Raw genomic sequence first — 72,089 nt, forward strand, 5'->3', positions numbered from 1 at the left:
TAAAAGACGTGCAAAAGTTTACCGGAAGCTTGGCATCGCTAAGCCGGTTCATAAGCAGGTTGGGAGAAAAAGCCCTGCCACTTTATGCTCTCATAAAAAAATCTGACACGTTCGTCTGGACCCCTCAGGCAGACGCAGCGTTTAAAGAGCTGAAAACAATGTTGGCCACAGCGCCTATACTGGCTTCTCCTCTAGAAAGGGAGCCTATGCTATTATACATAGCTACAACAAACCGGGTCGTGAGTGTTGTAGTTGTGGTTGAAAGAGAAGAGGAAGGAAAAACCGTCCAGAGGCCGGTATACTACCTGAGCGAGGTGCTCTCCCTCTCAAAACAAAACTACCCTCATTTCCAAAAGATGACCTATGGTGTGTACATGGCCGCCACAAAGCTTAAGCATTATTTTGAAGAACACCCCATGAAAGTGGTGAGCGAGGCACCCATTTCCGATATCATGTGCAACAAGGACGCTAGCGGTAGGATTGCAAAGTGGGCAATCCAGATATCACCATATGTGCCTATGTATGAAAGGAGAGATGCCATAAAGTCACAAGCTTTGGCTGATTTCCTCGTTGATTGGGCGGAAATGCAATACAAACCGCCAGATCAGAGAATAGAGTACTGGAAGATGCACTTCGACGGATCCAAATTGAAAGAGGGTCTAGGTGCTGGTGTGGTGCTTACCTCGCCCAAGGGAGATCATCTCCGGTATGTTCTGCAAGTGCATTTCAGGGCATCGAATAATGTCGCTGAGTATGAGGCTCTGATCCATGGGCTCAAGGTAGCAAAAGAAATCGGTGTGCACCGGATCATTTGCTATGGAGATTCAGATCTTGTGGTGCAGCAATGTTCCGGAGATTGGGACGCAAAAGATGCTAACATGGCTTTGTACCGGTTTCACGTGCAAAAGATTGCCGGCTTCTTTGAGGGCTGTGAGTTTCACCATGTACCGCGAGCAGAAAACGAAGCCGTGGATGCTTTGTCCAAACTGGGCTCATCTAGGCAGGAAATTCCTCCCGGAATAGCCTTGGAACACTTAAGAGTACCATCAATCAAACCAAGCCCGGAATTGGAATCAATTTTCGTACCGGAATCACACATAGTACCCATGGACATTGATGAAGGGAACCCGGGGACTGCTCCGGTAAACTCGGGGACTGCTCCGGCAAGCTCGGGGACTGCTGCAGCCGCACCGGAAGAAACAATGCTGGTGGATAGCATGGAGATAGATGCACCGGTGTTTTTTGGTTCGAGAGACACCGTCGTGGGTTAAACCTATTAAGGAATTCCTGATCAACGGCACCTTGCCGGATGACGAAAATGAATCAAGAAGAATCCAAAGAAGGTCCAAGGCATATACATTCATCAATAGCGAGGTGTACAAGAGAAGCGTTACCGGTGTCCTTCAAAGATGTGTGGAGCCGGAAGAAGGAAAAGAAATGCTTGAAGAGATTCACCAAGGAGAATGTGGGCACCACGCTTCATCAAGGGCGCTGGTAGCAAAAGTGTTCCGGCATGGGTTTTACTGGCCTACTGCTTTGGAAAACGCTGAGGATTTGGTAAGAAAATGCAATGGGTGCCAGAGGTACGCCAAGCAAAATCATACCCCAGCGTCCGGTTTAAAGACAATACCACTAACATGGCCATTTGCTGTTTGGTGCCTTGATATGGTTGGCCCATTCAAAACTGCAAGGAGCAGCATGACTCACATCTTGGTTATGGTGGATAAATTCACCAAGTGGCTAGAAGTGAAACCTATCGCAAAGTGTGATGGGCACACAGCGGTGAAGTTCTTAAAGGATGTCATCTTGCGGTATGGATACCTGCATAGCATCATCACTGACAATGGAACCAACTTTGCTCAAGGTGAGTTCAAAAGGTTTTGTGAGGACAACAACATCCGGTTGGATTTGTGCTCGGTGGCACACCCGCAAGGCAATGGCCAAGTGGAAAAAATGAATGCTTTGGTACTTTCCGGTATCAAACCAAGGCTCATCGAAGCGGTGGAAAAGTCACCAGGGTGTTGGCTTGATGAGCTACCATCAGTGTTGTGGAGCATAAGAACAACTCCAAACCGGTCCACCGGATACACTCCATTCTTCATGGTATACAGAGCAGGAGCGGTCATACCAACCGACATCATTCATGATTCACCAAGGGTACAGCTCTATACCGAGCAAGAGGTCAAAGAGGCCAGAGAAAATGATGTGGACTTGCTAGAAGAAGCAAGAGAGTTGGCATTGGCAAGAACAGCCATCTACCAGCAAAACCTCAGACGCTATCATAGCCGGAAGGTTAACCTGAGAGTTTTCCGGGAAGGAGATCTGGTGCTACGCCTAGTGCAGCGCACTGAAGGCCGGCACAAGCTTTCACCACCATGGGAAGGTCCCTTCATTGTGAGCAAAGCTCTTCACAATGACTCCTATTACTTGATCGATGCACAGGAGTGGAAAAAAGGAAAGGCGGACAAATCCGGAGAGGAGAGCAAGCGTCCATGGAACGTAGCTCTGTTGCGTCCTTTCTACTCTTGAAGTTGTGGAGTAAGAAGTTCCTTTTTGTACCTTATATGTTATGAATAAAAAGATGTCGGAACCTCGAATGAATCTCGGGGACTACCCCTAAAGTGCATGCAATATGTTTATTTTTTCAGTTCACCGGTTGCTTAGTGAACATTTTTTTCTTTCCGGTTTAGTAGCGTGCTAAACCTACCGGAGTCTTCGACTCTGCTGCTGTCCGCAAACCGGCTTCATGGCAAGCAAGATAAACCGGTAGCAACTAAGCACGCGAACTGCGAAAAGAGAGAGTGGGAACAAGCAATCCGGAAAATTTAACTAACCCCGGTTAAACCGGTTTTTTGCAAAATTTCGAAGTTATTTCTAAGTTCAAGAAAATGCTTGTTTGGTGAAAGAACCTTGTGCTCATACGCCAAAGAACGCCCAGAGAAGGCAGGCAGAGCCAAGGCAAAAGAACCAAGTATGCATCGAATTGGATGCGGAAACAATTTGGAAATCTTTGCGGTGCAGGATAAAATCAAAACCACGAGCGAATATGCTAAGGCAAACATAAGATAATTAACTACCGGTATAACTTACCGGCATAAACTGTTGTGTCACAACCAAAAGCAAGCTTAAAGTTTTACATCATAAACCCCGGCATACCGGGGTAGAATTTAACGGGCATTGTTTTGAGACAACCAGGACAAACGAACATATCACAGGCAAACATTTAATGGAAGATCATCAGGCAACGGGGGCTTCCGGAGGAGCATCGCCAGCACCAGCATCGTCCAGGGGCTCCTCATCGGCTTCATCCTCCTCTTCGTCGAGATAGTCCTTGACGTCAGGAGGGGGAGGGATGAAGGTGCGCATGTCGGCGTACTCCGCGATGTGGTACGCGCGATCTTGCCGCTTGGCGGTGAGGATCGGGTCCAGATCGGTTTCCGCGCCTTCGCGCACTCCAGTGAGGGCATCCAAGTTCAGCTCCGGATACCAAGAGCAGGCGACGCGGAGTGCGGAGTCTGCCCCAGCGCGGGCAGCGGAGCACTGCCATTCGCGAATCCTCCTGCCGGCACCCTTGAGGCGGTCGCTGATCAAGGTGAAGGTATCTGGCACCACTTCGCCAGGCCAGAGAGTCCTGAAGAGCTGGGTGGCTACATCAGGAATATCAGAGAGGTTACGATCAATGGCGCGCATGTGAGACACCCGCGCGTTCAGCGCAACCAGATGGTCATAGGGGGTCCATGGCACGCCAAGATTCTCCTGGGCCTGGCCAACGCGGTGCTCCTCAACCCTCTTTATGGCGAACGCCTGGGAGTCCGGGAAGAGGCCTGCGCAATAAAGAAAAAGGCTAAGAAAAGGCAGCCAGAAGAAAATGCAACCGGAAGGAAAGACAACCGGAAGGAAAGACAACCGGAAGAAAAAAGCTTATAAGTAGAAATCGGAAAAGGAAAAAAAAAGAAGGAACTTAAGGAAGGCATGCGCATCAGTCTGCGTGATTAGCCGGTCGTATTCCTTCCGCTCCGCCTCCAGCCGCGCAGCCTTGTCCTCGGCACCTTTCAGCGCCTTGGCGGACTCCTCCAGCCCGGCCTGCAACACCACATTGGAGTTGCCGGCATCCTCAAGAGCTTCATGCATCTTGGCCGATGCGTCGGCTTCAGCAGCCTTTAGCGCCTTGGCATGGTCAAGGCCCAGCTGGATGAACTGAGCCTTGAGCTCCTGATAGCTGGTCTTCTGGGCGCCCAGCTCCTCCCGGTGCTGCCGGATAAGCTGCTCCTTCTCCCCTGAAACCCGGAAAAGAAGATGTCAACAAAGTTGTACTGTTAAGATGAAGAGAAAAGCAGGCCAACCGGAGAACAGGAAAGTCGTACGTTGGGCGGCGGCGAGCTGCTCCTTGAGGGCCTCAATGGAAGCTTCCGGGATAACTGTTAGACGAAGATCGCAAGTGTTAGGAGAAAGAAAGGTTTCCGGTAAAAAGATGCCGGTGGTACAAAAACTTACCTTGGCACTTGTCATGTGCCTTAGCAAGATCCCGGTGCTCCCATAGAAGCTCCTCAAAGAGGACCTTCCGAGCGTCAGCCGTGAGCTGTTTAAGAAAAAGAGATTAGCTAAGTTTTGCGCTAAGAACAAGGTTCTTAACCCGAAACTCGGGGACTGGCAGTGCTAGTTTCGCGCGTTTTTTCAGCTAAGTTTTGCGCTAAGAACAAAGTTCTTAAGACAAAACTCGGGGACTGGCAGTGCTAGTTTCGCGCGTTTTTTAGCTAAGTTTTGCGCTAAGAACAAGGTTCTTAACCCGAAACTCGGGGACTGGCAGTGCCAGTTTCGCGCGTTTTTCAGCTAAGTTTTGCGCTAAAAACAAAGTTCTTAACCCAAAACTCGGGGACTGGCAATGCCGGTTTCGCGCTAAGTTTTTTAAGTTAAGTTTCGTGCTAAGAGCTACGCTCTCAACACAAAACTCGGGGACTGGGAAGATAGACAAGAGAGAAACCGGCATGAAACTAAAGAAAAGATAGAAAAAATTCGGAAGTAAGGAAACCGGCAAAAGTTGAAAAGAGTTGCTGGAAACTTACCCTCAGATTGTTCGTGGAGTCATACCACGCGTTGTCGAGCTCCTTCACGGCTCGACGGAGCCGCATGAAATGCTCCTCGGAAGATCGGTCCCCAGCGGGGTCTGGTGCCGGCTGCCTGTCCTTGCCCACGCCGCGGGTCGCCGGGGTCACATCCGCGGTGTTCCACTTCTGGGCATAGGGCAGGAGATGCCCCAGCTCCCGGCCCCCGCGCTGGAACTCAGTGATGCGGCCGAGCAAGCCAGTGGCCTTCTCGCTGGCAGCGCTAGCAGCCTTGGAGACGTGCAGCACCAGAGGCTGCTGACCGTCAGAGGGGGGCGTTGGAGGCCGTCGCCTTCCCCTTGATAAGCTTGGAGATCTTGGGCGGCGGCGCAGTTGGAGCAGCCCCGGAGGGCTTGATGCGAGGAGCATCCGGAGGTGGTGTTGGAACAGATCGTGGAGAAGGGGGAGCGCTAGGCGCATCAACCCGGTTGGAACTTTCCGGCGCGGAAGTTCCCGGCGCGGAAGTTTTCTTCTTTTCAAGGACGGGAGGAACCAAAGGTTCCGCCCGCCCGGCAGCTTCTTCCTCGGTGCCGATGTTGCTGGCGCCGGTATCTTGGGTCTCTGGAGGGGAGACAAAGTCCTCCTCCGTGCGGTGTTCTGGCGGTGTAGGGGCCGCACGCCCCGAACTTGTAGTGCCCCCCAGAGGGGAGGCAGAGATGTTGCTGGCACCAGAAGGTGCCGGGCTTGAGTGAGGAGGAGGGGTTGAGGTCCTCGCGGAACCCTCAGAGCCCGCTGGCCTTGAGCCAAGCTTCAGCGCAGGGCTAAACAAGAGAAAAAGCAAAGAGTTGGAAAAAGTAACCGGAAAAAGAACTTGGTAAAAAGAAACAAGCAAGAAAGCGGGAAGTTTACCCGGAGGCAGTCGGCTTCTGCTTGCGCTTGTAGCGCCGCACGCCCACTTCCTTCTCCCCCAGAGGCTCCGTCCGGAAGCGCTTAGAGGGAGGGGCCTGGCTGGAACCGGCATCAGATGCTGGCGCCTTGTTCTTCTGGCCCTGGGCCATGAGCTTGTCCACAAACTCATGACCGGCCTCGGCTTGCAAGGACGGCACGTGCTCGTGGATCTACGAGTTCAAGATAGCTGAGAAAAGATCCGCAAAAGAGTAATAATGAAAGAAGTAAAAGAAACCGGAAAAGAAAGGTACCTCGATCAAGGTCAGGTCATCAGAGGAACCGGTTGGTTTCGGCACGGATCTGCCGAGGCGCGAGGCTTGGGTCTTGCCCATCTTCAGATCCTTCCAACCGATGTACGGATCTGGATCGAAAGAATCAAGCGCACGCTTCACGCAAGGGCCGCGTCGCTCTGCGAGGATGGTGGGGAAGCGGTCCTTGGCCTGAAACAAGTAAAAAGAAAGTTAATCACAGTAAAAGTTACCGGTAAACCGACCCGAGTTGCGTAATTTCTTACTTCTTGGGTCGGAGGGTTAGTAGTGCTGAGAGGAAGGAAGCCCCATTCCCAGTCAACCAGCATGGCAGTCTGGCAGATCTCCCTAGCCTTGCGGACGACGTCCTTCTTGGAGAGGGGAAGGCCGGTGATCTTGGTGGGATCGCCAGGACCATACATCTCGCTCATCCTATGCTGCCCGTGCTTAAGAGGAAGCACCCGGCGCGAGATAAAAGTGCGGATGATATCATCCGAGCAGATGTTGGTCTCCTTCATGAGGTTCGCCATGAAGCGTACCACCCGGTTGGTTTCGATGTGATCCGTCTTCGGGTTGTAGCTCCAGTTGGCTCTGCTGGGCGGCGCCGCGTTGAAGGGCGGCAGATCGATGAGGTTCGCGGGGCCGTTGTTCTTCACGTAGAAGAACGTCCCTTGCCATTCGCGGCAGGACTCGAGGCCGGAAAACTTGAAGAAAGTGCTCCCTTGGCGGGAGCCGATAATACAAGACCCGCACTGTACGGGGGGTTTGGGCTTAGGAATATCCTTGCCCTGAACGGAATTGATCCGCAGAGCAAAGAAGCGGGCAAACGTCTCACGAGTGGGACGAATGCCAATGTAGGCCTCCATGAAGGTGGCAAAGCAGGAAAGATAAAAAATGGCGTTGCCAGGGAGGTGATGAGGTTGGAGTTCATAGAAATCTAAGAACTTCCGGAAAAACGGAGAAGCAGGAAGGCCGAAGCCGCGCTCAAAGTGAGCAAGGAAAACAACGTGTTCACCGGGTTGAAGCACCGGTTCGATCTCGTCGCCAGGAAGCCGGCAGGTTACCCCTTCCGGAATCCTTCGCGACCGGTAAAGCCAGTCTATCTCGTACTCAGTGACGTTGGAGCCCATCCAGGCTCCACGAGTGACAGGGGAAGGGTTTACACCGGAAGCTTGGCTAGAGCTACCGGATTCTCCGTGGCTACCGGAATCGGTATCCATCGAAGCGGAATCGGCGGATCTATCAGAAGATTGCCTACGCCGGCTACCGGAAGAGGAAGCAGAAGAAGAAGCAGAGGAAGATTCCTCGCTAGACATTGGTTAGGAGGCAGAAAAACAGAAATCCCACAGTTGGCCCCCGCGCGAAGATCTACGAGTAAGAAGAAAATCAAAGAAAAAGAATAAATAAAGACACTGTCGACCCAAGATCTAGAAAACTAGCGAAGGGCAAGCAAAGTAAGATTGGAACTAACCTGAGGCGGCGCGGTCGCTGGGGAAGAAGTTCACCGGCGAACTAGTGGGCCTGCGGTCGCCGACGAGCACCGTCGACGGCGAAGCGGAGAAGGGCGCGAAGGAGCGTGAATGCAGCGGTCACAGCGGAGGTTCTGCGAAGGATTTCCACACGGCGAGGTCCGGCGGAGAAGCGGTGTGAGTTCGCCGGGCGACAGAGCTCGAGCGAGCGGCGGCGAACGGAGAACGGCGGAGGCGCAGCGAGCGAAGAACACAGTGCGCGAAGGGAGGAGAATGCAAGAAGAGGAAGAAGAAGGGGCGGTTTTCCTTATAAAGAAGGGAGAAGGTGGGCCGAAAACCGCTGGGCCGCGGCGGTTCGCACCGCGGGCCGCGACGGTTCGCGCCACGGGCCGCCACGTGGCGAGGAGGTACACGCAAAAAAATAGAAAGGCACACGGAGGCGCACACGGATCTGAAGCGGCAAGTGGGATCCGCTGAGGAGCATTTAATACACACGCGGGAGTCGAAGCGAAGTGACATCTAACACTGGCACGCCAGTTAACAGTGCGCATGTCACTGACAGGCGCGGGGCCCGAGATATTCTCGACTTCGCCGAGGAAAGAGTAAATGCGGAAGATACCGGAGAAAAAAGATGCCGGAGGATACCTTGTAAAGAGAGAAAAGAAAAGTCCGGGCAAAGATGCCGGAGGATACCTTGCAAAGAGAGAAAAGAAAAATCCGGGCAAAGATGCCGGATCCAAGCTAAAGCATTGAAAGGATTAAACCGGTATCCTAAAAGCATGAGAACCTGGCATGGTCTGTAGGATAGAATCCGACAAACTATACTAGCTTCGGGGACTAATGTTGGGGGGATGACCCCCGGTATGCCAAAGGCATGCCAAACCGGATGGTTTGAGCCATCAAGATACCGGTTTAATATTCTTACCGGATCACGAAGATAAGAATTTGGCAAAGTGAAGCTAAGCCGGTACCCCCAAGAGGGGTATACCGGAACCGGATAACAAAGATACCGGAAAGAAGGGCCTGTCGGCAAGACTGGTCAAAGATTCTCTTCAGAGCTAGAAGACAAGGATGAGCTAAGCAAAGTAGCTTTAATCGAAGCCCTGGCGCCAAAGAGAGGGGTGACGCTGAAAGAAGCCGGAGGACGTCAGCGTCCCTGATTAAAGAAGACCCCGGCGTCATCCATGATTAAAGTAGCTTTGTAAAGTAGTTTGTCCAGTCAAAGATGCCGTTAGGGTTTCTTGCTCTGTAAGCCACCCTCTCCCCTATATAAGGAGAGGGGGCACAACCTCTTACGGGCGCGTGTTGACAGAAGAGATTAGACGATAGACCTTGTATCCAAGAACCTGTAACCATGTTGAGATCAATGAAGCTAGCGATCTAGAGCAGAGTTCTTCCTCTTGTCTTTCTTCTTGCATACCGGCCTTTGGTTGTGTTCTTGAGGAAAGCATCCGGAGGTTCGTCCCATCTAGTCGCAAACCCTCCCCCGAATCCTCTAGCGCCCATTCGGCCCCAACTTAAGCCATCCCATGGCATCTGCTCGTTCGCCACGACGACATTACCTTTGTGCATCTAGACCGGACATAGTGTTGAGTGTTGGTGTGTGTGCAAGGTATCAAGCTTCTCCTAAGGAGAGCCACATGATAGCTCTCAAGAGAATCTTTCGATATTTGGTTGATACCCCAAGATATGGTATTTGGTACCCCAAAGGCTCAAGCTTTATTCTCAATGGATACACCGATGCGGATTGGGCGGGAGACAAGGATGATAGGAAATCAACCTCCGGGGCTTGCCAATTTCTAAGGATGATAGGACACTTGGGTTGATACTTGTGAGACTACACTCCTTCACTCCATTCCTCTCAATATCACATCCCATGAAGTGAAGTCTTTGAGGACCAAGCGCCACAACTCTCCTCTTGAAGATGTTACCCCCATGGATGAGAAGCCACCTAGCTGGGCTTCTAAGCTTGCACGCCGCATGAGACAGATTTTTTGCCTCACCTCTGCAGTCAACCACCGTCAGTATCAGCAGCATGCAGAAGCCAAGAAGTCTAGGGTTCGTCAGAAGAGCATCATGAGGGCCCTTGAGGTGGAAGTGTCTCCTCCCTGATCCGAGGAGAATATCACTCCGGAGGCTGAGTGGGTTTCTCGGCATGGTGTTCCTCTTCCTCCGGATGGCCTTGAGATCGAGTCTCCTCCTCACACTCCTCCCTACCCCGGCGCTTCATCGAACCTCCCTCCCGGCTGGGCTAACGCCGACCCTTGGGACGTGTAGTTTCTCCTATCTCTTTTTGGTGCTTTGGTGCCAAAGGGGGAGAGTGAGACCTTATTAGGTTGCTCTCCGTTGGGTATTTGCATGGGGGAGTCACAAGCTCGTGTTGGCTTTGATTTTTATTGCTTGTGATTCTATTTATCCTTGTGGTGTCGAACTATGTTCTTAGCTATTCGGTTTGTAAACTCTATCTATGTGTTTGGAACATTATCTTTGTGTATGGTAAACTCCGTATGTGAGTCTTCCGTGGTTATCTATGTGTGCATGATCTTATTATCCATATGCTTATCACTATGTTGTATTGCTAACCCATGGAAGACGGATGCAAGATATAGGGGGAGCTTCTTATGTACCATTGCTCATATCTAGGGGGAGCTCCTCTATATCTCTCACATTGTTGGTTTACATTATCCATTCCTTGCAAATACTTGTGTTGTCATCAAACACCAAAAAGGGGGAGATTGAAAGAACATTTCCCGCCCTTTTGGGTTTTGTGTGTTTAATGTCAACACTAGGTATATTTTTATGTGTGTTGATGTAGACAGGTACAAGCTATCAAAAATATGTTGGATCGGTGAAATAGTATGGCTGTTCTGAAGTTCTGCAGGTCATTTTGTTTCTGGCGGAAGTTCCGGCCCCAGCAGGCGGAAGTTCCGCCCTGGTTTGTTCAGCAGAAGGCTCTCAGCGTAGTCCTGTGTTCAGCTGTTCTCTCCCTGATAGGAAGTTCCGGTGGAGTTGGCCGGAAGTTCCGGTCAGCGGAACTTCCGCCCAACTTCCGGACAAGTTCCGGAATTCTGGTTTTGAGGCTCTGTGTTGTCCAGTATGGTTTTCGCCAATTTCCGGAACTTGGCCGGAACTTCCGGTCCCCGGAAGTTCCGCCCCAAAGTCTTTTGATCTGGACATCTGACAAAGGCGGAAGTTCCGGCCCTCATGGCCGGTACTTCCGGTGGTAGCCGGAACTTCCGGCCATCCTGGCCGGAACTTCCGGTGTTAGTGAATTTCGTCCCAACGGCCAGATCTGAGAGCTCCAATCATATAAATAACTTTCTTCTCCAAAGGGACAAGTTGCTCAATCATTGCAAGAAAAATCTGCCAAGCTTCACCACCATTAGAGCCACCTCAAAACACAAGATTTGCAAGATCTCCTTCCTCCCCCAACCAAATCTCTTGTTCTTTGGAGATTCGAAGGAGAAGACACCGATCTACATCCTCACCGAAGCGTTTCTCATTTCCCCCTCTCTTGTTTGAGGGATCTCATGCTAGTGTTCCTATTTGGTTCCCTAGTTGATTTGTGTTGATGTATTGTTGATTGATTATTGTGTTGTAACAGATTTGGGAGCCTCCAATTCGGTTGTGGATGTGTGCCCCAAGAACCTTGTAAAGGCCCGGTTTCCACCTCGAGGAAATCCCTTAGTGGAAGTGGGCTAGGCCTTCGTGGCGTTGCTCACCGGAGATCTGAGTGAAGCCTTCGTGGCTGTTGGTTTGGCTTTCGTAGCAACCACACTCCTCCAAACGTAGACGTACCTTCTTGCAAAGGAAGGGAACTACGGGAATCATCTCCGTGTCATCGCGTGCTCCACTCTCGGTTACCTCTATCCCCTTCTATCTCTTATATTGCTTAGCTATATCTTGCTTAGTTGTTTGCCTTGTCATATAGGTAAATTCACTTAGTTGCATATCTAGAGAATTTACCTTTGTGTTAAGCCTAAATTGAAAAAGAACTAAAAATTGGTTAGCACCTATTCACCCCCCCTCTAGGTGCGGCATACGATCCTTTCACTCGTCCATCTCCGACGATGAGAACGACGGCGTGCGTGCAGTTTTGCCGCGGCCACGACCACGACCACGGTCGCGACCTGGCGGCTAGGGTTGGGAAGAGAGGCGCTAGGGTTTCTGTGTGAGAGGACCGATGAGAGGCGGCTTTTTTTATATAGCGGAGGGAGGCGGGGGAGCGGTGGCGCTCATTAACGGTGGCACGAAGAGCAAGGCGCAGGCGACGTGACGGTTTGCTGCGCGTCTGTGGAAACTGCACCGCCGCTGCGTCCCAATAACTCTCATCGCGAGGTAGGCGACGGTTAAGTTAAAATTGAATGAGCCGCTGGCGCGTCGGCCCCACCGCTCCCCGTTGGCGTCGACTTTTGGGATGTGTGGCTGACAGGCGGCTCCCACGCCCAAAAAATTCAGCCTCGTGAGGCGCCAGCGCGCCCGATTTGCGCCCTTGGTAAAGGGGCCGGCACGGGGTTGCCGGCGATTCTATTGAGCTCCAAAATTCGCCGGCGCCGTTTGGGGCGCGCTGGTGCGAGCCTATTTTCACCTCCGGCCCACGCCGGTGGAGATGCTCTAACTTATTGAATTCAGAAGGATTGCCATCATAGGGATGCAATGCAAACACACTCATGGGCAATTAGTAGTCTCAAGATTTTTCCTAGGCCTTCACTGTGTAATCACCTCTACGGCTTCTGTTGCACAAAGACTGAAGTTCAGCTGAAAGTTGAAACGCTAATTTGGGCTGCATTCAAACCATAAAAAACTGACAAAAATGTACAGGCCAGAGAGAAGAAAATCTGTCACTGTGCGCGCACATGACGAACATTCAAACTTTGAAAAGGTGAAAATGCAGATGCAGGCAACGCTCTAGATACGCCGCCATAACCGTTCGTCAGAGGATCATGGAGGAACTGCTGACGAACTTGGCATTTATCATACTGCAGACCAACGGATGATCCAATAATTCAGCGGCATGACAGGTGCAGAGTGTGGGGGACTATTTGGCCCGTGAGCTGACAGAAGTTTTAAATAGCAGTGAATTTCTTCACCAACCTCCCTCAGTCCTCAGTCCTCAGTCGTCCTCACCATGTATCTAAACAGAAACAAAGTGACAAAACATCTGCATACGAATCAACCAACGTATTGATGGTTCAGTACAATTAGGCTGCTCGGTGTACTAGAGCTCTGAAGAGACCCCATCTTGCTTCTTGTCATATCTAATTACCTCCTGGCAGGAGTATAAATCAAATCCAACTACCAAATTTGACTCAGCATGCGAGCAAAACCTCCGGATCAAATGTTCACAAAATCGCAAGGCGCATCAAGAAATAGAAGAAACTCTCGCTCTTTTCAATTTGAAAGCAGCAGATTTTCAGCACTGAGTGTACCGTAAATAAATATCTTCAGATGAGTGTTTTTCATCCATAAATATCCTCTGCTGGGAACAATCCTTGAGCTTCCTCCGGGAGATCAGCCTGGTACTGGAGCTGCTCGTAGTTCAGCTGTCTGGCTGCTTCGTAGAGCGCTACTCCGACGCTGACCGAGAGATTCAGGCACCGGACGTAGGTTTCCACCATCGGAATTCGGATGGTTCCACCACCTAGGTCTTCTCCAGAGCAGTCTTCCAGCGCGGAGTCTGGTAGCCCTTTTGTTTCAGAGCCGAATACTAGCCAGTCCCCTGGCTTATATGCGAAATCCTGAACAAAAGATGTGGAGGATAATAAGCAAACAAATGCAAACATTTAGTGCAAGAATATGACTCGCACATTTTCTTTGTATTCATTCATATATCAATGTGGAAGTGGGCATATTCAAGTAAATCTGCTCCAATGGTATTCGGGTTTCCAAATATTAGTTATGCAGTATCCAATCAACAAAGAGTTGAGCGGGTGTACTATATCAACACATGCCGGAGTAAAGATTAATGTATGTAAAATTTTAGAACCAACCATTTAACAAGAAAATATTACAATCAATCATGAGATATGACTAATGTAAATGCACAATGGTAAATAATTAGGGATCAAAATGGTTAACTGAAAAAAGAGAGGAGACCCTGACCCACTAATTATTCTGCAAGAATGAAGAATATAGAACCAAAAGGAGAACAAAGATCACTATCATAGCAACATGAATACCCACCAGCCACTGGGATTCATTCTTGATAGGCACATGTGTTTATGTCTATGCCGAGGATAAGGATAATAATACATAATAGCTCCCTGGTAGCCATCAGACAGAATCCAAAATCACTGAAACAGATACTATTGATCCATTGTTCTTAGGGTGTCAATGTGGGATCCCGATGCGATCTCACTTTTAGTGTATCTTGCCTTTTCTAGTTCAAAATTTTGTGTCAAAATTTACACTAGAAAAAGCAAAATGTACTACAAGTGGGTCTTAGGTGGGATCCCACTTGACACCCTAGCTGAATTATTTGATAGGAATAAAATGGAAGTATATTCATATATACAAGAATTTACTTTAAGCAATTCGATTTCAATAATGTATTACTCACTGAATGGATACGTGTGCCTCTTTTGGTAAATGCCAGCAACCTTTTTTCTCCATCCTGGTGTAAAGAAAAAGATTAGTTAAAACTTCCCATTTATTCAGAGTTATATTGATCGTAGGAGGGTAAAACCGCAGTACCTGCTGCATGAAATAATCTCGGAACTCATCCCAAGTGTCATGAACCTTCACAACAACATAACTTTGTAGGAATAGTTAAGGTTCAGACTTGCTGCCGTTCAAACGACGGACACAAACCACCGGACTAACTTCAAGTATCTGGGTTTCACTGTGTTGCAGATCATAAAGAGTAACTATAAATAGAATATCTAACTGTAGGATACGGCCAATAATCCAATCCAGCTCGCTTCAATTTTGTGTCATCTATGTTATAACCTAAAGGCTGGATATATAAAAGAATCTTTCAGTTCAAATAAATCAGTGTGAGCTACTCATAGTGATAGAAGAGCAAATAATGACAACATTGTATGTACTACAACTTTTGTCTAGAGGACAAAACAATGAACACTAACCTTACCCCGACAAGATGGAGGCCAACAGCCGCTGCTGCACAAGTCCTTGCAATTGATCCTGTATTTCCTGGGATCTATGAGGCAAATTTATAGTTTAGTGAGAAGCAGCTAAGTGAGAAATATTAAAGAACCAACTCACTGTCATTGTGAGATTACAAATCACTAAAGGGACGGGGGCGAGGGTACTGATGTGGAACTCCTCGGCGTCGGCGCCCTCGGGCGGTCCACGTACACTCATATGCACCGAAGGAGGATCAGCCGTGGCATACTTGTCGGCGATGCGGAAGAGCTCTGTCAGGGTCTTGGGCTCTGCTCGCGCTAGCTTGTGCTTGGTAGATGGGCTGGATGACGCCCTCCTTGCACGATGGGGAAGCCGCCTTGTCGATCTCCGCATGGACGTCCTTGCCCCGGCGAGCGAGATCGTCCACCCGCCGGCTGGTGCGGTGAGCCGGGGTGAAATCGAGGACGGCGTTGTACTCCGCGGTGACCGCGGCGACCTCGCGCCGCCTGCGCCTGATCTCCGCCTCGACCTCTCCAACTTGTCCCCCTTGGGTGAGGTTAAGACGATGCCGACTCCTAACCCCGTTCGCATCTTGGATCCGTCGAAGTGGAGCTTCCAGTAATTGATGGCCGGCCGAGCAGAGCATGATATGCTCTGGACGTCTACCACCTCAAACCAGATGGGCTCCCGCCTGTAGTGGCTCTTGGTGCCGAAGACGACGTCCAGCCGGACCTTGCCCATCACACCGCAGCCGGCTCCCGGTACGATGTCGTGGAAGGTGGTCTTGCTAAGATGGAGATGGGACTCTTTGATGCCCATCTTCTCCATTGTGTCACGGTACAGGATGTTGATGCTGCTGCCGCCGTCTATGAGGACTCGAGTCAGGTGGACAGAGTTCTTCTCCGCGAACACGAAGCAAGGGTCCACGACCATAGCATATCTTCCTAGGTTGGGCATAACGGACGGCTGGTCGGTCCGGCTCCAGGTGATGTTCACGTGAGACCAGTTCAGGTACTGAGGGACAGCTACCGCATTCACCCTCAAACCAGATGGGCTCCCTCCTGTAGTGGCTCTGCGGGCTGCCCAGTTGCACTGCCTGGTTGTGTGTCCAGCCGGCTTAGCACCACTGTGGTACTTACAAGGCATATCAAGCATAGCCTCATAGGTGTACTTTGGGTTGTCCTGCCACGCCTTTTTCTGACGACGACTGCCCCGAGCAGCCTTTTGAGTTCAAAAACACTTGAACAGTCTACCAGAGCCAGTGTAGATCGGCGATCTCGTCCTAGGAGGCAGAGGCCATGGTTCCGACGGACGGTGCTCTGCCACGTCGCCGGCAACCCCGTTGGTGGCCCTGTTAACGGGTGGCGCGTCCTTGTGTACTTCGTCGTGCTCTGCCACGTCACCCGGTTGGTGGCCCTGTTATGGCACTTTTTCTCCCTGCTCAGGAGGGGCTGGTACTGTTTTCAGAGTCGACCGCCTCCCGGGGCCATCTGCGTGTACGCATACGCGCTCAAGGCCTTCCCGCTTCACCCCTTCTTCTCCGACGCGCTCTTCCACTTCGAACTCGCACCAAGCCAGATCACCCCAACGGGTGTCGCCTCCACATGTTCGACAGTGCAATGTCCACACGAGGGGAGCGCGGAGACAGCCGTGGCCGGGGGCGAATACTGCATCGTCGCCTTCCCGGTCCTCCTCCTCTGTTGCCTCCGAGGTAAACTCAGATCTTTTTATTAATCTTGTCTCAAGGTTAAATAAGCTTAAGTGTCAAAATAAATTGATTGGACTTTTTTTTTGAGAAATTGGTTGGACTTTGGAGAAGAAATGGCTAGCAAGTAGGGGCAGGCGTGCGAAGCAGGGCCCACTGGCCACGCGTACCCAACAGTCCAACCAATCAGACTCAGGAGTACCCACGCGTACCACTCCTGGAAGCTTTCCCACAGGCAGTTGTCTTCTCCGTGGTCAGGCTCAGGAGTAATGGCTACCGCTCTCCTCTCTGCGCCTCTTCAATCAGACTCGGGAGCCGAGGTTTCTGCCGCGGCGAAGTTCACCGGCGCACGAAAGCATCTACACCTACGCCTTTACTTCCCCCTATATTATCGTAGTTAAGGATGAAGACTCGGAGCCAATCCAAGCCTGGCGGAAGGAGAGAGAAAATAAATTGGCGTCGAGCCCTCCTTCGCCAGACCGCCGCTGAGCACCAAATCAAGCTGCAAACCAGGCCGCCGCTGAGCACCAAATCAAGCTGCAAGAGGATCGCCAGGCCGCCACTGAGCTGCAAGAGGTATTAAACTTCCAACCCTGCTCCATCCAATGCAAGTTATCAAATTAAACTTCACTATTTTCATGGCAGAAAATACTCTGTGAACACTTTTTTTTTAATAAGTCTCTCAACACTTGAGGTCACCAGCGGCAAAAACAACACTAATTTGAGAAGCATACACCAACTTGCCATTCGCGTCCACAGATTGATCGACCTAAAATCCCAAATCCCCGGTTATATACTACTTTCCAGGTCATTCCAGGTTACCTATATACTACTTTTCAGGTTATATAAAACTTTTCCAGGTCATTCCAGGTTACCTATGAAGGGCTTTTCCAGGTTACCTACCACATTTGATTTCTCAAGGGACAACTCATTGTCCGCTAATTCAACAATTTGGGCACTGTTAGCTATGCATCATCTAGCAAGTTTAATTACATATCAAGCAAAGCTGCAAGCACCTTGTAATATACAGAGCAAGCAAACACCTTGCAGAATAAAGCGATACAAGGTTCAAACGCAAAGAGCAGAAGTTTCACACGCAAGGTTCACCAGCGATACAAGTTCAGAACTAACAAGTTCACCAAATGATACAAAGAATGGCAGAAAGAAGCAATAAGTTTTACAGCATAAGCCAATGAGAGGCTATCATACGAATATAACAAAGTTTTAACACACACCCACAGCGGGGCAAAAGAACAGCTCAAAACACAGCAGAGGTGACACACTGACACCCTGCTGCGTCATAGCTAGGGAGCAACTTGCAGTAGCACGGGGCACTAAGAGCTTCTACGACGACATTACTGGGGGAGCTTGAGGGTCTTGAGGGTCTGGAGGGATACATCAACGTTCTTCTTACTTTCTTTTGGGATGCTTCCTAATTGGTGAAGTTACATCACCGCCCTCAACAGCACCATTGAGCCTCAGGCTGAACCTCCTAGGCACCGCAGCAGCAGGCTTCTTGGTAGCACGGCTTTTTGACTTGGCAGCTTTAGAAATCCCTTCTTCATGCACAGTTGTGTTGGCAGCTTCAGGCACCGCAGCAGCAGTCTTCTTTGTGTTGGCAGCTTCAGCAGCTTCAGAAATGCTACATGAGGCATCAACATTGCTGCAGGAAGCACCAACTGGCTGCAATGCAATGATCTCTTCTTCAGCAGCCTTCTTTTTGTTGGCAGCTTCAAAAATGCTGCAGGAGTCACCAACATTGCTGCAGGAAGCACCAACTGGCTGCCGCAATGCAATGATCTCTTCTTCATCGGCCTTCTTTCTTTGGTAGCTTCGGCGGCTTTTTCTTCATCGGCCTTCTTTGTGCCGCTAGCTTCAAGACTTAAATGTCAGGAGGCACCAACATTGCTGCAGGAAGCACCAACTGGCTGCAATGCAGATAATCTAGCTATGCATGCATCAACTTGTGCTTGGTCAACTCCAAAAGATTCAGGATTCTGCAATGAAGAAAGGATCTGAACTGCGGACTGGATAACTTCTTGAGACTCAGGCACTCCAGAAGTTACCACGGCAGAAGTCGCCATAGCAGATCTTACATCTTGGGAGTCAACTGCGGACTGGATGCAAAATCTTGATGATTGCACATAGCAGATCTCTAGAGATTTCAACTGAAATGGGAAATGGAAGAGAAGATGTAAGATTTGAAGCCAAGTACGGCATAGTATGCTTTCAAGATAAAGAGATGATCAATACCTTAAAGTTCTCGAAGGAGATCCTGCCATTGTCCTTAGCCTTACAAATAGTATACATCAAAGTTGCCATATCATACTCATTGAGCCGAGGACGATTCTTGTTTACACTATCCGTCAGTTTCAAATTATCGACAATAAATCCCTGATTACCGAATATACAGTTAAACAAATTAACTGTGAAGCAGGCACATCAAATCCATATGAAGCTGGCAACTCAAGCACGATAAAAAAAATCCAAAGATGACAGCTAGCTGGGCAGGTAAAAAAAATCCAAATCCGAATATACAACTAGTAATTGATGAGAGCACCAGAATGCTTACCAGAATTATGATTAGGCAACCAGGCATAGTAAGTGATGCCTTGTTTTTTGCATCCTGCCTCTGCCTCTTCCAAATTTTGATAGAAATCCTGAGATGCTCATACACTATTGTACACATGTCAAATTCCTTGAGGCTTGTCAAATCCCTTGTGTACATCACTGCATGTACGTTTATATTTTGTGAAGTGGTAGGCATTAGAAATCTTGAAAAGAGAATGAGGAAAAAACATTTGACCCTCAAATGTTTGTTCTCCTCTTTTTTCATAAACTTCAATATATTCCTAGTGTCCAACGACGTTTGACCCAATTTAGATCGCAATTGAATAAAGTCCTTATGTTGTTGCATATTGTACGTGAGGGGGGGCCTTAGGACCTTGGGGCAGCATCAAGAGATGATGGATCTTATCTGGTCTGATGTATACAATTACATCATTTTGTAGCTGCACCTTGATCCTATCCTCTTCCAGATCAACTAGCTTCATACACGGATAGGTTTCCTTGCGCTGGCTGATTTGTCCCAACTTTAGGTTTAGGAAAGGTGAGTACCCAAGTTGCTCAACTTCATGTCGGTCTGCTTCATCAAGACTCTCCGCTGCTTCCATAACATCTTGGGCCTTAAAGCCAAAGTCAATACACACGCGCTCATCTCTTTCTCCTTGTGCGCCCAACTTCTGACTCTTCATCTGGGGAGGATCCGCCGGACTAGTAATTGTGTATTCAGATTAGGAGTAATGGTCATATTCAGATGCTTCTGCACCAGCGTAATTAATAGTATGTGTAAATGTTAGTTTCTATCTATCCTAATTTCTATCTCTGAATATGGATTTGTTCTAATTTGTATCTTGTTTTTTTATCTTGTTCTATCTATAGTTAGGTTGTTTCTTTTTTGAAGTCACGTTGGTGTGTACTAGTGACAGTATCTTAGACACAAAAAATTCACTCGTAGTGCATAATTTGACAAGTCTAGGATACGCTTTGAAGTAGATCGTTCGATTTGCTCTTGATTGTTATTTTTTTATACATTTAAAAATTAATTGGCTGTTGGTTTCAGCATATTCTACTGATGATAGTTGACTTGCAAGTTGACACAACTTATCGTTTTCTCTATTGTAGGACAGCAGGTTCATTGCACACTTCCTAATATTCAAAAGATGTCTTCTACTTCTCGTATTGAATCATGTGGTGAGGTAAGACTCGTGCTCATTAAACGACACATCTTTAAAAATGTTAATTAGATGATTCAATGATCTAGAAAAATGTTAATTAGATGGTTCGATCAAATTGGCTAACTCAGTGTTGAGTTTAGCATCTCTTTTGTCGTTGTGGTGGTTTAGTGTAGGGAAAACTTGGTTCTCCCAGTTTTAATGAACTAAAAATGATGAAAATTTGAAAGCAAATTGTTACCTCCTAATATTTGCATTTGTACAAACTAAAATTTGAATCTAGAAAAATGTTAATTAGATGGTTCGATCAAATTGGCTAACTCAGTGTTGAGTTTAGCATCTCTTTTGTCGTTGTGGTGGTTTAGTGTAGGGAAAACTTGGTTCTCCCAGTTTTAATGAACTAAAAATGATGAAAATTTGAAAGCAAATTGTTACCTCCTAATATTTGCATTTGTACAAACTAAAATTCTTCTCCTGGCTCATGATTATGCATTTAACTGTCCTCCCCAGATGAAGAGTCAGAAGTTGGGCGCATAAGGAGAAAGAGATGAGCGCGTGTGTATTAACTTTGGCTTTAACGCCCAAGATGCTATGGAAGCAGCGGAGAGTCTTGATGAAGCAGACCGACATGAAGTTGAGCAACTTGGGTACTCACCTTTCCTAAACCTAAAGTTGGGACAAATCAGCCAGCGCAAGAAAACCTATCTGTGTATGAAGCTAGTTGATCTGAAAGAGGATATGATCAAGGTGCAGCTACAAAATGATGTAATTGTATACATCAGACCAGATGAGATCCATCATCTCTTGATGCTGCCCCAAGGTCCTAAGGCCCCCCTCAAGTACAATATGCAACAACATAAGGACTTTATTCAATTGCGATCTGAATTGGGTAAAACATCGTTGGACACTGGGAATATATTGAAGTTTATGAAAAAAGAGGAGAACAAACATTTGAGGGTCAAATGTTTTTTCCTCATTCTCTTTTCAAAATTTCTAATGCCTACCACTTCACAAAATATAAACGTACATGCAGTGATGTACACAAGGGATTTGGCAAGCCTCAAGGAATTTGACATGTGTACAATAGTGTATGAGCATCTTAGGGTTTCTATCAAAATTTGGAAGAGCAGAGGCAGGATGCAAAAAAACAAGGCATCACTTACTATGCCTGGTTGCCCAATCATAATTCTGGTAAGCATTCTGGTGCTCTCATCAATTACTAGCTGTATATTCGGATTTGGATTTTTTTTTACCTGCCCAGCTAGCTACCATCTTTGGATTTTTTTTATCGTGCTTGAGTTGCCTATTTCATATGGATTTGATGTGCCTGCTTCACAGTTAACTTGTTTAACTGTATATTCGGTAATCAGGGATTTATTGTCGATAATTTGAAACTGACGGATAGTGTAAACAAGAATCGTCCTCGGCTCAATGAGTATGATATGGCGACTTTGATGGATACTATTTGTAAGGCTAAGGACAATGGCAGGATCTCCTTCGAGAACTTTAAGGTATTGATCATCTCTTTATCTTGAAAGCATACTATGCCGTACTTGGCTTCAAATCTTACATCTTCTCTTCCATTTCCCATTTCAGTTGAAATCTCTAGAGGATATCTGCTATGCGCAATCATCAAGATTTTGCATCCAGTCCGCAGTTGACTCCCAAGATGTAAGATCTGCTATGGCGACTTCTGCCGTGGTAACTTCTGGAGTGCCTGAGTCTCAAGAAGTTATCCAGTCCATGATTCGAGATCCTTTCTTGATGCGAATCCCGAATCTTTTGGAGTTGACCAAGCACAAGTTGATGCGTGCATAGCTAGATTATCCGCATTGCGGCCGGTTGGTGCTTCCTGCGGCAATGTTGGTGCCTCTGCAAAGATTTCGAAGGTCTTTGAAGCTACCAAAGACAAAGAAGGCCGATGAAGAAAAAGTTGTTGAAGCTACCACAGAAAGAAGGTCGATGAAGAAGAGATCATTGCATTGCGACGGTTGGTGCTTCTGCAAAGAATGTTGGTGACTCTGCAAAGATTTCGAAGTCGCTGAAACCGCCAACAAAAAGAAGGTGAAGAAGAGATCATTGCATTGCGGCCGGTTGGTGCTTCTGCAAAGAATGTTGATGCCTCATGCGGCATTTAAGGCTGAAGCTGCCAACACAAAGAAGGCTGCTGCTGCTGCGGTGCCTGAAGCTGCCAACACAGTTGTGCATGAAGAAGGGATTTCTAAAGCTGCCAAGTCAAAAAGCCGTGCTACCAAGAAGCCTGCTGCTGCGGTGCCTAGGAGGTTCAGCCCGAGGCTCAATGGTGCTGTTGAGGGCGGTGATGTAACTTCACCAATTAGGAAGTATCCCAAAAGAAAGTAAGAAGAACGTTGATGTATCCCTCCAGACCCTCAAGACCCTCAAGCTCCCCCAGTAATGTCGTCGTAGAAGCTCCTAGTTCCCCGTGCTACTGCAAGTTGCTCCCTAGCTACGACGCAGCAGGGAGTCAGTGTGTCACCTCTGCTGTGTTTTGAGTTGTTCTTTTGCCCCGCTGTGGGTGTGTGTTAAAACTTTGTTATATTCGTATGATAGCCTCTCATTGGCTTATGTTGTAAAACTTATTGCTGCTCTGCAGCTGCTGTGTATCACTGGTGAACTTGTTAGTTCTGAACTTGTATCGCTGGTGAACCTTGCGTGTGAAACTTCTGCTCTTTGCGTTTGAACCTTGTATCGCTTTATTCTGCAAGGTGTTTGCTTGCTCTGTATATTACAAGGTGCTTGCAGCTTTGCTTGATATGTAATTAAACTTGCTAGATGATGCATAGCTAACAGTGCCCAAATTGTTGAATTAGCGGACAATGAGTTGTCCCTTGAGAAATCAAATGTGGTAGGTAACCTGGAAAGTCCTTCATAGGTAACCTGGAATGACCTGGAAAAGTTTTATATAACCTGAAAAGTAGTATATAGGTAACCTGGAATGACCTGGAAAGTAGTATATAACCGGGGATTTGGGATTTCAGGTCGATCAATCTGTGGACGCGAATGGCAAGTTGGTGTATGCTTCTCAAATTAGTGTTGTTTTTGCCGGTGGTGACCTCAAGTGTTGAGAGACTTATTAAAAAAAAAGTGTTCACAGAGTATTTTCTGCCATGAAAATAGTGAAGTTTAATTTGAGAACTTGCATTGGATGGAGCAGGGTTGGAAGTTTAATACCTCTTGCAGCTTAGTGGCGGCCTGGCGATCCTCTTGCAGCTTGATTTGGTGCTCAGCGGCGGCCTGGTTTGCAGCTTGGTTTGGTGCTCAGCGGCGGCCTGGCGAAGGAGGGCTCGACGCCAATTTATTTTCTCTCTCCTTCCGCCAGGCTTGGATTGGCTCCGAGCCTTCATCCTTAACTACGATAATATAGGGGGAAGTAAAGGCGTGGTACGCGTGGGTACTCCTGAGTCTGATTGGTTGGACTGTTGGGTACGCGTGGCCAGTGGGCCCTGCTTCGCACGCCTGCCCCTACTTGCTAGCCATTTCTTCTCCAAAGTCCAACCAATTTCTCAAAAAAAAGTCCAACCAATTTATTTTGACACTTAAGCTTATTTAACCTTGAGACAAGATTAATAAAAAGATCTGAGTTTACCTCGGAGGCAACAGAGGAGGAGGACCGGGAAGGCGACGATGCAGTCCTCGCCCCCGGCCACGGCCGTCTCCGTGCTGCCCTCGTGTGGACATTGCACTGTCGGACATTGCGTCGAACATGTGGAGGCGCCACCCGTTGGGGTGATCTGGATCGGTGCGAGTTTGAAGTGGAAGAGCGCGTCGGAGAAGAAGGGGTGAAGCGGGAAGGCCTTGAGCGCGTATGCGTACAAGCAGATGGCCCCGGGAGGCGGTCGACTCTGAAAACAGTACCAGCCCCTCCTGAGCAGGGAGAAAAAGTGCCATAACAGGGCCACCAACGGGGTTATGCCGGCGACGTGGCAGAGCACGACGAAGTACACAAGGACGCGCCACCCGTTAACAGGGCCACCAACGGGGTTGCCGGCGACGTGGCAGAGCACCGTCCGTCGGAACCATGGCCTCTGCCTCCGAGGACGAGATCGCCGATCTACACTGGCTCTGGTAGACTGTTCAAGTGTTTTTGAACTCAAAAGGCTGCTCGGGGCAGTCGTCGCCAGAAAAAGGCGTGGCAGGACAACCCAAAGTACACCTATGAGGCTATGCTTGATATGCCTTGTAAGTACCACAGTGGTGCTAAGCCGGCTGGACACACAACCAGGCAGTGCAACTGGGCAGCCCGCAGACCACTACAGGAGGGAGCCCATCTGGTTTGAGGGTGAATGCGGTAGCTGTCCCTCAGTACCTGAACTGGTCTCACGTGAACATCACCTGGAGCCGTACCGACCAGCCGTCCGTTATGCCCAACCCAGGCAGATATGCTATGGTCGTGGACCCTTGCTTCGTGTCCGTGGAGAAGAACTCTATCCACCTGACTCGAGTCCTCATAGACGGCGGCAGCAGCATCAACATCCTGTACCATGACACAATGGAGAAGATGGGCATCAAAGAGTCCCATCTCCACCCTAGCAAGACCACCTTCCACGGCATCGTACCGAGAGCCGGCTGCGGTGTCATGGGCAAGGTCCGGCTGGACGTCGTCTTCGGCACCAAGAGCCACTACAGGCGGGAGCCCATCTGGTTTGAGGTGGTAGACGTCCAGAGCTCATATCATGCTCTGCTCGGCCGGCCATCAATTACTGGAAGCTCCACTTCGACGGATCCAAGATGCGAACAGGGTTAGGAGTTGGCATCGTCTTAACCTCACCCAAGGGGGACAAGTTGGAGAGGTCGAGGCGGAGATCAGGCGCAGGCGGCGCGAGGTCGCCGCGGTCACCGCGGAGTACAACGCCGTCTTCGATTTCACCCCGGCTCACCGCACCAGCCGGCGGGTGGACGATCTCGCTCGCCGGGGCAAGGACGTCCATGCGGAGATCGACAAGGCGGCTTCCCCATCGTGCAAGGAGGGCGTCATCCGGCCCATCTACCAAGCACAAGCTAGCGCGAGCAGAGCCCAAGACCCTGACGGAGCTCTTCCGCATCGCCGACAAGTATGCCACGGCTAACGAAATCATGAAGAAGCCCCTGCGGCCGGATGCTATCATTCATGGGTCAAGCTCCAAGGGGTAGAGCAGGCAGGCGGCGGCCGGCTCCACGACGGCCACAGCAAGAGGAAGGACGATCATCCGGATGCCCGTTACGGCGCCAAGCAGGTAGCCGTCGCTGAAGAAGCTGATCCGGCTGCTCGGGGCAGTCGTCGCCAGAAAAAAGGCGTGGCAGGACCGCCCAAAGTACACCTATGAGGCTATGCTTGATATGCCTTGTAAGTACCACAGTGGTGCTAAGCCGGCTGGACACACAACCAGGCAGTGCCAATGGAAGCTCAGGAACGCGCCCCATTGGCGGGCCACCACCAGCTGGCCTCCTTCATCAACCTCCAGGTCAGCCAGCCACCAATGGGTCGAGCTGGCCTCCCTCAGGCTGATCTTCCCGGGCCCGCGGCAGTACGTGATCTCCTGGAAGAACTCGGAAAAGCACCAGCTTCGGCTCCCCACCTCCCTGGAGGGTGGTGTGGAACTCCACGAAGCTGGAATCCCCCGACTTCTCACTGCCTGTCGCCCCGGCGGGCGCCTCCACCTCCTTGGCCCCGGGCGTCTTCACCAACATTCCGCCTGGGGCGTCTGGAGTGCGCTAACGACACAAAGGATAACTTAACTTCCGAAAATGTAGCGATAGATGGAGGGATGCATGATCTCCTCTGGGTGATGTCCTGCCGCCCCTCACCAGACTCCTCCTGGCTCCGGGAGCGACGACCGTTGTGCGCTCCTGCACCTAGGCGATGGTAGCCCCCTTTCCTGGGGCGATGGTGGATAAGGGCTTGTCCTTGGAGTGTTCCTCGCTTTCCTCGGGGAGGTCTTCTGGGTCCGGTCCGCCGCGCGAGGGACCCGGAGCCGGGTCCGCACCGTAGTCCCTTTCTGTGGAGGACCGGAACCCGGACCCAGAGATCCAGAGAAGGGCCAGAGGGGGGCCAAGGGCCCCCCACACCATGCCATGGCGCGGGTGCCACCCTGGCCGCGTTGGGGAGTGGTGTGGGCCCCCTGGTCCACCTCCGAGGCCGCCCTTCCGCCTATATATTGCCCCAGAAGTGAAAAACCTAGGGAGTCGGCCAATAGGGGACCTAAGACTCCTGGTAACCTTCCCCCCTAAGGCCCTAAGTTTTTCCATTTATTTGAATTTTTTATTTTTATAATGCCCGGTTGAATTTCAAATGAAAACCTCGGAATTTAGGATAAAGTGACACTTCAAACTTCAAATTTTGGGAAACTATCTACATATTTCTATTTTTTACATGTATGTCACCATGTATGCCAAAATTGGGGTCATTTGGACATGGTCGAAAAAATCACTTTTTTTTAAGGACAGACCGTTTGGTCTCACTCAAACCAGCTTTTCTAACGTGATTTTTTTTACCACCTCTAAATCACCTCAAATTTCCTACACATGATCTTCTAGACAAACATAGATAGATTGTGAAATTTTTCCATTTTTTTGAATTTTTTTATTTTTGTAATGCCCGGTTGAATTTCAAGTGAAAACCTCGGAATTTGGGATAGCTGTGAGCTGACTTTATTATGTGTCCAAATAAAACATCACATACAAAACAGATATACATGATCATCTCTTGTGATAATTTCTGGATAGCACAACAGTCAATTCTATGCAAAAGAAATATTTAGCTGCACATGTGATAAATCCGCTGACCCAGAAGTGCATCGGATCAGTATTAGATAAGTGTAGAAGATGAAGACACTGACCGGGAAGTGCATCGGGTCAGTATTAGATAACCGTAGAAGATAAATCCACTTCAATTCGCCAAAAAGTTGCGGGTGCAGTAAATCTTGCTTTGACTCTTTTTAGATGATTGATTATGTAGGCTCCCGATGGGGTATCCCCCGAGGATATGGCTCAACTCGGCGGGTGTATCATGACGAGGAGGAAATTAATGATTCTTGAGTTCCTTGACCTGGGCGGGGGTGAGCTTCGCAGAGAATCCGCTGGCGGCGTGCTTGTAGTGGTACATGACCGCGTCCCTGGCCTTCTCCTCACTACAGAGGACGGGAGCGAGGGTGCTGATGTGGAACTCCTCGGCGTCGGCGCCCTCGGGGCGGTCCACGTACAGGACCGCGTCCATGGCCTTCTCCTCACTGCAGAGGACGTGGCGTTTTCCATCAGCACGGCGGCAGGTTCGGGGCGAGGATCTCCAAGGGGAAAGAAGAGACGTGGCTCGGCACCTTCGATACCGCGGAGGAGGCTGCCAGAGCGTACGACGCCGCGGCCATCGAGATGCGCGGCGCGGCGACTAGAACCAACTTCCCGCAGCTGGTCGCTGTTGAACACGGCGTCTCTCCGCTCCAAGCCGAGCCGTCCGGCCAAGTCGTGCTCCGGCACCCGAGCGGGGCGCAGGTATGCGACTGGAAGGGGAAAGGTGCGCTGCCGCTGGGAGGCTTCGGCAGCCCAGGTATCCAGCACGACGATTTCTCGGTCGACCTGCGCGCGGCGGAGTGGCAGCAGGTGGACAACGGCAACCTGCTCAAGGGAATCTCCAGCGATGTAAGTTTAATCTGCAGATGCCTCTTCTTTGGATTATATTGCATGCCTTATGACTGTGTATAGCTGTGCTGATTTAGTTATGCCGTCTGTTCCTTCACGCGGCTCAGGACAGGGACATGCTGAATGCTGCTGCAATTCTCCGGCACATTTCACTAGCTGGCCATGGAGACGGCTGGAGATGATGGAAGCGCCGCGGCAAACTGACGATGATGATGAACATTTCTGACTCGTAGGCTGGTCACTGGTGCGAGAGTCCTGTCTGCTTGCAAGAACAATGCTGGGCTCTGCTATAATAGTTTCTAGTTGCTTTTAGTACCTGGTCCTTTCTTAGTTCGTTCTTGGAGCTACTAGCAGTATGTGGCAGCAGAGCCATGCTCATTATTCTTCTTTTTGCACGTGGATGCAGAGCTCTTGCTGTTCCGATATCTTAAATTCTTAATGATAGTGGAGCTCGATCGCGAGGCCGTTTGGAAGATAAAAAAGAAGATAGGAGTCCGTAGATCTTCATCGAGTCCTTCCAGTACTAGACTAGAAATCCAGAAGATCCGCTTCAGTTGTGACCGATCAGTAATTCAGTTCAGTATGCATGTCTGTCTGACAGTACAAGTCTTTGAGTGGAGCGGCCAATGCATTTTTACTGGCTGTCTGATCAGTAATTCAGTTCAGTCTTTGAATGTAGCAATGTCTGTAATGTTTCTCCAATTTTTCTTGCAGAAGCTATGCCCCCTTCTTGTAACCCAGAATGCAGAAACCATGTGTATGCAGAAGATCTTACTTGTAATTGAGTATGCATGTCATTGTAATCTCACAGGAGAAGAAAACCACTACAGGTGCGCCTGTTGGCAAGAAAATTGTACTATAGGGGGTAGATAAATTTTAGCCCAATCATGTTTAATATGCCTCTCGACATGATGTCCTTTTATTCAGTTCCTTTGGGTGTTGAACAAAAGGATTGATTTCTTTAGAGCTAGAATAGTTTGGCAAGCTGCGGGGTGATTTCCATGTCCCTAATGCGCAGAAGTTGGTTCAGGGGTACATCAGAGCTTGTGCAACCTGCCAGCGGAACAAGAGTGAGCAGCTGCATCCACCAGGCATATTACAGCCCCTTGGCATTCCAGAGATAGTATGGTCCATTGTATTCCATCCTCCATTGTGAGTGGTCATGACCCCAACTTCACCAGCAAGTTCTGGACAGAGTTGTTCCGACTGGCAGGCGTCAAGCTCAACCTCAGCTCTGCTTTTCACTCGCAGTCAGATGGTCAGTCAGAGGTGACCAACAAGATCATTGTGATGTACCTCCACTGCCTCACAGGTGACCGGCCTCGTCAGTGGCTCCGCTTGCTCCCGTGGGCAGAGTATTGCTTGAACACTTTGTTTCAGACATCACTCAAGACAACACCTTTCAAGGTGGTGTATGGTAGGGACCCCCTTGTTCTGCGCTTCTACACCGACGGTGAATCTCGGTTGCCGGTTGTCCAACAACTGCTCTATGACCGCGACGAGTTCCTAGCAGAGGTCATGGACAGTCTAGAGCAAGCACAACAATACCGCAAGCTTCATTATGATCGCAAGCACCGAGAGGTGGAGTTCATTGTGGGCCCATGGGTATGGCTTCGCCTGCTGCACCGTCCCATAGCCTCACTGCAAGTGCAGGGCCGTGGCAAGCTTGGTCCACGTTACTTTGGACCATATCAGATACTGCAGTGCGTGGGGACAGTCGCCTATCGCGTACAGGTGCCAGCCAATGCACGCCTCCATGATGTGTTCCACGTGGGACTCCTCAAGCCATACCATGGTGACCCGCCAGAGGCTCTACCAGCACTTCCATCAACAATGCATGGTCGAGCCTGTCTCGAGCCCGAGAAGCTACTCAAAGCACGTGTATGTCGAGGTATTCATGAGCTTTTGGTCCAGTGGAAGGGTGCTGCAGCTGTCGAAGCCTCTTGGATGCCACTTGCTGATTTTCAGAAGACATATCCAGATCATCAGCTCGAGGATGAGCTGACTCGCAAGGGGGGGAAGGAGATGTCAGTTGGGGCATCCCTTATAGGCACAGGAGTCCTGCACAAGGGGCACCAACGCCACCCGACATAGGCTAAAGGAAAAGAACTTTTATTTGGCAGGTTTTTATTCCCTGCAGTTTCAAGCTAGTAATGTTCCAAGTCGGTTAGGATTTTGCCTTAGGCCTCAAGTCTTGTAACGTGGGCTATTTAGTGCTCACATCTAGCATGTTACGGATTAAGAAATAAACCAATCTATTATCTCCATCGTTACCTCTTCCCCTGCCTCTGCCATGCGACAGTCCCTCCCTGGCTGGCGTCGCGCCGCAGAGGTCCAAGGGTTCGGTGTTATATCCCACTACGTGACAGTGCGCCCAGCAAAGAACCGGCCGTGGCCGCCGATTTTGCAGAGGATATCTCAGTTCGCAACAAGAGGAGCATGTTCTTATCAGCGCCCACCTACATTTGACTGTGTCTTTCAAACAGTCGCAAACACGCTTTGGTCTTTGATCACGGAAAAGTTAATGTGCGATTTTGTTCAACTTAGAGGAGCGGTGGCGATTGGGGAGTGAGTGGTGAACATAGAGAAAAAAATATGGCTCCAACCGACACCAGCAGTTCTTATAAAGGGTATAATGTGGCACAAACTTCATTAAATGGGACTATATGGGGTAACTATTGTCACAAATGGCAAACTAGAGCTAAAAAATGGAATTCACTCATGGTAAAAAGATGATTCACGTCAATTTCGTCGAAAAAAGTGATTGTAGATCACGTGTTTAAACTTGTACTGTTGCCAAAATAATTTAGAGCATATTGCAATGTTCATTTAATTTTAGAGATGTTCCTGATACAGTTCAGGACCTTTCTAATTCCTGGCTGGTCAGATTCAAAAAGAATATCAAAAAACTGATCACTGCGGGGATTGCTGCAGCATTTTGGACAATGCGGAAATTTAGGAGTGATGCTTGCTTTGAAAATAAGAGGGTGAAAGATCTTTTTTTTTTCTCGAACACATGTCTAAATGTGTGTCTTTGTATATAAATAAGAAGACCGTCAAGATGATGGGAAAGTTACAGCATTGGTAGCAAGGCTACTGAAGCTGGCAAAAACAAAGAAACAAGAGAAGAACAAAAGAGAAAACAAAATAAAATATATTCAATTCTTCAGGTAACATCCGGAGGCCGAGCATGGAGAGGTAGACGGAAGCTCGTTGGCCCCAGCCAACAGCCACAACCTGGCTTCATCAAGAATTGAGAGCGATAAGTCGAGGTGGTTGGGTCTGGTGTTGTTGGAGATGACATCGTTGCGTGATTTCCAGTCTCCAAAGTGAGAGGATGATGATAGATCTTGTGGCTTTCTGGAGATGGGGGTCAGCTCTCATGGCAGCAGATTCGAACCAAGAATCGAACTCCTCGTCAGGCCCTGGGATACAGGCCTGGAGGCCAAGCTTGGAGAGAGTATTGAACCAGATTTGTTTGGCAAAGGGGCATTGCAGCAGCAGATGGGTGATGCTCTCACTGCCCTGGTCACAAACTGCACAAGTGTTGTCATCAGTAAGACCATGTCGCATGTGTCGCTCAGCAGTCCAACAGCGATTAGCAGTAGCAAGCCATGCGAAAACCTTGCATTTGAGAGGAGCCCAGCAATCCCAAATAGCCTAGAAATACAGTAAGAATGTCATATAAAAAAAAGGACGTACCCAGTGCTGAGAGCTCCCGCACTGTGCGGGGTCTGGGGAAGGTGTTAGTGGCAAGCCTTACCCTCACGAAGTGCAATGTGAGGAGACCGCGACTCGAACCTGGGACCTCTCGGTCACAGCGGTGAGGCTCTACCGCTGCACCAGGCCTGCCCTTCACAGTGAGAATGTCATACCCTAAAAAAAAAGCACTATATGCAGATTTACTGGAGTAGGAGCCCGAGCTGGTGAAGTTCCAGGAAAACTCGTCTGCATTGTCAGGGAAAAGTTCTTGGGCATCAATGATTTCGACCAGGTTCAGAAACTTCATTATGCCGTCGATCGAAAGGGCACCGGAAATATCTTTAATCCAAGAATTTTCATGCACCAGCAGCAACAGTGCAGGCATTGACGGCATGCTCGCTGACAAAAGCAAACACAGCCGGCGCGATGCTAGAAATACTTTGACCAGCAAGCCACCTATCAGTCCAGAAGTAAATCCTGATGCCATCTCCCAACTTGACTCTAGTGGCTGCATGGATCAGGGCGTTGATGTGGCGGTAAACCTTAATAGGGAACATGGCCCAAGGTTTTCCAGGATCAACATGCTGAAGCCAGGACCAGCGTGCACGCAGAGCCCAGCTCATGCGTTTGAGATCAATAACACCAAGGCCACTCATCTCGATTGGTCGACAGACATCACGCTAGGCAATGACACAGCTTCCACCTCCATCATCACGACCAGATGACCAGAAGAAATTTCGTTGGCACTTAATTATTGGTTCACTGATAGGTTGGGGATTTCAGTAGCAAACATAGCATGAATCGGGACAGCAGCAAGCACAGCTTTGACAAGAACTAGCTGGTCACCTTTTGACAGCAAGTTGGCATGCCAGCCTGAGAGCTTGTGGTGCAAATTGTCGATGAGGGGCTGCAAGTCTTGAGCACGAAGCTTGTAGATGGATAGCGGCACACCAAGGTAGGTGAAAGGGAACTCCTTGATTGGGCACACAAGGTGGTCAGCCGCAATTAGTCTCTCATCGTCTCCACATCTTATAGGAGTGGCAGCACTCTTAAGGATGTTTGTGTGAAAGCCAGTGGCTTCACCACAGATGCGAAGAAGTTCCTTGATGGTTCCGCAGTCAGATTGCATTGGTTTGAAGAAAACGATCGTATCATCTGCATATAGGGAAGTGCGGCTGCTCCACGGCTCCCTGGCAGATCGGCAAGCAGACCGAGGTGAGCAGCAAGGTCAATTAGGCAGTGGAAGCACTGCATAACTAGCATGAATAGCATTGGTGACAGCGGGTCGCCTTGCCTGACACCACGATGGTGAGAGATGCCATCACCAGGGTTGCTGTTTACCAAAATGCAAGTAGAAGCAGATGACAGAAGGAGGCATACCAAGTTTATCCAGGCCTGACCAAAACGTAGATGCTGCATCAGCTCAATCAGAAATGTCCAGGAGACGGTGTCAAACGCTCGATCAATGTCAAGCTTCAGGAGGACAGTTGGGGCTTTTGCAGCATGAAATGACTTGGCGAGCTGTTGGGCCAACATGTAGTTGTCAAGAATAGAACGACCTCGGATGGAAGCACACTGATTGGGTGTTACTAAGGTTCGCAGTACAGGTGCAAGGTGCAAAGACATTGTCTTGGCAATCAATTTGGCTACACTGTGGACAAGGCTGATGGGCCAGAAGTCACGAACCTCAGACGCATCTTGCTTTTTGGGGAGGAGAATCTCAAAACCATGAGCACGACCAGAGTGAACTGCCTGAAAAACTGCCATAATGTCATTTTTGATTATTGCCTGGCAGGTTTTGAAAAAGGAACCTGTGATACCGCCAGGCCCGGGCGCACGATCTCCAGGCATATCCTTGATAGCTGACAGAATCTCTTCTTCAGTAAAAACAGCATCCAGCTGGGAGAGATCAAAATGTGGTAGGCCAAGGCCTTCCAGGTTGAGGCTGAATGCGCGGTCAGGAGGTGCACTGAAAGCCTCTTCGGAAGTGCGAAGTAAAAGCTTCTTCAATAAGCTTTTGATCAGCCACCAGGGTATCATTATGGCGAATCTGGGAGATTAAGTTTTTTCCTTCTGCAATGATTGGCATGCAGGTGGAATTTTTTTGTTTTGATCCTTTGTTTCCAAGTGCGAAGATCCTTTGTTTTGATCCATGTAGTGGGATATCGGTTGAACACTTAATCAAGTTTGCAGATAAAACAGGCAAACAAAGAGGAGCTGAATTGGGGAGTAAAGTTCCTCGAAAAAGTAGCGACTAAAGTTTTTAGAGCTTCACAAGGATGGCGGCCTTCTCTTGTGATTGGTTTAGATGTAAAAGTTTGGTTCTATACCGAAGCTATCCCAGGCTAAGGGGTGCTTGGAGAGTTGCTTTGGGTATGGGCTGCTTCTTCTGTGGCGCCTTGATGTTCCCACGCTGGTTCATTTGCTTTAAATTTCCTTTTTCTGCTGTAGCCATGCCTTGATTTTGATGGGAGAGGAAACTCTCTTTTAATAAAATAATAAATTACAGCTCCTACTAATTGTCGGTTGGCTTAAGTATATCTCAGTCACCTAAAATTACACACTACTAAGCCTAAAATTGAACTCTTCGGATGTGTGCAAAATGAAATGTTAATTCAATTTTTTGTTTCTAGTTTATGTCTGGGGTGACTTGGAGATCAAGATGGTTGGGTGTTGGTCCAAAAGCTTAGAAAATATGAGCGAAACCTAAGAAATTTCAGGCAACTTATTAATAGATAACCGATAAATTACTAATCAGTTCACTTGTGCAGCAAATCGATTGCTAACCTACTAATTAACTGGAACAAACAAATACAACGCACCAACTCTAACCCACACGTGTGTCAATTTTGAACCTATCGAGTGGCAGAAATATAAATTAATTTAGGTACTATTTCGCAATGCCAGTATGCTACCATCAACAGCACATACAGCAGCAATCAGTGGAGAAAATAACTTGCAAACATAACAATTACCATAGGGGAAACCAGCACAACATGGAGCATCCTCTTGGAGCGCGCGACCTCCACGCCGCTCCCAACGGGTCCAGCTGCCGCTCCATTTCCGCTGGACGCAACTGCGACTGCAAACGCACACGCGCAATTACGGAAAAGTTAGGAAAGGGGAGGCCGCAAGAGAAGGAGATGAGATATTCACGCACGGGAGCAGAAGGCAGATGAGGAGGCCGTGCGACGCCGTTGGCAACGCCCTCTACCGTGCGCGGCGGCCTGGATTCCGCCGAGGGTGGCGCGGCAGTGGGCGAGAGCTCGCAGCCGAAGGCAGAGGTCCATGGACGGCGACCGCGGCACTGGGCGACCTCTTTTGTTTACCTGGACGGCGACGGCGGCGGCGGCGGCCTGTCCCCTCCGACTCTCTCACCTGCGCCCGGGATAAGGTCCGGCTGAAAGTCTGAAACTGTTCTAAAGAAATTGTACTGGGCCTTTTGGGCAACAGTTTGATATTTCTGAATTTTATGGGCCAAACCTTTCATAGCTTAGGCCGGGCTTTGGGCTTGGTTATGACCCAACGCGAAACGAACTCAACCAGAATTTATAAATCAAAGGTTCAGTCCAACCCTCCAAAAAAAATCAAGGTCCAGTCACAAGCAAAGTTTCCCTAAAATAGTCACAATCAAAGTTTTATCAATCATGAATTTTCCTTAATGGTTGGTCACTCTTGTCGATGTTGATTGACTACTTTAGTGGTTATGTGCGTGCTCGTAGCATTGGCATTGCGGCTTAAATAAAAATTATGGGAGAACTTTTGTTTGTATTTACATATTTGTGGTTTGGCATTTTTTGCATAACAATTATTTAGTTGCTCACCACGTCTACCACATGGTATTTGTGGTTTGGTATTTGTTTTTGGCTGCCTTCAGAAAAGTACAAGATTATATCATGGAAGAGGAAAGAATTTTAAGAGCTCGAAGATTTTCTTTTTAGACTTTATTTTGTAATTGTGGGAGACAGCTCATGTATCTCTACCATGTACTATTTGGTACTTTAAATATATGTGTTATTGATTGGTAAAAAAAAGTTTTATCAATCATGGATTTCCCTTTAATTTCTAGAAGCAAACACAAAAAATAGTATGCTTTGTGATGACAAATAAGAGCAGTCCAATTCTTCCATGAATCAAGTAGAAATGACACAAATATTTTCCAGAATGAATGCCTCTCCAAAAACATCAGAAGCGGAAACCCAACATGTTACTGAGCTTCATCAGTAGCGACGATTGAGAAATGAGATCGAACCGAGGTGGACAAAGTTCAATAGCAGGGAAGACTTGTATATGATCTTAGAATTAACTTATAGAAATCATATTTAGAAAATACAAAAAATTCTGAGAGATTTATGCAACATAGCTATGGGCTGTATCTACAGCCCCAAGAAAGTTCAGCTCAAAATTAGATCTACATTTAGAGAAAAAAGAATAAATCTTACTGTGAATAATGTCAGCTTACGGTAAAAACTATTCACTCCAAAGTTTGTCTTTTTTGTGTGTGGCATTTTTAGTGTATGTCAAATTTGAAGCAGAAACTTTGTGACATTTCATATATAACATATATGTGCATTGTCGATATTTTTAAGAGTATTTGTACATGTTTTGTCTTCTAAAAAAAATTGATGCCATGGATCCTACCGAAAACCAAATCTTATTTTTAAGAATATTTAAACATGCCCAGTTCAATAGCATATGAGGGCCTGCTTGATTCATAGAAATTCTAAAGGAAATTTGTATGATTCTCACCCATATAATTTTTTTTCTTCTATAGTGCCCATTTGATTTAAAGGATTGGATCCTCTAAGATTCATATGGTTTGCTTTCGTATAATATAATCCCATAGGAATTCTAAAAAGGTTAGAGCTCTTGGAAAATTTTCTGTATGTCTATGGCAATAATATATACTCAAACCGTATAGAAATTTTCTACGTTTTTTCTGTGGTGCAATCAAACGATATCTACAATTAATTTCTACGTTTTTTATTCCTATAGAATTTTATATACTACGATATAATTTTCCTGCGTTTTTTTTTATTCCCGGCTGTTCAAATCCTCTGAATCAAACATGTCCTAAACTGCCCCCCGATGATGATGGAGAGGCATGTGTAATGTGTTCACATTCGCGGATGGGCGACGTTTGTACGACCAAAAACGATACTCGCCGCATTAGCCATTGCACAGACTGGGAGCAGTAATTAATGGTGTTCACATCCCTTGGCCGCAACAGAGAAAACGATTCTGGAAAGAAAAAAAACCAGGAATAGTTGAAAAGAGCAATGTTGACAGAAGAGGAAAAAAGCGAGTGCTTCCAAAATAACGAATCAAAGCGAGCACGAAAGCACAACATGCTCGCCAGTGGCTAATTATTAAACAGATTATTGTTCTTCCAAAGTCGTTCTTGGTGTGAAAGTTCTTCTTTTTATAATAAATTTCTTTGTATACTCCCTTGTGGTGTGTCTAACAATCCGAAATCGAAGTATATAATCCTCGAATAGCATCTGCAAGGTGCTTATTCTCAGATACATATAAATATGTAGCAAACCGAATTACATTCTGACAAGTCGAAAATGATATCATAAGGGCCTAGCTAGCTCGTTTTAGAATGACAAGACATTTTTTTGTCCATCAGCCGCCAATCAACGATACATGCATGTAGTAGACTTCTAGCTAGTAAAATATCAATTCTAGCTAATGGAGATATTTCATGTTCCCATTTCAACTGCATCAGAGCAGCTAAATTGTCATAAGTATAGGCTCTAGGGTGGCTTGAGACACGCTGCCTCATATGCCTATACCCTCTTCCTCCCCCTCATCGTAAAACCCACGACTTTCATGAAGGGAAATAGACGCAGGCGATCATGATAGTCCATCTCATGGTTGGTTAAAACCCACTGCACCTAGTGAGAATCACGACCTATTTTAAAAATTCACATTTCAACATGCGATCTATTTTTATAAATCTCATCATGAGTATGTGAAAGCACATCCTAACTAATTTGAGGTACGGTTTAACCAAAACACCATGTCCGGATCTGGGATGTTTTTATACCGCATTAGCTATATATACCTAGTAGCTAGAGCTTTTAAGCTTTAATACTTCTTCCGTCCTTAAACAAAATTGTTGCAAATTTGTCTACCCATTTTTCCTCACTGCGGGAGTAACTATACACAACTGTCACACTTCTTTTTCTCTCGCTAAAGAAGAGCTGCCAAAAGGATGGCAATATTTGGCTATGTTTACCGGACGTATCCCAACTATATCTAAAACAGCGGTGCAGGCTTTATTTTTATGACCGAACAGTACTACAAATGTACAACAAATCTCTGCCAAACTACCACCATAGTTTTCAACGACAAGATTGTGACAAGAGAGAAGTGGATATAGTTTGAACACTTTCTGCTAACGTAATGATTATCGCTGCCTGTAACGGTAAGAGACAGTGGTTTGCCGTAGTTCCAAATATAGATCAAGCTGTTTTGTGGCCCGGGAACTCATAACAATGGGGTCAGCTCATGAGAAGCACCCTACCACTGCTCCATCTACTTGTAACTAACCCGGCCCCTCTGGTCGTGCTGCTCTGCTCCACAAGAGACTAAACAGTCCGCATAGGCACCACAAGCCAGTGAAGTTTAGCATCTCCCGGACCCACCCATATATGCATGATTACAAGTCCATAACTACTTTTTAATTTGTGACAATGCCTTTGGTTGACGATGGAGTACGATGCACTAATGCAGGTATGCCGAGATGCAAAGCATCTAACCTCACGGTCATCCAGTCCTATCCCCTCTGCGCTGCACGTGTATGTGATCACTCGGGTGCTTACTTTGGTATCGATCTCGTCACCTATCAATTTTCTTTTGCGGGAGGTCCAGCACCAGGAGAGGACATTGGATCTTCATGTTCCCATCTCTCATTTTGCTTCCTTTATTTTCAGTTCTCCATTTCGTCTTGTTTTGGCTAGACCGTGAGTGTGTGATGTTTTTTTCTTAAATTTTAAGCTGTGCTCCAGGTTCGATCAGGACAGTGTCGACTCAGCTAAGGACAATGCAGCAGGGTTGTCAGTAAGTTAAGAGCCACACTGGTAATAACTGAGCAACGGAGCAGTCCTATTCGTCGCCTCTCTCTCGCAGGATAGATCTCTAGATCGCATCTTGCACCGAGCTCGCGTACAGAGGGAAAGGAAATACGTGGGAATATTCAAGCTAGCTAGGATGCAATGGCGAGCAATTCAGCACACGACCGAGCTTAATAAGCAGCCATGCTGACAAAGTGAGCTGTGGCCATGAAGCACATGTCCCCGAACCGAAGAACACGCGCGCCAGGCGCTCCCCTGGATCGAAATCGCATGTCTAGCCGGTGTCCTCCACATGTGGAGCATCTCAGGCGTTGGTAGATGGAACAGTGGCCGCCGGTGCGCTGGTCTATCATTGGAGAAATCAATCGGCTTGTGTAGCTTGTTTAGTTGTAGTCCTTAACTTAATTGGTAGGCCATCCCCAGCCGTGACTGATTCAGAACTGGAGGTATGCTTGCAGGTTCAGACGTGAACGTAGAAACAACCGCTCATAGCTTTGTAGGCTGGGCGTCTCTGGCTTGCATCGGTACAACAATTTTTGACCAGTTTAATTGCCCGGATTCACTCGCGTTCTTGCATGACACGGATCTTAAAGCACTCCGGAACAGGTCCTGGAGAAACGTCCGTTTATCAAGGGACAAGCCTGGCGAGACGAAAATCGAAAACGCCGTTCGCGCGGACGCTCCACCTCGGCATGACGGGAGAAACCAAAATCCCAACGGCATTGCGCGGCAAAGGTATGGGTAACCTCCGGCTTCGGTTATCCTGTCCATTAGACCCTCCTAAATTTTCCATTTCCCCAATTTTGGCACTGGCGGCGGCTGCGGCGACCTAGATCTGGCATCGCGCATCTCCTTCGGTTTCGGAGCCGGACCAGGGTCCCCGTTTCCAGCCGCAGCGGAGCCTGCGCACATCTGCGGCAGCTTTCGGCCGTGTCCATCGTCCGTCATGACGGAGGTAAGGGGAACCTCCTCTGCTTTACTGTAGTGTCAGATTCATGTTGGTAGAACTAGTTGGGTTCTATAAGACCGTTCGTAATGCATAGATCTTGTTTGAGTAGACCCACCAGCTCTAGCTTGTGCATCACGCCGTAACACTCATCGTTTTCATACTAGCCTGGATCCTGATGGTGCACAAGAGAGCAGTTAGGATACTTTTTTTCCTCGTGTCAGTTACGGTCCTATGTTACAACGAGATTAGGAGAGGATTGCCAACCAAAACTACATCTACAACTCCAACGATGTAGAGGCTATCTAGATGTTTCGGATGAGAAGAGCCCCTTTCTTTGCACTTGTGAAAACGTTCAAGGAGAGAGGACTGATAGTTGATAGCATCCACACCTCTGTCGAAAAATAAGTCGCAAGATTTCTTCATGTCGTAGGTCTTAACTAGAGGTTCAGAGTCATCCATAGCACATTCAGGCGATCAACGAAGACTATCTCTCGGTACTTCCAGAAGGTGTTGTACGCAATTGGGAAGCTCAGAGGTGAAATGATCAAGCCAGCATCAACGAACACACCACCCAAGATCAAGAACAGGTACAGGTGGTTCCCGTATTTCAGGGTGAGTACAAATTCATGTTCGTTCTACCTTTCAGGCGTGTGCTACTGTCAGAAACATGATTGTGTGCTAATTTTTTACAGGATTGCATTGGGCTATTAATGGTACTCATGTGACTGCAAAGGTACCGAGATTAATGTCTGCAACATTCCGCGGGAGGAAGCACTGCACCTGTCATAACGTGCTAGCAGTTGTGGATTTCGGTATGAGGTTCACCTACGTGCTTGCTGGGTCGGAGGGTTCAGCTCATGATGCAAGCATCCTGGCCGACAGCTTGTCAAGGCCTGATGTGTTGCAAATCCCTGAGGGTAAGTTCTACCTTCGAGATGTTGGATATGCATACCGACCTGATATTCTACCTCTCTTCAGCAAAACAAGGTACCACCTCAACGAGTTCTCTCCCAGGCACCGACCTTAGAATGCGAAAGAGTTGTTCAATCTGAGATACTCAAGCCTTAGAGTCACCATTGAGAGGGCCTTTGCTGCATTGAAGAACAGGTTCAAAGTCCTTGACCATAAACCGTTCCAAACTTTTGACACTCAAGTAAAGTTGGTCCTTACTTGCTGCATTCTTCACAACTGGATACTAGGTTGGGGCGAGGATGAGTTCTTCGAAGAGGTTGGCACTTTTAATGAAGTAGAGACCGGCCATGGCGTGGACGCATATGACAATGATGCCTGAAAGGAGAAGAGGCAAGAGTGAGCAGACCCAATGTGGAAAGCCATAGGCAACACCACCATCTGAGAAGAAAAAGTGAAGAGGTGAAGAAATGAAGAAGAGCAAAAGTGAAGAAGTGAAGAAGAAGAAGAACCCCCTTTGATCTTTCTCCAACCCCAATCTAACATGTACGGACAATCCTGTAGTGTCCCGTATGGCCCATGTTATTTTGTACGATTATTTTCTGTATGTATGGTGTACTACTACAATTACGTATGTGTGACGTAATGTTTACCGAAAAGGAAGGACATATAAAAGGGTCGTGGGTGTTTCCGGCATGGGTTGGATATGTGTTTCGGCGGGTCTAAGGTAGAAAAAAATCGAATATACTCCCTCAACTTCGGCTATGGGGGAGCACTCAAGCAGGACTCTTCCACCAATAGCTTCAATAGGGCCCCAAACAGGTCTATGGGCTGCTAGCCACGAAACAGGCTTCCACGGGCGTTTTCATAGACCACCAACACATTTTGGACCTCAGCAAAATATCGGGCACGTCCACACCAGACTCTACCCACAAGGGCCGGGGCCGCGAGGCGGGGGTGCCAGCACTCCTCGCCACGTCGAATGGTCTCCTCGGGGCCCATTTAGCAGCAGTTGCGATTGTTCATTGCCTAGCCGGGTCAAACACATGTCAACTACGACCAAATTGACTTTTGAGATGCCAAAGTAATGGCGCCACCGCCGGTCACCTACCGTGAACAACCTCCCTATTTATGCCTTCCGACATCGCTATAACGTCGGTCTGCCCTAGTGCCGCCTCTCTATCTATCTATCTATCTATCTCTCCCTCCCACAGTCGCCATAGATAGATGCTGACTGGACTAGCACGAGGCCACTCAGCTTGCCAAATACGACATGCTCGCTCTGCCAAAAGCAATAGGGCTGAGGGGCTAGGCCATCAGCTTGGCAAGGTACTTGTGCCATCAGCTTGGGCGGGGACGCGGTGTACTTGTGCCATCAGTGTCCATCCATCGATCGTGGAGTGGCTGGTAATATTTTCCTTTTCTTTTGTAATCAAAATATCTCTCAAACCAGATGTTCAAATAAAATTCCATTTTCACGGTTGTCCTAGTCTCGCCGAGTACAAAACTAGATCCTATAATGATAGATTTTAACGAACTTATTTTGGCACTGCCTTTCGTGACTACGATGTACTCATTGGATTGCTTTGCATATCACTGTATCCTCATAGTGCACTGAGACACCGCCTTTCTGTATCATGTTGCATTATCTTGGAACGCTTTTTGCACGACACGGTGTCCTGGTAGTGCACCGGTCATGAACTACCTTTTTGTACCAAGTTATACTCCTGGAAGTGCACCGCCCGTACACTACCTTTTTATGTCGTGGTGCACTGCTTTTCGGTCGCAGTACTTTGCACGATATCCTGACAGTGCACCGTCCGTGCACTGTCTTTTTTACTGCATTGCACTTGCTTTTTTCACGGTGCATTCTTTTGCAGTGCATTGCTCTTTTTTTTTACTTTTTGTGTGTGTTTGTGTCAGTACGGTACGAGCAAAAAAATAGTAAAACTGTAGTGCAATATGGAACAACAAAAGGTGAGTGGATATAGAGCAGCGTAGCGCGGGCACTTGGCAAGAAAGCATAGCCCGCGCACGAGACGTGCAGGCCCGGCCCATACTTTTTTGAGGCCCCGGTGCAAAATGACCGAAAGGGCCCTTATTCACGCACACAACCATCACTTTTCGTTTTGCCTATGGGAATCTTGACTCCTTGAGCTGAATAACAGATCAAAAGGGAGCTATTTAACACTGGATTGAGGTCCGAGTCTCTAAGAGCAATGGTAAGGGTGGATTTTTTACCTATCAGATCCCAAAAGGCTATTTGATCGGGAAAACATAGAACCGTTGAGAATTAACGGGAGAAGTCTGGGAAACGAATGGAGGCATAGACACGCATCTTTAACCTCCATTAATGGCTGATGGCAACCTCGGATTTGGAGAAGGAGGAATCCATGAAACGAGGAGATGGGAGTGGTCCAGAGGACAGAGGAACGATTCCTAGATCGATTGATCTCCGCTCCTGTCCCGTACAAGCTGGTCCGGGTGGGCTGGACATCAGCACATGGGCCTTTATCTCATTTAGGGCGCTAAAAAATCAGAAATTTCAAATACTACAAATAGACTACTAGCTGGGACGGGCCCCTAGCTTGCCGGGGCCCAGTGCGGGCGCACTGTTTGCCTGGCCTATGGGCCGGCCCTGGAGACGTGCGCTCTATAACTTTGAATGAAATTCATATATTTTGATTTGTGACTAAATCTCTATAGGGCATAGGTGGGAGCAAATACCATTTGGCTCTCTCAAGTAAACCTCACCGAACGCCACAATCACGGCTAGATAGAACTTGTACATCACGTCAAGGTAGGTGGTCTTAGTCATTCGCAAGTACTCATCAATGAGATCACCCGACACTTCATATGCAAACATGCGAATAGTTGAGGAACACTTATGATAAGAGTTGAAGACTAACTTACCAGTGGCATCGGGCTTGCATCTGAATGAAGTAGGCATCATAGTCCCTAATGCCTCGTAGAATAGTTAAGAACAGGTCTTTTGTCATCAGCAAGTGGCGCTGGAGCAGACTCGCATTGAAGACTGGCTTCATGGGGGGGGGGAGTAGTCCCGCTGGAGCCGGTAGTTGCCACCCTCTTAATTGCGCACCGCATTTCCCATGTGAGGACTCGCCGAGCCCCTGCGCACAGGATGTTGCCTCTAAGTGTGGTCATGGATGAGGATGGCCACAACAATCATGAACTCCGAAGAGCCGTTCGACTCCTCGTCCGATGAGCTGGCCATGACTGTGTCGTAGAAGGACTCGATCAAGTTGTTGAGGTCTATCTGCTTGTAACAAGAATGGATCAATGGCCAGTCTATATGGCTCAAATAGCCGAAAAATGGTCCTAGTTTTTGTACCTCGAAATTGGCCTTGCAATTGGACTAACATATCCTGCGCGCCGATATTGGTTGTCGGGTCCAAGCAGACGGTCGGCGAACAGGGTTCTAGAACGACGCCGATAGGAATACAATGACACGGATAGATCCGTGGCTAGAGTTTACACATTTTCTATCCATATAGGAAGACGTTTGATCTATTTACGTCGGGGCCGCTGCTGTAGATGAAGCACCGGTAAAAATCAGAGCCGCTTTTGCGCGGAGAAGCGACCGCTGCAAACAACGCGCCTGCACCATGTGAGCTAATTTTCTAGGGTGCATGCACGTAGGGGTGGAAACGGATCGGATGCGGATCGGATAGTGCCCTTCCCATATCCGTTTCCATATTTCCAAAACGAATACGGATGCGGATACGGATGTTGCCGAATACGAATTCGGAGCGGATGTTACTCGAATACGAATACGGATCGGATGTTTTCTCAATTCGGAGCGGATACGAATATAAGGAAATAATATATTCATGTCTTATAATACGCCAACTATAGAATGGTAGAGAGATAAATATACTGATATAATGCATAGTAGTTTAAATGAAATGACATAAAAGAACATTTTGCCCATTTGTTAGTTTCTCTAGGTTAGATAATTGGCATATTGGGGTTGAATTACTAAAATTTGCTGACATAATCTTATTCGGATACGGATATATCCATTTCCATATCCACATTTGCTTCAAAATTCAATACCATATTTGTATTTGCTTTTTGAAAAACGGATCCGGATATTTACCATATCCATTTCTACAGACGTCCGGATTCGGATATTACCACTTCCATTTTTAATTTTTCGAATACGAATATCGGATAATATGGACTATCCACTACCAGTTTCCACCCCTACATGCACGTGAGTTTGTTACCTACAAAAACCAATAATAACGTTAGCTCACTGGCGCACGGCACGGCGACGAGTGGTGGCCGCGAGCGACGCCGTGGGTTGGACTCAAAGCACGCACGTCCCGCCTTTTGTTCCCAGCGCGCGGCCAGGGACCGCCCGCCCGGGGTGGCCGGCCGCCGTCCCCGTGACCCCGCGGCGGCCGCAGGGGCTCGCGAAAAGGTAAGCCTTGTCTGTCTGCCGCCGCCGGCGGCGGCGGTTGCTTAACGCGGACTTTTCTGTTGGTGCTGCGTTGCTTAGCGTAGGTACCGTTTCGAGGCGCACGAATGGCACGTACGAAATGGGCTCAATCGACATGGGCGTCTGTACGTACGAGATGTCGCTGGAAGTGGCTACTACGTATCTACATATGCCGACCTACCCTATATTTTATTTTACTTGGAAACTTGCGTCGTAATAAAAAGGTAACCGAGAGTTCTGGGTGCATAGATCACATAGCTAGCTCGTTTTTCTTTCATCGCGTGCGTCGTCTCTACCGTTCCGCGAAGGCGACGTACGCTGCCGTACGGTGCGTCCCCGGAAGATGGGATCTATAGTCAAACTTGACAGCCATAGCTACGAGCCAAAGAAATCTTGATTACACAAACTTGTGTGGATCCATCGTCAACTCCCAGCTGCAGCGCCTTTAACAAATGCGCATACCCTCCTCGCGGTAACATATCAAAATACTAACCAGAAACCAGTTCTCTACTCGTACTCACGGAGTATAGTCGTCTGCAATTAGTTATGCATCCCTGATCGAGCAGTTCCAGCTCCAGCCATTGACTAACGACAGGAAATCCCAGCACACTAGCTAGCTAGCTGATCATTTGTAAGGGCGTGTACAATGGTTGATAAGACGGTCTTATATTATGTCTGTTGATATAACAACAAAATATGGTATACAATGAGTTATTTTTTTTGTCTTATCTTTAGTCTCGTGTATTCCTAAAAATATGGTGAGACATATTGTGCTAAGAGATGATCTCTTAGCCAAGAGAAGGCAAAGATCCTTTTTTGTTTCTCTTTCCTCCAACTCAGCAATTATCTTATGTGGCATTCCTAAGATAAGACTAAGATAAGACCATTGTACATGCCCTAAGCTAATAAGCCGCGAAACAATCGTCCCTAATTTCGACCATGCCCCGATTAGCTCGGACGAAGCTAGGAATTCATTTCAATTCCGCGCTTGATGCAAACGGTACAAGTACAAGGATCGTCGACGTCGCGGCCCACGTCACGTCAGTTGCACATATAAATTCATTCATTTATCCCTTCCCCTTCTTTTTATTGCTGGCGCGGCAACGAACGGTGTGTCCTGGCCGGTCTAAGAGCATCTCCAGTCGCGTCCCCCAAAGCGTCCCCCAAAGGGATTTGGGGCGCGCCGGACAAAAAAAGCGTTCCAGCCGCGTCCCCCAAAGCCCATTTTTGTCCGGCGCGGCCCGATACGGTGTCCGGCGCCCCGAGCCCGTCCCCGTCCCACAGGGGACGCTCCGGGGACGCCGGACACAACGAAAAGCGAGGCCAACCGACGCGGGGCCGACCCGTCAGCGGCACGGAAGGCTAAAACCCCGTCGCCTACCTTTGGTCAAGCGGGGCCGACGCGTCAGCGGCACAGTTAATTTAAACCTAACCGTCGCCTACCTCGCGACGGAAGTTATTCGCGCGCAGCGGCATCTTTGCCTTAATGGCGACGAAGGGGCAGGCGAGACGTCTCGTCGGTGCTGTGCAGCCTCCACGCGTCGCCGGCGTTCGCACGCCACCGCCCGTTCCCGCGCGATCTTTGATGACGCGTAAAGCACACGCTCGTTGGGAACCCCAAGTGGAAGGTGTGATGCGTACAGCAGCAAGTTTCCCTCAGTAAGAAACCAAGGTTTATCGAACCAGTAGGAGCCAAGAAGCACGTTGAAGGTTGATGGCGCCGGGATGTAGTGCGGCGCAACACCAGGGATTCCGGCGCCAACGTGGAACCTGCACAACACAACCAAAGTACTTTGCCCCAACGAAACAGTGAGGTTGTCAATCTCACCGGCTTGCTATAACAAAGGATTAACCGTATTGTGTGGAAGATGATTGTTTGCAGAAAACTTGAGAAACGATTGCAGTAGATTGTATTTCCGTAAAGAGAATTGGACCGGGGTCCACAGTTCACTAGAGGTGTCTCTCCCATAAGACAAACAGCATGTTGGGTGAACAAATTACAGTTGGGCAATTGACAAATAAAGAGAGCATGACCATGCACATACATATCATGATGAGTATAGTGAGATTTAATTGGGCATTACGACAAAGTACATAGACCGCCATCCAACTGCATCTATGCCTAAAAAGTCCACCTTTAGGTTATCATCCGAACCCCCTCCAGTATTAAGTTGCAAAGCAACAGACAATTGCATTAAGTATGGTGCGTAATGTAATCAACAACTACATCCTTAGACATAGCATCAATGTTTTATCCCTAGTGGCAACAGCACAACACAACCTTAGAACTTTGTCCTTTGTCCCGGTGTCAATGCAGGCATGAACCCACTATCGAGCATAAGTACTCCCTCTTGGAGTTACAAGCATCTACTTGGCCAGAGCATCTACTAGTAACGGAGAGCATGCAAGATCATAAACAACACGTAGATATAACTTTGATAATCAACATAACAAGTATTCTCTATTCATCGGATCCCAACAAACGCAACATATAGAATTACAGATAGATGATCTTGATCATGTTAGGCAGCTCACAAGATCCGACAATGATAGCACAATGGGGAGAAGACAACCATCTAGCTACTGCTATGGACCCATAGTCCAGGGGTAGACTACTCACACATCACACCGGAGGCGACCATGGCGGCGTAGAGTCCTCCGGGAGATGATTCCCCTCTCCGGCAGGGTGCCGGAGGCGATCTCTGGATCCCCGAGATGGGATCGGCGTTGGCGGCGTCTCTGGAAGGTTTTCCGTATCGTGGCTCTCGATGCGGGGGTTTCGTCACGGAGGCTTTAAGTAGGCGGAAGGGTAGGTCAAGAGGCGGCGCGAGGGGACCGGACCATAGGGCCGCGCGGCCGGGCAGGGCCGCGCCGCCCTATGCTCCGGCTGCCTCGTGGCCCCTCTTCGTTTCGTCTTCGGACTTGGAAGCTTCGTGGAAAAATAGCCCCTGGGCGTTGATTTCGTCCAATTCCGAGAATATTTCCTTACTAGGATTTCTGAAACCAAAAACAAGAACGACAACTTGCACTTCGGCATCTTGTTAATAGGTTAGTTCCGGAAAATGCACGAATATGACATAAAGTGTGCATAAAACATGTAGATAACATCAATAATGTGGCATGGAACATAAGAAATTATCGATACGTCGGAGACGTATCAGCATCCCCAAGCTTAGTTCTCGCTCGTCGAGCAGGTAAAACGATAACACACATAATTTCTGGAGTGACATGCCATCATAATCTTGATCATACTATTTGTAAAGCATATGTAGTGAATGCAGCGATTAAAACAATGTATATGACATGAGTAAACAAGTGAATCATATAGCAAAGACTTTTCATGAATAGCACTTCAAGACAAGCATTAATAAGTCTTGCATAAGAGTTAACTCATAAAGCAATAATTCAAAGTAAAAGCATTGAAGCAACACAAAAGAAGATTAAGTTTCAGCGGTTGCTTTCAACTTGTAACATGTATATCTCATGGATATTGTCAACATAGAGTAATATAATAAGTGCAATAAGCAAATATGTAGGAATCAATGCACAGTTCACACAAGTGTTTGCTTCTTGAGGTGGAGAGAAATAGGTGAACTGACTCAACATTGAAAGTAAAAGAATGGTCCTCCATAGAGGAAAAGCATCGATTGCTATATTTGTGCTAGAGCTTTGATTTTGAAAACATGAAACAATTTTGTCAACGGTAGTAATAAAGCATATGCATCATGTAAATTATATCTTATAAGTTGCAAGCCTCATGCATAGTGTACTAATAGTGTCCGCACCTTGTCCTAATTAGCTTGGACTACCGGATCATCACAATGCACTGTTTTTACCAAGTGTCACAAAGGGGTACCTCTATGCCGCCTGTACAAAGGTCTAAGGAGAAAGCTCGCATTGGATTTCTCGCTATTGATTATTCTTCAACTTAGATATCCATACCGGGACAACATAGACAACAGATAATGGACTCCTCTTTTATGCATAAGCATGTAACAACAATTAATAATTTTCTCATTTGAGATTGAGGATATATGTCCAAAACTGAAACTTCCACCATGGATCATGGCTTTAGTTAGCGGCCCAATGTTCTTCTCTAACAATATGCATGCTTAACCATAAGGTGGTAGATCTCTCTTACTTCAGACAAGACGGACATGCATAGCAACTCACATGAAATTCAACAAAGAGTAGTTGATGGCGTCCCCAGTGAACATGGTTATCGCACAACAAGCAACTTAATAAGAGATAAAGTGCATAATTACATATTCAATACCACAATAGTTTTTAAGCTATTTGTCCCATGAGCTATATATTGCAAAGGTGAATGATGGAATTTTAAAGGTAGCACTCAAGCAATTTACTTTGGAATGGCGGAAAATACCATGTAGTAGGTAGGTATGGTGGACACAAATGGCATAGTGGTTGGCTCAAGTATTTTGGATGCATGAGAAGTATTCCCTCTCGATACAAGGTTTAGGCTAGCAAGGCTTATTTGAAACAAACACAAGGATGAACCGGTGCAGCAAAACTCACATAAAAGACATATTGAAAACATTATAAGACTCTACACCGTCTTCCTTGTTGTTGAAACTCAATACTAGAAATTATCTAGACCTTAGAGAAACCAAATATGCAAACCAAATTTTAGCATGCTCTATGTATTTCTTCATTAATGGGTGCAAAGCATATGATGCAAGAGCTTAATCATGAGCACAACAATTGCCAAGTATCACATTACCCAAGACATTAATAGCAATTACTACATGTATCATTTTCCAATTCCAACCATATAACAATTTAACGAAGGAAAAACTTTGCCATGAATACTATGAGTAGAAACCAAGGACATACTTGTCCATATGCTACAGCGGAGCGTGTCTCTCTCCCATAAAGTGAATGCTAGGATCCATTTTATTCAAACAAAACAAAACAAAAAAAAACAAAAACAAACCGACGCTCCAAGCAAAGCACATAAGATGTGATGGAATAAAAATATAGTTTCAGGGGAGGAACCTGATAATGTTGTCGATGAAGAAGGGGATGCCTTGGGCATCCCCAAGCTTAGACGCTTGAGTCTTCTTAATATATGCAGGGGTGAACCACCGGGGCATCCCCAAGCTTAGAGCTTTCACTCTCCTTGATCATGTTGCATCATACTCCTCTCTTGATCCTTGAAAACTTCCTCCACACCAAACTCGAAACAACTCATTAGAGGGTTAGTGCACAATAAAAATTAACATATTCAGAGGTGACACAATCATTCTTAACACTTCTGGATATTGCATAATGCTACTGGACATTAGTGGATCAAAGAAATTCATCCAACATAGCAAAAGAGGCAATGCGAAATAAAAGACAGAATCTGTCAAAACAGAACAGTTTGTATTGACGAATTTTAAAATGGCACCAGACTTGCTCAAATGAAAATGCTCAAATTTAATGAAAGTTGCGTACATATCTGAGGATCATGCACGTAAATTGGCTTAATTTTCTGAGCTACCTACAGGGAGGTGGACCCAGATTCGTGACAGCAAAGAAATCTGGAACTGCGCAGTAATCCAAATCTAGTACTTACTTTACTATCAAAGACTTTACTTGGCACAACAAAACACTAAACTAAGATAAGGAGAGGTTGCTACAGTAGTAAACAACTTCCAACACACAAAATAAAAACAAAGTACTGTAGGTAAAAACATGGGTTGTCTCCCATAAGCGCTTTTCTTTAACGCCTTTCAGCTAGGCGCAGAAAGTGTGTATCAAGTATTATCGGAGAGTGGTGTGTCGTTATTATGAGCTCCCTCATCTGCAGTGGTACTAAGGGCTTTGTCAATTTTAGGCCTATAATAATACTTCTTTGGTTTAGGCACTTTAGAGACATACATAAACTTTTGCTCCTTACCCACATAAGCTTTCTCCTTATATTTAAGAGAAGAAAATGTTGAACCCAAGGTTCCCATAGCCTTTTCAAGTTCATCAATCCTATTAATTTGATCATCATGGACAACACAAGTTCCTAGGACACTAATTCTTTTATCAATTCCTCCTAAGGATTTATCAAGTTTATCAGTTTTATCAAGTAACATTCCCAATTCAGCTTCAATACTTGAAAAAAATTTCTCTATGGTTTCCAATTTTTTCATAACATCTTCAAGAGAGATTTCAGTTTTAACTTTATCAACAGGGGGTATTCCAAATAAACTCTCAATAATGCAACTAGCTTCTAATGCAGGAGTACTTAGGAAGTCACCTTTTGCGAGACTATCAAGAACATATCTATTCCAGCTAGAGATTCCAACATAAAAATTCCTGAGTAAAATAATGGTGGAGTGTTTCTTAGTGCATCTATTATGGGCATTGCTAATTCTATACCAAGCATCTCTCAAACATTCTCCCCCTCGTTGCTTAAACGTACGAACTTCAACTTCAGGATTACTCATTTTAGTAATAGTAAATAAAGCAAACTAGATAAAGTAAATGCAAGTAAACTAATTTTTTTGTGTTTTTGATATAGCAAACAAGATAGCAAATAAAGTAAAACTAGCAACTAATTTTTTTGTATTTTTATTTAGTGCAGCAAACAAAGTAGTAAATAAAACTAAGCAAGACAAAAACAAAGTAAAGAGATTGAGAAGTGGAGACTCCCCTTGCAGCGTGTCTTGATCTCCCCGGCAACGGCGCCAGAAATTTAGCTTGATGACGCGTAAAGCACACGCTCGTTGGAAACCCCAAGTGGAAGGTGTGATGCGTACAGCAGCAAGTTTCCCTCAGTAAGAAACCAAGGTTTATCGAACCAGTAGGAGCCAAGAAGCACGTTGAAGGTTGATGGCGGCGGGATGTAGTGCGGCGCAACACCAGGGATTCCGGCGCCAACGTGGAACCTGCACAACACAACCAAAGTACTTTGCCCCAACGAAACAGTGAGGTTGTCAATCTCACCGGCTTGCTGTAACAAAGGATTAACCGTATTGTGTGGAAGATGATTGTTTGCGTAAAAACAGTAGAACGATTGCAAAGATTGTATTTCAGTAAAGAGAATTGGACCGGGGTCCACAGTTCACTAGAGGTGTCTCTCCCATAAGACAAACAGCATGTTGGGTGAACAAATTACAGTTGGGCAATTGACAAATAAAGAGAGCATGACCATGCACATACATATCATGATGAGTATAGTGAGATTTAATTGGGCATTACGACAAAGTACATAGACCGCCATCCAACTGCATCTATGCCTAAAAAGTCCACCTTCAGGTTATCATCCGAACCCCCTCCAGTATTAAGTTGCAAAGCAACAGACAATTGCATTAAGTATGGTGCGTAATGTAATCAACAACTACATCCTTAGACAGAGCAGCAATGTGGGATCCCTAGTGGCAACAACACAACACAACCTTAGAACTTTCATCCTTGTCCCGGTGTCAATGCAGGCATGAACCCACTATCGAGCATAAGTACTCCCTCTTGGAGTTACAAGCATCTACTTGGCCAGAGCATCTACTAGTAACGGAGAGCATGCAAGATCATAAACAACACGTAGATATAACTTTGATAATCAACATAACAAGTATTCTCTATTCATCGGATCCCAACAAACGCAACATATAGAATTACAGATAGATGATCTTGATCATGTTAGGCAGCTCACAAGATCCGACAATGATAGCACAATGGGGAGAAGACAACCATCTAGCTACTGCTATGGACCCATAGTCCAGGGGTAGACTACTCACACATCACACCGGAGGCGACCATGGCGGCGTAGAGTCCTCCGGGAGATGATTCCCCTCTCCGGCAGGGTGCCGGAGGCGATCTCCTGGATCCCCCGAGATGGGATCGGCGTTGGCGGCGTCTCTAGAAGGTTTTCCGTATCGTGGCTCTCGGTACTGGGGGTTTCGTCACGGAGGCTTTAAGTAGGCGGAAGGGTAGGTCAAGAGGCGGCGCGAGGGGCCCAGACCATAGGGCCGCGCGGCCAGGGCAGGGGCCGCGCCGCCCTATGCTCTGGCTGCCTCGTGGCCCCTCTTCGTTTCGTCTTCGGACTTCTGGAAGCTTCGTGGAAAAATAGGCCCCTGGGCGTTGATTTCATCCAATTCCGAGAATATTTCCTTACTAGGATTTCTGAAACCAAAAAGCAATGAGAAAACAAAGAATCGGCACTTCGGCATCTTGTTAATAGGTTAGTTCCAGAAAATGCACGAATATGACATAAAGTGTGCATAAAACATGTAGATAACATCAATAATGTGGCATGGAACATAAGAAATTATCGATACGTCGGAGACGTATCAATCTTCCCGCCTCTTCTCGTCTGTTCCCGCGCTTTCTTCCCGACGCCGGCGTCTATAAAAGGTCTCCCGGCTCATCAATGGTAGCCACCACACCCCGCCGGCAACAAACACAGCCCTCGTCGCTCCACAGCCGTCTCCTCCATCACCAGTGGCAATGGCGAACCGCTCCGGCGATGGCCACTTCCCTCCACCGCCGTCTCCTCCATTGACGAGCCGGCAGCGGCGTGCGGCACTCGAGGAGGCACTCGAGGAGGAGGCCCGCCAGCGGCGTGAGGCGCAGCAGGCGGCGGATCTAGCGGCATTCTCCGCCCTGCCTCCGCAGCTGAGGAGGCCGCGGCGGCAGCAGCGTGGCAGGAGCAGCAGTGCGACACCGTTGCGGCGTTCGACGCCTCGACGGGACAAGAGGCGCGACGGCGCCGGTACCGGGAGGAGATGGAGCAGCGATGGGCTGACGAGCGCCGGCGCCAGCGCGATGAGCGGCAGGCGCTGTTCCGTGAACGGCGTGACTCGATCGAGCGCCGGCGGCGTGAGTCGATCGAGCTCCAGCAGCGAGCGACGGTGGAGGAGCGTCGACAGCGGAGGCGGCGCTACGGCGCTATGGGGGAGGCAGGCGGAGCAGTTGGCGGCGGCCGACGCGTTTGCGGCGGCGATGATGGAGGCGCCAACGGATGTGGAGGAGGAGGCGCCAATGGAGGAGGAGGAGGCCGAGGCGGAGGAGACCGAGGTGGAGGACGACGACGGCAGCGACGAGTTCGGCGGTCCGACGACGACGCCCCGCACCCGGACGAGACGGCCGATCAGCAACGCGCCCTCGTCGAGTCCTTCGAGTCGGAGAGGAAGCTCCAGGACGACGCCCGTGCCCTCGAAGAGGCGCATATTCGTCGCGCCATCGAGCTCTCCCTCCAGGCGGCGCAGCAGGGGACGGCGGAGGACGCGCGGCGGGAGCGGCACCGTCTGGCCACCGCCGAACGCAAGGAGAGGAGGCGCGCGCAGGAGGAGCTGCGGCGTAGGGGAGGCGACGACGGGGCGGGGCCGTCGAACGCGCCGCCGGGCGGTCAGTAGTCTAGGTTTAGATGAAATCTAGCCGTTTTCATTCAAACTTTGTAATATATAATCAAAATTGAATGAAAACCTTTATTTTCGTGCACAAATATTCATTTGGGGGCGGCGTTTGGGGGACGTGGCTGGGGAGCGACGTCCCCCAAACGCGGCACGAATAAAACACGTCCCCCAAACGCTCGATCCGGCGCGGTTTGGGGGACGGTTTTGGGGGACGCGACTGGAGATGCTCTAAATATGGCGTGGTTGTCTGGTCCTAATCCGGCTCGGCTCCGTGCCAAGACAGGGACGTCCTTGTTTGCCCGTACGTTATGGCGATGATGGAAATATGACGTAGAGATGCACACACCTTATTTGTCTCACATTATTTGTGTTGGGTTGAGTATCACTTAAAAAATCTAGCACGTGTTGAAACAGCATTGTAAGTTTCCATCATTCATATTCCTAGTTTTTTTTTACTTATTTCTAGCATGAGCTTGTAGATTCAAACTCTTGTATCGCAGGCTATTTTGCCCCTTTCATATCCCGATGGAAGAAATAAATTACATACCTTGATATTTCTTTGCATAACCCATCATGCAATTTGGGTGGTAGGTTTACCAGTTCCATGCATCAAATGTGAACAATATGCAAAAAGGAATAACTACGACAGGGATTTGACCTAGTATGTTTATATGTGGTTTATAGGACACACTATGAAAGCCATAACTAGCAAATCTATATAATAAAAAACTAGTGACACCAATTTCATGTCACAAAAGCAAAGTTTTCTCAATCAAACACAATACATGTTATATGTTAAAATGAAGGGAGGTTTTTTAAGCCATCCATGAAATACCGTATTTGCAAGTTGAAGTGGTGATTATATTTGGGTTTTGTACCATGTCTCCCTTTGTTTCAATAAACAAAGTTTCATTTGAACTATTTTGAAGATGGTGTTTATATATTCAAGGAAGAAGAAAAAGATGCCCGACACAAACAATTTGCATTTTTGTCGGAGTTTGTATTCCTAGTCGTAAATTTGTATGCAGGTGATTCGATGGAGCAACAACCTTAGGCACACAAGAGATATACAGGCTCATGCCCCGAGAATAGATCACCACTAAAAACCCTACGTCGCGGTGGTGGAATGGGATTTATATGTGTGAGGTGCTGGTGGTGCCGACTTCCGGTGGGAAGTCGGTTGAGGCGTGTTCTTCCCTGTTGGGTGAGAATAGGCTATGAACTGTACGAACTGGGATGAATCCGTCGAGGTCTCGTTCGATGGGTAAGGCCAGATACACCTCCACACCAGTTAGGATAAGTTCCACGCGCCCACAACCTTGAGGTTGGATGCCTGCTAAACTTCTTCTATGAAGGTGATGTCGATATGAGCTTGAAAGTGTTCGATGACACATCCTGCCAGAGACACTACTGTAGGGATTCGTTGCATAGAAAACAAAAAATTTCCTACCGCGAGAACGCAATCCAAGCCAAGATGCAATCTAGAAGACGGAAGCAACGAGGGGATGAACGGGACTCACCCTTGAAGATTTCCAAAGCCTACAAGATGAGGCTCTTGTTGCTGCGGTAGACGATCACTTGCCGCTTTCAAAAGCGCGTAGAAGATCTTGACGGTGCCACAATCGGGCAGCACCTCCGTACTCGGTCACAAGTTCGGTGTTGATGAAGACGACGTCCTTCTCCCCGTTCCAGCGAGCAGCGGAAGTAGTAGCTCATCCTTGAATCCGGCAGCACGACGGCGTGGTGGCGGTGGCGATGGAGATCTCCGGCGGAGCTTCGCTAAGCGTTGCGGGAGAGGTGGAGGAGTGGGGCGGCTAGGGTTTGGGGAGAGGGGGTGGCCAGCCTCCAAGGGGTGCGGCCAAGGTGGTGGCTTGTGGTGGCCGGCCCCCTCCCCTTGCCCCTCATTATATAGGTGGAACCCCCAAGTGTTGGACTACAAGTCTTCGAATAAGACCCCAACCCAAAACCTTCCATGTGTAGGAAAACCTACCCAAGGTGGGATTCCCACCTCAAGTGGGACTCCCACCCTTCCATGAGGGGGGTGGCCGGCCACCCTTGGTGGAGTCCACCTGGGACTCCACCCCTCTAGGGTTGGCCGGCTATGGGAGGTGGAGTCCCTCCGGGACTCCTCCTTCCAAAGTGATTTATTCTGAACTTTTCTAGAACCTTCTAGAGCCTTCCATAAATGCAACGGATTATTTTCAAACTTGTAAAATGACTTCCTATATATGAATCTTATTCTCCGGACCATTCCGGAACTCCTCGTGATGTCCGGGATCCCATACGAGACTCCGAACAAAAACTTCGAACTCCATTCCATATTCAAGTTCTACTAATACGACATCAAACCTTAAGTGTGTCACCCTACGGTTCGCGAACTATGTAGACATGGTTGAGAACTCTCTCCGACCAATAACCAATAGCGGGATCTGGAGATCCATAATGGCTCCCACATATTCAACGATGACTTAGTGATCGAATGAACCATTCACATACGATACCGATTTCTTTTGTCACGCGATATTTTACTTGTCCGAGGTTTGATCATCGGTATCTCTCTATACCTTGTTCAACCTCGTCTCCTGACAAGTACTCTTTACTCGTACCGTGGTATGTGGTCTCTTATGAACTATTCATATGCTTGCAAGCTATTTAGATGACATTCCACCGAGAGGGCCCAGAGTATATCTATCCATATGCCTCAACTCATACTTTCCGGATACTTAATCCCACCTTTATAACCACCCATTTACGCAGTGACGTTTGATGTAATCAAAGTACCTTTCCGGTATAAGTGATTTACATGATCTCATGGTCAAAAGGACTAGGTAACTATGTATCGAAAGCTTATAGCAAAAAACTTAATGACGTGATCTTATGCTACGCTTAATTGGGCGTGTCCATTACATCATTCATATAATGACATAACCTTGTTATTAATAACATCCAATGTTCATTATCATGAAACAATGATCATCTATTAATCAACAAGCTAGTTAAGAGGCTTACTAGGGACTCATTCTTGTTTACATAACACACATGTATCAATGTTTCGGTTAATACAATTATAGCATGGTATATAAACATTTATCATGAACACAAAGGTATATAATAACCACTTTTATTATTGCCTCTTGGGCATATCTCCAACAGTCTCCCACTTGCACTAGAGTCAATAATCTAGATTACATTGTAAGGTACCTAACACCCATGGCATTCTGGTGTTGGTCATGCTTTGCCCTAGGGAGAGCTTTAGTCAACGGATCTGCTACATTCAGATCAGTGTGTACTTTGCAAATCTTTACTTCTCCATCTTCGATGTACTCGCGAATCGAATGATAACGCAGCTTGATATGCTTCAGCCTCTTGTGTGACCTTGGTTCTTGTGCATTGGCGATGGCACCCATGTTGTCACAGTAGATGACTAGTGGGTCCAATGCACTAGGAACCACACCGAGCTCTACAATGAACCTCTTCATCCATACCGCTTCTGATGAAGCCTCTGAAGCCGCTATGTACTCCGATTCTGTTGAAGACTTCGCCACCGTGCACTGCTTCGAGCTTGCCCAGCTTACTGCAGCACCATTCAATATAAACACGTACCCAGACTGAGACTTAGAGTCATCAGGATCAGTGTTCCAACTTGCATCGGTGTAACTGGTTACAACGAGCTCTTGGTCACCTCCATAACAAAGAAACACATCCTTAGTTCTTTTCAAGTACTTCAGGATATTATTGACCGCTGTCCAGTGTTCCATTCCTGGATCACTTTGATATCTGCTAGTCAAACTAACAGCATGTGCTATATCCGGTCTAGTACATAGCATGCCATACATGATAGAGCCTACTGCCGAGGCATAAGGGATCTTACTCATCCTTTCTCTTTCTTCTGCCGTAGCCGGACCTTGAGTCTTACTCAAAATCTTGCCTGGTAACATAGGTAAGAATTCTTTCTTGCTTTCGTCCATTCTAAACTTCTTTAGAATCTTGTCCAGGTATGTACTCTGTGATAGCCCTATTAGACGTCTTGATCTATCTCTATAAATCTTGATGCCTAATATGTACGATGCTTCACCAAGGTCTTTCATTGAAAAACTATTATTCAAATAACCTTTTACACTGCTTAATAGTTCTATATCATTCCCAATTAATAATATGTCATCTACAAATAATATCAGGAATGCTACAGAGCTCCCACTCACTTTCTTGTAAATACAGGCCTCTCCATGACACTGTACAAACCCGAAGTCTTTGATCACCTTATCAAAGCGTCGGTTCCAACTTCTTGATGCTTGATTTAGTCCATAAATTGAACGCTGAAGTTTGCATACTTTGTTAGCATTTTTAGGATCAACAAAACCTTTGGGTTGTACCGTATACAACTCTTCCTCAATGTCTCCATTAAGGAACGCCGTTTTGACATCCATCTGCCAAATCTCATAATCGAAAAATGCAGCTATTGCTAACAAAATCCTCACAGACTTTAGCTTCGCTACAGGTGAGAAAGTCTCATCGTAGTCAACACCTTGAATTTGTCGGAAAACCTTTGCGACAAGTCGAGCTTTATAGACAGTTTTATTACCATCAACATCTGTTTTTCTTTTGAAGATCCATTTATTCTCGACAGCCTTGCGGCTATCAGGTAAGTCTACCAAAGTCCATACTTTGTTATCATACATGGATCCCATTTCGAATTTCATGGCTTCTTGCCATTTGTTGGAATCTGGGCTCATCATCGCTTCTTCATACGTCGCAGGGTCTTCATCGTTGTTGTCCACAATCATGACATTTAGACAAGGATCATACCAATCAGGAGTGGCACGTTCCCTTGTCGATCTGCGAGGTTTAGTAGCTATCTCATTTGAAGTTTCATGATCATTATCATTAGCTTCCTCATTGCAGTGCAGGCGGCACGGGAACAACTTGAAGCAGCTGCGCTACTACTCTGATCAACGAGAGAAGATTCAGTAATCTCGTCGAGTTCTACTTTTCTTCCAGTCACTTCTTTAGTGAGAAATTCTTTCTCAAGAAAGGTTCCGTTCTTAGCAACAAAGATTTTGCCTTCGGATCTGTGATAGAAAGTGTACCCTATAGTTTCCTTAGGGTATCCTATGAAGACGCATTTCTCCGCTTTGGGTTCTAGCTTGTCCGGTTGTAACTTTTTTACATAGGCTTCGCAACCCCAAACTTTAAGGAACGACAGCTTAGGTTTCTTATTAAACCATAATTCATACGGTGTCATTTCAACGGATTTAGATGGTGCCCTATTTAAAGTGAATGCAGCTGTCTCTAATGCATAACTCCAAAATGATAACGGCAAATCAGTAAGAGACATCATAGAACGAACCATATCTAAGAGAGTTCGATTATGACGTTCGGACACACCGTTTCGTTGTGGTGTTCCCGGCGGTGTCAATTGTGAAAGTATTCCGCATTTCTTTAAATGCATGCTAAACTCATAACTCAGATATTCACCTCCGCGATCAGATCGTAGAAATTTAATCTTCTTGTTACATTGATTTTCTACTTCACTTTGAAATTCCTTAAACTTCTTGAAAGTTTCGGATTTATGTTTCATGAAATAGATATACACATAACGATAACCACCGCGCGAGGCTACACTCATTGGTCCACACACATCGGTATGTATGATTTCCAATAAGTCTGTAGCTCGCTCCATAATACCAGAGAATGGAGTCTTAGTCATTTTTCCCATTAGACATGCTTCACATTTATCAAGTGACTCAAAGTCAAGTGATTCAAGTAATCCATCGGTATGGAGTTTCTTCATGCGTTTCACTCCAATATAACCAAGACGACAGTGCCACATATAAGTAGAATTATCATTCAATTTAATTCGCTTAGCATCAATGTTATGAATATGTGTATCACTACTATCGAGATCTAACCGAAATAAACCATTCTTTTCAGGTGCTCGACCATAAAAGATATTATTCATAAAAATAGAACAACCATTATTCTCAGACTTGAATGAATAACCGTATTGCATTAAACAAGATCCAGATATAATGTTCATGCTCAACGCGGGTACAAAATAACAATTATTGAGGTTTAAAACTAATCCCGAAGGTAGATGTAGAGGAAGTGTGCCGACAGCGATCACATCGACTTTGGATCAATTTCCAATGCGCATCGTCACTTCATCCTTCAATAGTCTTCGTTTATTCTTTAGTTCCTGTTTCGAGTTACAAATATGAGCAACCGAACCAGTATCAAATACCCAGGTACTAGTACGAGAACCAGTAAGATAAACATCTATAACATGTATATCAGATATACCTTCTTTCTTCTTCTTGACAAGGCCGCTCTTCAGATCAGCCAAATACTTGGAGCAATTACGCTTCCAGTGTCCCTTCTCCTTACAGTAATAACACTCAGCATCAGGCTTAGGGCCATTCTTAGGTTTCACAGGAGGCGTAGCAGCTTTCTTGCTACCCTTCTTGAATTTACCTTTAGACTTGCCCTGTTTCTTGAAACTGGTGGTCTTGTTGACCATCAACACTTGGTGCTCTTTCTTTATCTCAATCTCAGCAGATTTTAGCATGGTGAAGAGTTCAGGTAACTCTTTGTTCATGTTCTGCATATTGTAGTTCATCACAAAGTTCTTGTAACTAGGTGGCAGTGATTGAAGGACACGATTAATCCCCAGTCTGTTAGGAATCACTATTCCCAAATCACTGAGTTCGCATGCCCAGTCATGATGAGCATGTGCTCACTAACGGAGCTGCCTTCTTCCATCATGCAACTGAAGAAGTGTTTCGATGCTTCATAGCACTCCACGGCCGCATGAGTTTCAAAGATAGCTTTCAGCTCATTGACCAACTCATGAGGATCGTGGTGCTCAAAACGCTTTTGAAGATCGGCTTCCAGACTGCATATGATGGCACACTGAACTTGAGAGTACCGAGTTTTCCGAGTCTCGTAAACATTCTTTACTTCATCGGTTTCAATTTCTGCAGGAGGGTCACCTAGCGGTGCATCAAGCACATATTGCAGGTTTCCACCAGCGAGGAAAATAATCACATGACGGAACCAGTCGGCGAAGTTGCTACCGTTGCTCTTAAGCTTTTCTTTCTCTAGGAACTAGTTAAAATTGATTGGGGACGCCATATCTACAACATATATTTGCAATAGTTTAGACTAATGTTTATGACAAATTGAGTTCAAATTTTAATTCAACAAAACTAAAAATCTAGGTGAACTCCCACTCAAAACAATATCCCTCGAATTGTCTTAGTGATCACACGAACCAAATCCACCACACCAAGTCCGATCATCACGAGACAAGATGTAGTTTCAATGGCGAACACTCAAAGTGTTCATCATATCAATCATATGATTCATGCTTTACCTTTCGGTATCACGTGTTCCGAGACCATGTCTGTACATGCTAGGCTCGTCAAGGCAACCTTAGTATCCGCATGTGCAAAACTGGCTTGCACCCGTTGTATGCACTTGTTGATTCTATCACACCCGATCATCACGAGATGCTTCGAAACGACAAGTCTTGGCAACGGTGCTACTAAGGATGAATGATACGTCCAATTTGCATCACTATTTTATATCATAATTTTCTGTTATTCATTGATATATTTAGTATTTGGAGATGATACTTATGTTATTTCATCTATTTTGCATGATTCATGATTATTGGAGGATCGCGCACCGGAGTCAGGATTCTGCTGGAAAAAGCGCCGTCAGAATGCAATATTTCGGAAGATCGACAATTGACGAAAGTTATATGAAAAATCCTATTTTTCCAGAAGATGACGAGAGCCAGAAGGAGGAGCCGAGGAGGGCCACCATGGGCCCCCCTCACAGGCCGGCGCGGGCCCTGCCCTGGCCACGCCGCCTTGTGGGGAGGGGGCCCACAGCCCCCTCTGACCTCCTCTCCTTCGCGTATTTCTTCGTCCCGAAAACCTAAGCTCCAGGAAGTAAGTCGCGAAGAGTCACAGCCGCCTCTGCGGGGCGGAGAACGCCAGAGAGAAAAGAGCTCTCCGGCAGGCTGAGATCTGCCGGGGAAATTCCCTCCCGGAGGGGGAAATCGACGCCATCGTCACCACCATCGAGCTGGACATCATCTCCATCACCACCATCATCATCTCCATCATCATCACCGCCGTCTCCACCGCTGCACATCGTCACCACTATAACAATTTGGGTTTGATCTTGATTATTTGATAGGGGAAACTCTCCCGGTGTTGATTTCTACTTGTTATTGATGCTATTGAGTGAAACCGTTGAACCAAGGTTTATGTTCAGATTGTTATGCATCATCATATCACCTCTGATCATGTTCCATATGATGTCTCATGAGTAGTTCGTTAAGTTCTTGAGGACATGGGTGAAGTCTAAATGTTAGTAGTGAAGTATGGTTGAGTAATATTCAATGTTATGATATTTAAGTTGTGGTGTTATTCTTCTAGTGGTGTCGTGTGAACGTCGACTACACGACACTTCACCTTTATGGGCCTAGGGGAATGCATCTTGTACTCGTTTGCCAATTGCGGGGTTGCCGGAGTGACAGAAACCTGAACCCCCGTTGGTATATCGATGCAGGAGGGATAGCAGGATCTCAGAGTTTAAGGCTGTGGTTAGATTTTATCTTAATTACTTTCTTGTAGTTGCGGATGCTTGCAAGGGGTATAATCACAAGTATGTATTAGTCCTAGGAAGGGCGGTACATTAGCATAGGTTCACCCACACAACACTTATCAAAACAATGAAGATTAATTAGCCGTATGTAGCGAAAGCACTAGACTAAAATCCCGTGTGTCCTCAAAAACGTTTGGTCATTATAAGTAAACAAACCGGCTTGTCCTTTGTGCTAAAAAGGATTGGGCCACTCGCTGCAATTGTTACTCTCGCACTTTACTTACTCGTACTTTATTCAACTGCTACATCAAAACCCCCTGAATACTTGTCTGTGAGCATTTACAGTGAATCCTTCATCGAAACTGCTTGTCAACACCTTCTGCTCCTCGTTGGGATCGACATTCTTACTTATCGAAAATACTACGATACACCCCCTATACTTGTGGGTCATCAAGACTATTTTCTGGCGCCGTTGCCGGGGAGTGAAGCGCTATTGGTAAGTGGAATTGGTAAGGGAAATTTCTACTATTTGTGCTGATTTTATTTCTTTCTTTGCCATAATTCATTATGGAGAGATCTTCTCTTGAGTTTTTATTTGGAAAATCTACTACTACTGCAAAGGTAGTGGATGAGGCGCCAGGTGAGGAAGAAATACCATACAAAATACCTATGAAAATTATTGAACGTGTAGTGGATAACCGTTATACAGGGGATGGAACTGTCCACCACGGAGATCATTTACTGTTCTTACATGAATTATGCGGTTTATTCAAGTGTGCAGTTATTGCTATGGATGAAGTGAGGAAGAAACTATTCTCTATATCGCTGTCTGGTAAAGCGGCGCATTGGTATAAATTACTGGATAATGGGGATTCTCTTAAATGGAATGATATTGTGCCCCGGTTTTATTCTAAGTTCTATCCTCCAAGTGAAATTCACAAGGATCGGAACCGCATATATAATTTTTGGCCTCATGATGGAGAGAGTATTGCCCAAGCGTGGGGGAGATTGAAGTCTTTAATGCTCAAATGCCCCATTCATGAGCTTCCTGGTAATGTTATTATTGATAATTTCTATGCAAGACTTTCTTTTCAAGACAAGACCTTGCTGGATACTTCTTGTTCTGGATCATTCACACACAACAAGGAAGAGTTTAAAAGGGACCTTCTTAATCGGATCCAGGAAAATACTGAAGGATGGGAGAACGACAAAGATAGAGAATCAGGTATAAATTATGATTACAAATGCATTGAAGCTTTTATGGATACTGATAAATTTCGTAATATGAGTGCTACTTATGGTCTTGATTCTCAAGTTGCTGCAAATCTTTATAAAGCTTTTGCCTCTCATTATGAATTGCCTAAGAAGAACTTTGATAAGTATCATGAACCGTATAAAGATAAAATTGATTCATCTATTAATAAATGTGTTGTAGTTGAAACTGTTGATCATGTTATTCCTGAAGCTTATATTGAAAAAACTCCTTTCCCTGCTAAAATGAAGGAGTACTTGGTTATAAATAGTGCGGTTCATAAAAGTGAAAAGAAACCTATAGAACCTGAAGAACAAATAAAAGTTGAACCTGTTGTTGCAATAGTTAAAGATCTTGTGACTGAAAATGTGGAGGATGGTCATATTATTTTCTGTGAAGATGCTTCTAATATTGTTTCACATCCTAATAAGTCTAAGAAAGCTAGTGTTCCTCTGTTATCTGTTAGAATTGGAGATCATTGTTATTATGGTTTATGTGATATTGGTGCAAGTATTAGTGCTATTCCTTATGAGCTTTACACGGAGATTATGCACGAAATTGGTTCTTGTGAACTTGAAGATATTGATGTGGTTATTCGGCTGGCTAATAGAGAAACTATCTCTCCAACTGGTATTGTTCGAGATGTGGAAGTTCTATGCGGTAAGATTAAATATCCTGCTGACTTTTTGGTACTTGGTTCTGCTGCTAGTAAATATTGTCCTATCATTTTTGGTAGACCTTTTCTAAATACTTGTGGAGTTGTTATAGATTGCAAGAAAGAGAAAATTTTGACTAAATTTGCTGGTGAATCTTATGAGTTTAACTTCCCTAAATTTGCCAAAACTCCTTATAAAGCCGATTTGCCTAATAATGATTTTAGAGTTGAACAGTGTGCATCTATTGCTCTTGCTCCTAATAATCCTTTGCAGCAACATTTGGAGAATAGTGAGAGTGAAGTTTTTAGGGAAGAAAGAGATGAGCTTGATGAAATTTTCCTTCGTCAACCTATTCTTAAGCATGATTTACCGGTAGAAGATCTGGGTAGAACACCACCACCAAAGGAAGATCCTGTCTTTGATTTAAAACCATTGCCTGATAATCTTAAATATGCTCATATTGATGATAAGAAAATATATCATGTTATTATTAGTTCTAAGCTTTCAGAGTTTGAAGAAGAAATGTTATTGGAAATATTGAAGAAACACCGAGGAGCTATTGGCTACACTCTTGATGACTTGAAGGGGATTTCTCCCTCTATTTGCCAACATGCCATTAATATGGAAGATGATGCGAAGCCTGTTGTTGAACCTCAGCGTCGTCTAATTCCTAAGATGAAGGATGTGGTAAGAAATGAGGTATTAAGACTTCTTGAAGCTGGTATTATATATCCTATTGCTGATAGTAGATGGGTTAGTCATGTGCAATGTGTTCCTAAGAAAGGAGGAATGACTGTTGTGCCTAATGATAATGATGAGCTCATACCTCAAAGAGTAGTTGTAGGGTATAGAATGTGCATTGATTATCGAAAAGTTAATAAGGTTACTAAGAAAGATCATTACCCTTTGCCTTTTATTGATCAAATGTTAGAAAGGTTATCCAAAAATACTCATTTTTGCTTTCTTGATGGTTATTCTGGGTTTTCACAAATTGCTGTTAAAACTAAGGATCAAGAGAAAACTACTTTCACTTGTCCCTATGGAACTTATGCTTATAGACGTATGCCTTTTGGTTTATGTAATGCCCCTGCTACTTTTGAAAGATGCATGTCTGCTATTTTTCATGGCTTTTGCGAGAGTATTGTAGAGGTATTCATGGATGATTTTTCTGTCTTTGGGAATTCTTTTGATAATTGCTTGCGGAACCTCGATAAAGTTTTGCAGAGATGTGAAGAAACTAACCTTGTTCTTAATTGGGAGAAATGCCACTTTATGGTTAATGAAGGAATTGTATTGGGACATAAAATTTCCGAGAGAGGTATTGAAGTTGATAGAGCTAAAGTTGAAGCAATTGAGAAGATGCCCTATCCTAGGGATGTTAAAGGTATTCGTAGTGTTCTTGGTCATGCTGGGTTTTATAGGAGGTTTATTAAAGACTTCTCCAAGATTTCAAAGCCTCTTACTAATCTTCTTCAAAAAGATGTACCTTTTGTTTTTGATGATGATTGTAAGGAAGCTTTTGAAACTCTAAAGAAAGCCTTAACAACTTCTCCTATAGTTGAACCTCCTGATTGGAACTTACCATTTGAAAATATGTGTGATGCTAGTGATTTTGCTGTAGGTGCTGTTCTTGGACAGCGAGTAAATAAAAAATTGAATGTTATTCATTATGCTAGTAAAACCCTTGATGCTGCTCAAAGAAATTATGCTACTACTGAAAAAGAATTGTTAGCTGTAGTCTTTGCTTGTGATAAGTTTAGATCCTATATTGTTGATTCAAAAGTCACTATACATACTGATCATGCTACAATTAGATACCTTATGCAAAAGAAAGATGCTAAGCCAAGGCTTATTAGATGGGTACTTCTGTTGCAAGAATTTGATTTACATATTGTAGATAGGAAAGGTGCTGATAATCCTGTTGCTGATAATTTGTCTAGATTGGAAAATATTGCTTATGATCCTGTTCCTGTTAATGATAGTTTTCCGAATGAACAATTGGCTGTAATAAAGGTGAGCTCGCGAGACAGTCCTTGGTATGCTGATTATGCTAACTTTATTGTTTCCAAGTACTTGCCTCCAACCTTTTCAGCTCAGCAAAGGAGGAAATTCTTTTATGACTTGAGGCATTATTTCTGGGATGACCCACACTTATATAAAGAAGGAGTGGATGGTATTCTGCGAAGATGTGTTCCCGAATATGAACAGCAAGAGATATTGAGTAAATGTCATGGTAGTGCTTATGGAGGACATCACGCTGGAGAAAGAACCGCGCAAAAGGTTCTACAATCAGGCGCAATGAAATGCCTATGAATTATACTCTTGTTATTGAACCGTTCGATTGTTGGGGATTTGACTTCATGGAACCTTTTCCCTCTTCAGAAGGTAACACTCATATACTTGTTGCTGTTGATTATGTTACTAAATGGTTGGAAGCCATACCTACAAAAAGTGCTGATGGTGAGACCCTCTTTAAGAATGCTCTTAGATATTATTTTTCCTAGATTTGGAGTTCCTAGATATATTATGACTGATGGAGGTTCTCATTTTATTCATGGTGGTTTTAGAAAAACTCTTGCTAAATATGGTATTAATCATATAATTGCTTCCGCTTATCATCCTCAAACTAGTGGGCAAGTGGAACTATCGAATAGAGAGATTAAATCTATCTTGCAAAAGACTATTAATAAAACTAGAAAGAATTGGGCTAGTAAATTGAAGGAAGCACTATGGGCTTATAGAACTGCTTATAAAAATCCCATGGGAATGTCACCTTATAAAATGGTTTATGGAAAAGCTTGTCATTTACCTTTAGAACTAGAGCACAAAGCTTATTGGGCTGTTAGAGAACTAAATAAAGATCCTAAACTTGCCGGTAAGAAGAGGTTGCTGCAATTGAGTTCTCTAGATGAATGGAGAAGTGAAGCTTATGAAAATGCTAAACTCTTTAAAGAGAAAGTTAAAAAATGGCATGATAGAAGGATTATCAAAAGAGAATTTAATATTGGAGATAAAGTCCTATTGTATCGGTCTCGTCTCAGATTCTTTGCAGGGAAATTACTCTCGAAATGGGAAGGACCATATGTTGTTGAGGAGGTGTATCGTTCAGGAGCAATTAAAATTAGCTCTCTCCAAGGCAATGCCACACAAGTGGTGAATGCACAAAGACTCAAGCATTATATCTCAGGTGATTCTTACAATGTAGATGTTGATGTTATTCGAGTAGAAACACCGGAGGCTTTCATTAAAGGTCAAATTGACAGTCCGCCAGAACTCGACTTTGAATAGGTAACAGTACTGGTAATAAAAAGTTCGCAATTTACTTTCCGAACAATGTTTTTGGTATTTTTGGAAAATATTAAAAATTACGAGATCGAAACGGAGTGGAGGAGACGCACGAGGGCGTGCCCTCATAGGCCGGCGTGGGCCCCAGCCTGGCCGCGCCTCCCTATGAGCTGGCCGCGTCTTCGCCCCTCTCCGACTCTGGTTCGACCTGGTACTTTCCTTTTGCCATGAAAATTCCTGCTATATAATCCCCCAGACCCCTGGAGGTCCGTATATCGTTTTCTCGACGTGTTTTGTTTCGAGCTGTTTCTGCCAGGATCTGTTCTCAATCTAGAAGCACCATGGTCTCGAAGAACAAGGGCAAGGGGCTTTCGGATGAAGATATTCAAGATCCCGAGTGGAAAGAGGTGGACGAAAGCGTCAAGGAAGAAGATGAGGAAGAAGTGGAGGAAGACTCGCGCGCATACCCATGTGCCACCATCGCAAGCATCGAGGTGGTGGATAACCCTTTTAGTGCAAGCAGGAGCGCAAGAATTCGCACCGGAGGAAGGGTTCCACATCATTACCTAGCTCCAAAGACATCTTCTTTAGGCACTCACCACCCCTTCCGCAATATAATTTACAATAGTCAAATTAAAAAGACTCCCAAGGCAGCATTGCCTAGCAATTGGGATATAGATCGTTCTAACACTGCAGGAAGGATGAAGCCTGAAGCTGAAGGGTGGGGAAATAACTCCAAGAATTGGGACTCGCCGTCGGACATACTTCTTAATCGCGTCGAGCACAATTCGGAGATGATCCGCAACCTCATGTACAAGATTGATGAGCTTCAGGAGCTTGTTGAGAAGCTTGTCGAGAATTCATCACCACCATCGTCGAAGGAGTAATTCATCATCGGTATTGGCATCCCCTTGGTTTGTTCCAAGCTTGGGGGAGTGCCGCGGTATCACATCATCACTATCTTTTACTTTTTACTATCAAGTAGTGTCATATCATGAGTAGGGAAGTTATCATATAAGATGGGGTTCAGTGTGGAAGTATCTCTCCTTTAGTTGGTTGTCTATGTATCCCTTGGTGTGAGTTATCGTTATGAAATATTAATGAGAAGTCTTATCATTTACATATTACACATCTTATTTTAGTTTGCAATCCTTATTATATGATTGATCTTGTTATTAGTATTGGTATCACTTTGGGAGCATTGAATAAATCTATTTGGTTTTGGCAAACTTAGCATTGGTCAATAGCAACAACACTTTGAGGTTTAAGTAGAAAAGAGAAATACATGTAGTTGTTTCATTGTCTTCCTTTCTTGTTAGCTCATAGCTTATTATTCTGAAGTTAAAATTGTTTGTGTTTACAAGGAAGATGCATGATTGTCTCTATCACATGTATATTTGTTTGTTTCCCTCAACTCTTATGCTTGCTAATTAACCTTGATAGCCAAAAACCTGTACTGAGAGGGAATGCTTCTCGTGCATCCAAACCTTAACCCAAACCTATGTCATTTATGTCCACCATAACTACCTACTACATGGTATTTCCTGCCATTCCAAGTAAATACTTCGTGTGCTACCTTTAACAATTCAAAATTTACTATCTCTTATTTGTTTCAATGTTTTATAGCTCATGAGGAAGTATGTGGTGTTTTATCTTTCAATCTTGTTGGGCAACTTTCACCAATGGACTAGTGGCTTCATCCGCTTATCCAATAATTTTGCAAAAAGAGCTGGCAACGGGATTCCCAGTCCCAAATTAATTAACCTAAATAGACACTCCTCCATGGTATGTGATTGCTGGACGGCACCCGAAGGATTCGGTTAGCCATGGCTTGAGAAAGCAAAGGTGGGGAGGAGTGTCATTATAATAAAACTAAAATAAAAAGGCACTCCTTCATGGTATGAGATTGTTGGCAGGCACCCGAGGATTCGGTTATCCATGGTTTGTGAAAGCAAAGGTTGGAAGGAGTGCCAACCCAAAATAAAACTTCATGGGAGCCGCTCTTCGAGAGTTTGTCTGGCAAGGGGGTTAGAGTACCCGCTACCAGTCGTTGACAACAACAAACACCTCTCAAAATGTTACTTTCATTCTCTTTATATGATTTCAAAACTGAAAAAGCTCTAGCACATGATTTAATCCCTGCTTCCCTCTGCGAAGGGTCTGTCTTTTACTTTATGTTGAGTCAGTAAACCTATTTCCCTCCATCTTAAGCAAGCATTTGAGTTGTTGTGATCAAACTATTATATTGTGATTTACTTCATCATGTCTTTTACTCTTCCTTGTTTAGTATAAGTTTTATCTGAATGAATATAGCTTTGAAAGTTATCAATGATCATGAGGAGATTATTATGATTGAGTATGCAAGTTGTGCCATATAAACTTTAACATAAGAGCGCTGCTCGATAGATAAGTATAACCTGTTAATTGTTCTCTGACCAAGAACGAAGTTTGCCATCACCAACTATGATTTCTTATGCACCTTTATTTGTGATTACCCTATACTTGTTTCAAGTTCGATTATATGAGGAAGTTGTTTACTAGAATGTCTTGTGTGAATGAATATGATGCTTCTTGTCCGTATTTTATTTATCGACTCTTCACTCCATAAACATGTGGTCCTGTTTACCAAGTTCAGTTTCGCTTGGGGACAAGCGAAGTCTAAGCTTGGGGGGAGTTGATACGTCCAATTTGCATCACTATTTTATATCATAATTTGCTATTATTCATTGATATATTTCATATTTGGAGATGATACTTATGTTATTTCATCTATTTTGCATGATTCATTATTATTGGAGGATCGCGCACCGGAGTCAGGATTCTGCTGGAAAAAGCGCCGTCAGAATGCAATATTTCGGAAGATCAACAATTGACGAAAGTTATATGAAAAATCCTATTTTTCCAGAAGATATCGAGAGCCAGAAGGAGGAGCCGAGGAGGGCCACCATGGGCCCCCCTCACAGGCCGGCGCGGGCCCTGCCCTGGCCGCGCCGCCTTGTGGGGAGGGGGCCCACAGCCCCCTCTGGCCTCCTCTCCTTCGCGTATTTCTTCGTCCCGAAAACCTAAGCTCCAGGAAGTAAGTCGCGAAGAGTCACAGCCGCCTCTGCGGGGCGGAGAACACCAGAAAGAAAAGAGCTCTCCGGCAGGCTAAGATCTGCCGGGGAAATTCCCTCCCGGAGGGGGAAATCGACGCCATCGTCACCGCCATCGACCTGGACATCATCTCCATCACCATCATCATCATCTCCATCATCATCACCGCCGTCTCCACCGCTGCACATCGTCACCGCTGTAACAATTTGGGTTTGATCTTGATTGTTTGATAGGGGAAACTCTCCCGGTGTTGATTTCTACTTGTTATTGATGCTATTGAGTGAAACCATTGAACCAAGGTTTATGTTCAGATTGTTATTCATCATCATATCACCTCTGATCATGTTCCATATGATGTCTCGTGAGTAGTTCGTTAAGTTCTTGAGGACATGGGTGAAGTCTAAATGTTAGTAGTGAAGTATGGTTGAGTAATATTCAATGTTATGATATTTAAGTTGTGGTGTTATTCTTCTAGTGGTGTCGTGTGAACGTCAACTACACGACACTTCACCTTTATGGGCCTAGGGGAATGCATCTTGTACTCGTTTGCCAATTGCGGGGTTGCCGGAGTGACAGAAACCTGAACCCCCGTTGGTATATCGATGCAGGAGGGATAGCAGGATCTCAGAGTTTAAGGCTGTGGTTAGATTTATCTTAATTACTTTCTTGTAGTTGCGGATGCTTGCAAGGGGTATAATCACAAGTATGTATTAGTCCTAGGAAGGGCGGTACATTAGCATAGGTTCACCCACACAACACTTATCAAAACAATGAAGATTAATTAGCCGTATGTAGCGAAAGCACTAGACTAAAATCCCGTGTGTCCTCAAGAACGTTTGGTCATTATAAGTAAACAAACCGGCTTGTCC

General features: G+C 46.2%; 1 protein-coding gene across 1 annotated transcript; it reads right to left on the bottom strand.

Moving 5' to 3' along the window:
* Positions 1-12,857: 12,857 nt before the first annotated feature.
* Positions 12,858-34,980, bottom strand: LOC127316855 (uncharacterized). Its single transcript, XM_051347324.2, has 7 exons — positions 34,727-34,980; positions 34,542-34,648; positions 14,798-14,866; positions 14,604-14,662; positions 14,401-14,461; positions 14,267-14,320; positions 12,858-13,445 (listed from the first exon to the last, which is right to left on the bottom strand). Exons 1-7 carry the CDS (start codon positions 34,854-34,856, stop codon positions 13,167-13,169), a joined length of 759 nt encoding a protein of 252 aa, XP_051203284.1. The 5' UTR covers positions 34,857-34,980; the 3' UTR covers positions 12,858-13,166.
* Between the last annotated feature and the right edge of the window lie 37,109 nt (positions 34,981-72,089).

The sequence above is a fragment of the Lolium perenne genome, chromosome 7 (assembly GCF_019359855.2).
Source record: "Lolium perenne isolate Kyuss_39 chromosome 7, Kyuss_2.0, whole genome shotgun sequence".
Classification (NCBI taxonomy): Eukaryota; Viridiplantae; Streptophyta; class Magnoliopsida; order Poales; family Poaceae; genus Lolium; species Lolium perenne.

Excerpts from the sequence above, each read along its gene's own strand:
- LOC127316855 (XM_051347324.2), bottom strand. The coding sequence starts at position 34,856 with ATGGACCTCTGCCTTCGGCTGCGAGCTCTCGCCCACTGCCGCGCCACC. Across the intron at positions 34,649-34,726 it reads CTCATCTGCCTTCTGCTCCC|TCGCAGTTGCGTCCAGCGGA; the intron begins GTGCGTGAATAT and ends GTGCGTTTGCAG. Across the intron at positions 14,867-34,541 it reads TTGTGCTGGTTTCCCCTATG|ATCCCAGGAAATACAGGATC; the intron begins GTAATTGTTATG and ends TTTGCCTCATAG.